This window comes from Camarhynchus parvulus, chromosome 4, assembly GCF_901933205.1.
Source record: "Camarhynchus parvulus chromosome 4, STF_HiC, whole genome shotgun sequence".
Classification (NCBI taxonomy): domain Eukaryota; kingdom Metazoa; phylum Chordata; class Aves; order Passeriformes; family Thraupidae; genus Camarhynchus; species Camarhynchus parvulus.
Window position 1 is genome coordinate 36,082,705 of NC_044574.1, and position 72,089 is coordinate 36,154,793.

A 72,089-nucleotide genomic window follows, 5' to 3' on the forward strand; every position below is an offset into this window, starting at 1 on the left:
GTTTTATATTCTTGAGAGAAATTGCAGAGTATGATTTATCACCCTGACTCAAGTGAAATGATACTGAATGGAGTGCTGTCAGTGATGAACAACAATTCCAGCTGATTGAAATTTTCTAAAGAAAGCAAAAGATGGTATCATTTCACTATTTAACAGTTTAGAAAAGCAGGCTGGAGTGCTGCAACCTGCCAGAACTTCTGTAACTCGTGGCCTTCTACTCTCTACTTTAAGTAAGGGAATTATACAGTGTAGATTATGGGATCTGAGGCTAGGCACTGTAATTTTCATCAGCTGTGAGAAAGGATTTAAATATATGTACAATATTATGCAGACACAATTTTTCTAAATGATATAGCATTACTCTGCAGAAGCACTCAAAGCTAGAAGTTTTCAAATCCTTGCACCTTGAAATCTAGATTTCTAACACACTGGGTCTGAACCTCCCTGGCACAAGAAAAAGCTAACCAAAGGGTAATTTTCAATATTTCAACTGAGAAATACATCAGTTTCAAAGTCTGTGACTGGTGTACATAATGTCTTAGGCTTTAAAATATTCGCATACTTATTCCAGTGAAATAACTTCTATGGGGACTTGAGGTCCTTGCTTTTCATACCAGATCAGTAGCAAATAAAGAAGCATACCTTCTTCACATTCCTATAATGTCTCACAAAAGTTTTAAAACTTGACTACTTCTTAACTAAAGGAGAATAAGTAATTTCACAAGAACAAATATTTAAACTTATTCCCCCTCCCCCCTTCTTTTTTTTTTTTTTTGACATTTTAACATTAATATTTGAGGGGGTTAAATTCTAGTCAGCATTGCATTAACTGTTGCTCTAACAAGTGTTAATGCAGTTCCTGCCTTTCCTCTAAAGAGCTATAAAAACACAGTACTTTCAAAATTTAGGTAAAGACATAAATCTTGGCTCCAGGTGTTCCTGAATCACTACATAATCTGAAATGAAACTAGTCTTGACCAACTCTGAGCAAAGTTTGAATGCAGTATAGATTTGTACCAAGTTGACCGACCTGAAGAATGAGTATGTAAAACCAAGCAAAACTTACTGACATATTTACTTTCTGGAAGGCATGTTAAATGAACTTTAATACCAGATTTGAAAATCCAGCTGTAAAATGGGTATGCAAACATGATTAATGAGTGCTGAACACCATCCAGATCACATACTTACTTGTAAGAACTACAGCAAGCAAAAAAAATTTCCACCCTTAAGTAACACCCTTAATTCAATTTAAATTAGAATTGCAGTTACTCTTCCATTTTAAGCCAGTAGTTATTCTATAGTTGCCATGTATCAGAAAAAAACGGCTTTGTGAGAGAATAAAACAGTTTAGTATAACAAACATAAGCAACAACCTTTTTAAATATCATTCCTGAGTCCAGAGTGCACGACTTCTTCACTGCCAAACCTAACACAAATCCTTCTGAGTCTGTACCCACTAATTATGTTTCTACTTTCAAGGAATTTCTGAATGTCTCCCCTACCCCCCAACCACCACTACCACTCACTAGAAAATCCTCCCTCATTATCTTGACTGATTGCTTCAATTAGTGAGCAACTCAGTCACTTCCATTATGTTCTATGTTTCAATTCCAGGAAAGTAAACCTTCACTGATATACTTCAGGTTTACTTAATTAGAAGGAAAATTAACTTAAATGCTCTACAGACACGGTGCTGGGTTGGACTGCCTGAATAGTGCTGATAAGCTGTTTGCCAAGACCTTCCTTCTCCCAAGAAGCTCAACATGACCCAGACACGTGCACTTGCCACCCAAAAACCAAGCACATCCTGGGCTGGGTCAAAAGAACTGTGACCAGCAAGCTGGGGGAGGGGATGGTGCCCCTCTGCTCTGCTATGGTGACACCCCACCTAGAATGCTGCATCCAGCCCTGGGATCCCAAAACAAGTTGGAGCAAGTACAGTGGAGATGACAAGGCTGCTCAGTGGACTGGAGCACCTCTCCTATGGAGACAGGCTGAGAGAGTTAGGGTTGGTCAGCCTGGAGAAGAGGAGGCTCTGAGGAGACCTTTAAGCAGCTTTCCAGTACCTCCAGGGGGCCTGCAGGAGAAATGGAGAGGGACATTTTGCAAGGGCATGCAGTGACAGGACAAGGTGGAATGGCTTCAAATTCAAAAAAGGGCAGGTTTAGATTAGATATTAGGAAGAAATTCTTCACTCTGAGGGTGGTGAGACACTGGCACAAGTTTCCCAGAGAAACTGTGGATGCCCCATCCCTGGAAGGTCAGGCTGGATGGGGCTTAGAGCATCCTGGTCTGGTGGAAGGTGCCCCTGTCCATGGCAGGTGGGCTGGATCTAGATGATCTTTAAGGGCCCTCAGGATTTCTATCTACATGGTTGAGAAATTAAGGATTCTTATTGTATACACTCACTTTTCAAAAAAATATCCTGCCTTATGATACCACAAGAGAGATCCGCTCCTTAAGCAATTGGCAATTTAAAATATTCTCAAGAATTTCTAGATAGTGCTTGAAACAAAGTAGGAATCCCTACAAAAAGGCTACAAGAGAAAACACAAGTTTTTCACAATATAAGAAACCCATAAAATTCAAATTTGAATAACAAAATTAATAACAGTGTAAAACATCTTCAGGTTCGGCAATAGTTTTAACAATTAGGCATTTACTTTAAAGCTTTTTAACAGTAGCACCATTTAATAAAAGGGGGGAAAAATGAGACAAGGATCATGTTTTCTGTGGGACTCCAACTTTTTTATTTCCCAAGACAACTCTAAGATTCAGGTTACTATCAGTAGAATATTAGTAATTATAAGGTGACATCCATCATGCTCTATAAACAACTGTTAATGGCCTATCTTATGCTTTTTCCAACTAAATGAACCATCCCATCTCAAGTCAAGAGCAGCAGTTAAGTTCCCTGTTGAGGTGACAATGATTATCCGCTGTTTTGTTAAAAACAGCCCTTCACCTTACCCCCTTTGCCCTATTTGGAAATGCAATGTGAAGTCCTATTTCTTAGCTCTCATCTTTCAGACAAACCTGAGCTTTGAAAAACTTGAAGCATCTGAGTACCTAAAGAGGTGGGGAATCTAAAGGAAATAAACCCATCCTATGTAAAAGATTGAATTAACAAACATGCACATTAAAGCAGAGGAAGAAGCCAAAGGGAATATAATGGATAAATCGTGGAATATTGACCATTTTAGAAAAGAAAGGAAGTGGGTTCTGCTGGCTTGTTATAGTACATAAGTATGGGAAGGAGATCAGAAGGCTTCTACTTATCTCAGAATTATTAAATGCTTAATTGCTTTACAAGTGAAAAATAGCACTTTAAATTTGAACAATTTTAAAGAAAGGCACAATACATTCAGATGCAGAAAATTTTTATAATATGAAGACAAACAGCAAGACCTAATGAAGAAGAGTTAATCAGACTGCAAAAATGAGGCTGGACAGATTATTTCTATTGTCACATGTGTGGCCTACCAATATATCAAAGAAGTGCTGAAGCTTTGTCTAAGCAAAAGCTGTTTGGACCAGGTGTCCCTCATTATGGGTTTCTAGCTTAGCTGAGGGTTAGACCTCAAGTCTCTGCTGACAGATGTTTGAGTAATACTTTATTTGGTTGCTTTGCAAGAAAGGGCTTAAATGATTGCCTTTGCTGACAGGAATCTTAACATTAACTTGAATTTGAAGTGATACCTGTTTCTCACAGGTCATCTGATGCAATTTTAGCTATGTAAGGAGCTTTGAATCTTCCTCCATTTCATCAGAGGTTCCTGCATAGCCCTAAGGTCTCAGGCAGACAAGTTGTTAAAGAAAGGGCCAGAAAGGGCCCCAGAAACCCAAAGAAAGAGGAAAAAAATTCATGAAGTCTTTTATATGAAACAGACACCATGGTTAAGTGAGCTGAGTGGTTAAGGTGTCTATCTTCTTAATGGGGGCCTAATTGTAAAATCATTACCTCCAAGTTAAAGTTGTTATTAAGTACCAAGTAATGTTACACTACTGGCAGTATGAAATTCAATTCTCTTTGAAGGATGCTGCACTCAAACTTAAAGGTGTGCTGCAATTATGTGATAGCTATGCCCATTTCCTAGCATCCATTCATTTTTTCTGTGACAAATGCCTAATTTTCTTCATGTCATATAAACATTAGGTATACTATACCCTCAAAGGACTGAAAAGGAGAAGTAGAATCCTTCTTCAACATCTTCATTTGAATGGGATTTTTAGGTGAGAACTTCTTTTTAATATTATGTTTTCAATATTCTCCATTACAGGTCACATTTCATATAGACCTAACATGCCAAAAAGAATCCAATGTTCCTTTACCTTCCCTAAGGAAGGTAAAAAAGAAAGGGAAAATATAAAACTGTTTTGTCAGGATAAATCAGGAGGAACAAGCAAAGAAAGAGAAATATAAGGATACAGAAGTCTAATTTCAAAGAGGTTCTGATGATTGTAGACATTCCTGAATTAGGGGAATTTTTCTTTCAGACAATTCTCTGAAATTTCTAGAATGACATTTTTTTAAGGGTCAACACAAAGTTGAAGAAAACTTAAAAGAGGCTGTTAGGACAAAGATTTAATGTGTACTGCTCCTACTGTTATAAAGTAGAAATATCATATCCAACTCTACTCATAAATGTTCTGGAAGGGGTGGCTATCTTGTGTTAGAATCATTTTGGCTGATAATATTCAGACTGCTAAGATCAAAATGCTAAAAAGACATTTACTGAAAATACTGAGTGAAAAAAGCAATTTGCTGAAATAGTTCAGTGTTGACAAACACTAAACAAGATACATGACAAATCTAACTTTGCAATGAGTTCTACATTGATTCTCCATATGCAAAAATGAGATACTGGATGTACAGTATCTCACTTCACAGAGGCAAAATAGCCCCTTTGGAAAATATCAGAGACATCAGATTTTGCTTTGAAGAATCCAGGTTTCAAACAGAAAACAGAAGACAAGAATGTGTTCGTATGATTATACAGAATCTCAAGCTAGCATCTACCTATCCAAATTACACTGGAAATACTCAGGTTCCTTTCCTATTGACCTGTTCCTGTTCTGCAAACATTGTTTTCATACTTGATGTTTGCTGTTTATGTATTTTGTCTCTACTGTTTCCCTCCAGCCATGCTAATTATGCAAATGTAGTCAAAATCTTACTAGTATGCTTATCTACAGCTTCCATGGAATATTTCCCAGATTTACCTTTTCTAGACCATGACCTCTCTCACAGTACACATTCTGCAAGAGCCTGCACAATGTCCCCTGTGGACATTTTTGAAAAATTATCCTAATAATTTAGTTATACAGAATCTCTACCAATAGAATGGAATGAGGTAACAAGAACAGCACTTTTGCCATGGTACTTGACTGAACCTGTTAATTTATTCTCTACCTTGTTCCTAGATTCACTGGAAAACAAAATCCATCACAACAATAGCTATCTCTTTCTGAAATTCAAGGCATAAAAGAAAGTATTAGCCAGTAAAATACTCACAGATTGACCTGACACAGTAATAAACACCATTAACAATTTCTTCTTTACTGAAGGAGAGAAAAATTGCTTAAGGGTAATGCTCAAAAAAAGTTAACACAAGGGCTTGGAGTAACAGGTATCTTAAAAGCCATGTTACAATAATACAGCCAAAACAGTATTTCTGACATTTCTTCCTGCTTTGGGATTTTTTTTTTTTTTCACATAATCACAAAATGACTTCTGCTCTTCTGATTATACTATATGATTATATCATACATAGAGTATGGGCAGTGTTGATCTTTTTCTTTTTCAACAAAAAATAAATATATTAAGACAAAACTAGAAAGGAGAATCAGCTTTAGTACTGGTAGCAGAAGCAATGAGCTTGCTCTTCTCTTTTTCCCCAGATATGTAACCCAGACATTAAACTGAAGAACCACTTTCTGAAACAGAAAAGCATAGCTTCAATATGTAAAGAAGGAAAACATTAGTAGGCCAGATACAAGGAAGGGAAGTGAAAGGGGAGTAAAACTCCCTTTCAGCTACAAAACCAGTTCTAAATGAACATACAATAAGGACTAAATGACATACATACCAATAATAATAGCAAGAAAGCTGGAATCATGTGCAGTAATGCGTTCCTCATTGACATCAAGAAAATCTTGCCAAGTAAGGGAGTAGATAGACATTTAGAGATGCAAGAAATGTAACCCAGCAATTTCCATAGAGATTCTATGACCATATTTTTGGATATATTTTCTTAGACATTGGAAAATATTAAATTAGAGGGATTAGAGGGAACACAGACTCAATATTATGAATAAGGGCCCATATGAAGAAAAAGAATTATTGTTTATGAATATTAAATTTAATTTCTCCTATAAAAACCATATAATTTTGAAATATTCTCTCTATTGCAGGCAGCTTTATAATTTTAAAGATTAAAAGCTTAAGATTTTCATATAAAGCTTTATAATTTAACATCTTTATCTGAAGTTCATATTTCTAAGTGATTGAGAAATTTTATGTGGGGAAAAAAAGGCTGATTGTTAGATTATTGGGAAGTTTGGTGTTTAATCTTTCTCAAACACAAGGACTTTGTGGAGCACCATTGCTCCATTATTCAAAGTTGTTCTTATCTTCTCCATGACTCACAGAACTGCAGCTAATCCGTTTCCTGATAAGACAACATTGGCTACTGTTATCTCGAAAAAGCAGCAAATGTCAATCTTTCATGAAAAAAATGTATCTTAAAGACTAAATTGTTTACATTATAGTAGACAAGTCTGTCTACATTGTCCAGTAAAATACACCAGAATAGAATATACATATCCTACTTTATATGTTTTATTTATGATCTCTTTGGTAAGACTCAACTTTTAATTTTGTGACTAGCACTGGAGCAACAAAAAAGAATGACCCTTTACCAAACTGTCTGACTTAATGTTCAGATTTAAAAACATTTGACTCTTGGGAATGGTCCTTCGAAGGGCCAGGATGATGATCTTTGTGGGCCCCTTCCAACCCAGGATACCCTGTGATGATCTTTGCTTGAACTACAGGCTTACTTTACATGAAAACAGGATATTATTTCTTAAATCACTCCAAATATTACTTCAATTTTTAACAGGAAAGAATTGACCCCATTTAAAAATAGAAACCTTGAGTTCAGGTTATCCTTACTTGATTTTACCATTTCTGTTAAAAACTGTTTTTAATTAAGTTTCAAATATTTTATTGCTATTTATAAACATATTTGTCCCTTCAGTTCCCATAGGTAGACAGAAAATCACACATACAACAGTCATGGTGGGATGCATAAGATAATTCAACTGCACAACATGAGCACCATTTACCTTCAGATGTCACATTCAGTTGGTGATGTATGTGCTGCTGTCCAAGATGTTAAGACCGGAGTCACCAAACCAGCCCGGTTATCAGCAGGAGCGCAGTTACTGCAACAGAGATTGGCGTGCTCTGACTCACAGACTTCCTGGGTCCTGCAGCCTCTGCTGACCCCAACATCAGCCCCAGCAACAAGTCAGGACCTGAGCTCCTCAAGTTACTGATAACTTAGGAATGCTCACACTGGCTACAGTTAGCAATTTTATTTACATGATGGACTTAGAGTGATTACCTGAGTTACCATATGCTCCTGAGTACAGCTGTGGTTTAAGGTTCACATTAAACCTCACTCAGGTAGACAGAAAAAAACCATACCAGTCATTCTTTGCTCCCCTCCCTCGTCAGATATTAAATGCATAAGCATAATAGAAATAAATACTGTTAGCATGCCTCATGGGATTCAAATGGTGATAAAAATGCAAGACACTGTAAATGAGGAGCTAAATGAGTAATCAAGACAGCTTAAAGTAGGCAGACATTTTAAAGTTAGCTATCTGTTAAAGTGTGCTGCTGAGTCAGCACAGGTCTGGAAGGTCTATTACCTAAAGCTCAAAAACCCTCTCTGACACCCGTGCAGTTTTAGAGAACCTGTCAAATTAAGTTTTCACCTCTTATTTACAGGTCTGTGATTTGTACAAAATTCAAGATACTGTCACATTCCGGCTCCTTTTCTTGATTAAATGTTTATGAAATAATTTGCTGAAGCAATGTTACTGTCTATCCTGGTTCCAGCCAGGACAGAGTTAATTTTTGCAGTAGCAGGGAGAAGGTGTGATTAGGACACAGAGGTTATTCCATATCACCTCACCTCATTGCTGAGGGCAGGGAAAGGGACACTCTTGTCTGGGGAGAAGGGGCTCCTTCTAGGTTCAGTGAGCATTTTGCATGGAATCACTCTCTTTTGAACCCTTTGGCTATTAATCCTGTTGTTATTACTGTTTTTCTTACCTCATCGTTGTTTCTAGTAAATTGTTCTTGTCTCAGTCCATGATCTTTGCCTTTTTTGCCTCCAATTCTCAACTCCATCCCATTATATTCAAGACAATTTATGGTCAGTGCATCAACACAGTCCAAGTCAGTTTTAAACAGAAGTATTTACATTTTGAGCGTGACATGCAATCACAAAACACTTACTGTGGTGCTGTTCGCGGGGGTCCCAGGATGAGGGAAGAGATGAGAATCTTGACTCCATGTTTCAGAAGGATGATTTATTATTTTATTATATATATTATATTAAAAGAAAATTATATATTAAAATTATACTAAAAGAATAGAAGAAAGGATTTCATCAGAAGGCTAGAATGCAATATAAAAGAATGGAATTACAATAAAATCTTGTCTGACCAGAGAGTCCGAGGCAGCTGGACTGCGATTGGCCATTAATTAAAAACAACCGTGTGAGACCAATCAAAAATCCACCTGTTGCATTCCACAGCAGCAGATAATTATTGTTTACATTTTGTTTCTGAGGCCTCTCAGCTTCTCAGGAGAAAAGATCCTAGCAAAAGGATTTTTCATAAAATATGCCCATGACAACTTAGAGCAATATATTGTTTGCTGGTATATCTTAAAAAGAATACAAAAATGTTCCAAGAGCAATACAAGAAAAAAACTTACAAAAAAAATGTGAGTCACTGATCTTAAATTGTTTTGTCTCGGTTTAAAATGGAACTTGATAAAGCATTCAGGCTAGTAATCTTCTACCATATCAGCACCTATTTTTCTGTAGTTCACACAAAAGCACAACTACTTTAACTGAAATTATCACAGCTGTCAACCGCTTTTATAACTACAAGAAGCTGGACCCTAAGTTACCACTAATACATAAGCTCAAGTAAGTTCATGAACTTATCCTTAGTTCCTTCAATAGGTTCCAATGGGATGGTTTCAATTACAAGAAAAAAACAGACTACTTTTTTTCCATTGGCTTTTTTCCTAAGTAATTCTTACAGCAGGCATAAACAATGAACCAAACCACATCATACTGAAGAGAAAAACAAGGGGAATCTCTTAATTTTGCACTTGGAGTAAGCAGGCAAAGAAATCACTATCAGAGGTCTTATGCAACAATACAGGGACACACTGTGCAATGCCAGACCATCAGTCAGTGTGACAGGAAAGGTGTAGTGCATTCTACTTGATCATCTATGGAGCAAATGAACACACACTGCTAGAAATAAATGAGGAGTCTTCCTGCATATTGAAACTTGCTTATATTGATAGCAACGAAATGCTTCAAAATCCATGAACTATATTGCCTAGTTTATCAGTACAGTTAAACTAAGGTTGTAAGGAAAATATGTTTCTTATTTTTATAATACAGTGATTGCCTACGGGAAATATTTTAAATGTGTTACATATTCATACATATTTATTCCACATTACAAAAGAATATTCCCCAAGGATTGGGTTTGTATTTGCCTGTATATTTTATGGTCATTTTACACAGCAAAAAATGGGTTGGGTTTTTAAGGTATTTTTGAACATACGAAAAATATGCCTCTAAATCCAAGAGAACTGGCCAACGAAAAAAAAGGAACAAAAAACAAAAGCACATGTAATAAACAGAGCTATTTCAGCTCCTGAAAACTGAGCCATTTCCAATCTAGATTCAGATTTCCTTTAATCCTATTTTCCATGTTTTTCTCAGACAAACACTTGCCCTTTCATTCAATCAATTCAAAAACACACTAAACAAGCTTTCATGAATATGTACATTGGGACTTTGCACAGGAACTTCTTCACTTCTAGCACCCTGTAGACTCAGAGAAAGGTATCTTTCAGCAGTAAAACACCAACTTGATCCATTTTCTCTCCTCTTGCACAGTTACTTGTTGACAGCATAGCAGGCTGCTCCAACTGAAAGTTCAGGCACAAACATTTGGATGCAATGTCATAAGCTGATCACAGAGCTGATGTGAATGAGGAAAAAAAAAAAACAAAGACCACCCAAAAAAAATACAACCAATGCTCCTCACTATTTATTTTCAGAAGGGTATATTTAAGTCACATCAGTTACAAAACACAGTTGATAACACAGACAGATGGGAATGATCAGCACTGGGAGGAAATCCCTTAAGCTGCCAAAAACTTCAGCTTTGTGAAACTATTCTCAGCATTCATGGAAAGTATTCAAGGCTCTCTAACTCTTAATCCCAGTTCATATTTCAACATGCACTCAGTGCAGTGCAGCAACACCAGGTAAGGGAACAGACATGAGTGTGAAAGTTTATGAAGACCTAGCAGTATGTTTTAGAAATAGAATTTCACCTTTGATTAAAATACCCTGAGGCATAATATTCTTTGACATTGCTTATGCTAAAAATGTATCATTATAAACCTAACTTTGGAAAAATTATATTTCTGTTGATTTTGAGTCTATCATCAAGTGATTTTGCTTTACAGCATAAGTTTTCTTTAAAATAACTGCATAGGGAAAGGGGAGAGGAAAACCAACACCCAATGCTGCATTAGAACATCAGTGCTCCCCACTACTGCTAATTGTGAGCCTCTAACTGGAGCAGTTTGCTCCTAGAGAGTAAAAAGCTTCACCACTTACAAATCAAGCATCTGCTCTAGACTGTCTAAAGAGAATGAGTTCTGCAATGACTGATACAGTATTTTTCTCTCAGATAAGATCACATTGCCTAAACAGAGATACTAACTTTACTACTCCTCATTAAATAAGCCATAGGATGCTCAGGAGAAGGAATATCACAGTTTTGGAACAACTTCTTTTCCCCATTTGGGTCACTCAAGTTAAAAGTGTTTTAATCACTGTCCTTGTATTGACTGCTCATCTGGCACAGGTGACAAGAGTGCATCATCCCCAGTATCCCACAAAGACCACAACACAGATCTCTATCACACAGAAATCTGCGTACAGATCACAGAAGCAAAATACCATCATTAAACCATTTTTGCAGATATAATACTTTTCCCGAGGAAGCATAATTTGCTGTCTGAGGACTATAAATTATTTTCACCACACAAAGTTTAAAAAATCCTAAAAAAAATAAAGAGAAACTACATGCAGCATAAAGTGTTTGAAAAGATAACTGTAAATATTTAGCAAATACATTATTTTAAAGTAGAATATATTACAACTGCAACTGTTTGCAAGGATGCCTAACTTGTCAAAACAAGCAGTTGACAGAAAAAGGCTGTTTCAAGCCCTGTTCACTAGTGATTAGTAAAGAATTTTAAGCATCTGTACTGCAAAGTAACTAAATAATTTCCACAGTTAGTAGCTTGTAATATACTTTGATCATCTTACTTTCCCGTTTCTCCAGAAAAATTAACCTTAGCAGGACAATAATGCACTGCTCAAACTTCAGCTTGTCCATATCCTTGGTTTAAGCTTTTCAGTACTATATATGTTGCTGGAAGAAGTAAATAATTTAACAACTTGGGATTTTCAATTTTATAGCACTAAATAGAGACTACATTGAATTGCACACACAGAGAAAGAGCTTTTTCTAACACTTGCTGCATTCCCCAGATGCATTCAATAAGTCTCTGTAACTTGAATCAAGTATACTAAGACTTCTCATTTTTGCCATGACATCAGTAAACAACTGTCAGTCCTCTCTGTCCTGCCACAAACTTTAACAAATATCAGAGAGAATAAACATCCTACTTAACATAAAAGCATCTCTGACTTCAAGGCAAAGAGGAAAAATAAGAGAGAGATAATTCAAAATATATGATCATAGCAACTTAGAAAGAAATACTAATTTTTACTTCTTTGATGACTGAATAAAGATTTCCACAAGATGGTGCTGTAGTCCAATTTTAAAACGTTAATGGTTCTACCATTTAGAAGGAAACCTCATTTCATTTCATTGTTAGAATAATGGACAGTGATTTGCAAGGCCTATTTTCAATTAAGGAGCAAAACACATTCCTACAATCCAGTCTTTATAGGTTCTTTTATTTTTAAACAACTGAAAAATCACAGAAGTCAGAGAATCTAAAAAACCCAGAACTAGTTTATATAACATCACAGATCACCATAAGCTCTTCTGTTTCTTCTTTCTGTGTAAAATAAAATCCATTTATATTCCATACGGTTATAGAATTTTTTTTTTTTTGTTAAAACATAGAAATCACTTTTTATAGCATGTTAAATAGCTGCTTTTGCCTTCATCTGCAAACTCTGCCCCCCAAAAAATTCTCACTGGTCTGTAATATTAAACTCCAAAAATCTTTTAAAGTGAAGTATTAAAACACAAAGGAACCTTGATATGATAGGCTACCAATTTACAAAAAGCAATAAACAATTAAATAAATCTAATCAAGCCTCACACATCTTTGGTTTGATCATATGTTTATGGAAGGCTTACATCTACTTATGTCTCTAAACAGAAATCTTAATATGGCTTCAAATAATGAAAATGTTGTGTGTCTTTGTATACTGACTGGTCTCCATCTGTGCTGCTGGTCTTAAAATGTGTTGGGTAAGAGCACTAAAACACTCAACACATCTCTTGCAGTCAAAGTCTGGGGACTTACTTGCACATTTTTGTGTTTAGGATCAAACTGACCCCCACTTTGTCAGTGTTAATGGAAGCCATAAAGTGTTGGTGCTCTCCAGCTCCGCATGAAAATTTATATTTAAAAATAAAATTAAAAAAAAACAGCAAAAAAGGCACATATTTGAAACTGTGTATGTAAGTTTTTTATTAAGACTTATTCAACAGTACAGATGGTAAGATGGTATGCAAGAATGCCTCCTGGGTGTAATATGCAAGTTCCAGCTGGAATGTTTCCAACAGGATGTAAACCACAGTCCTCAAGCCCACACTTTAAAAAACATATTACTTAGCACACTGCTAACAAATGTCAACACAAGAATACACTGCTGTAATGATTTCAATTTACAAAAGTGCAAGGAGGGGGAAGAAGCTATTTGAACAGTCTTTAAAACCAAAAATTGTGGTCGTGGGGAGGGAAATCAATACACAGATGCATGAGTAAAATATTTATTCAAAGCAATAAAAGCACTGGTGATCATTACAAATTCGATATATTAAAAATTTAACGCTGTACAAACATACAGATTATTTCTGGTATCCGTAAGTCTGCAGAGACCAGGTCTGAAGAGCTGTGCTTGCAGGTATTCCCAGAGGTGGGCTTGGTGTTTTGAACAATTTGAAGGTTTCTTCAATTCTGAAAATAAATTTTGTTTACATACACTTAATAAAATAGGGTACAAAATAACTCACTTGCTTTTAACGCCCTAATTATCCAAAATACTAATAAGCAGCATGACCCCATACGTTTTCTCTCATCCCACCCTTTACCCCTGCGGTTCGTTTCTATTTTAAATGCCTACCATATATCAATAAACCTCAAGTACACAAAAAAGAAGTAACCCACACAATAAAATTAAAATTACAGAAAAGGCTAGAGCTTTTTATAGGCCACACACTTACAGAAGAGAAATCTCTTGCTAGAGAAACATGGTAAAGCAACACATTTCTCTTCGAGTACAATAAAAATATAACAAAAAATTTTATTCTAGAATAATTACCAAATACATCTTAATACAGTTATTATAATGCTTAGGCTGAAATTAGTTTTACATTTCCTTAAATAATAAAAAACAGTTAAGATAATACATACTTTTCAGGAAGAAAAATTGCAAGTACTGGGGAATTTCAATCAGGAAATAAATAATATTCCTATTTCTTATCAACCAAATTCTAAACACTCTTTATTCTCTAGTTAATACTATTAAGAGTGCTTTCTATTGCTTTTAGAAACCAAAACAGTGACTCATCCCACAAATTCAAAACTGTAAGTGGATTTATTATCCAGTAGAGCCATAAGGAAATGCCACACCTGATGTACAGACCTTTGAGGTTTGGAACACATATGTACATTCTCTGTGTGCCTTAGTCCAGTACAACTCCCTCCTGGGAAATAAATTCCTGCTGCCCTTTCCTATTACTTACATTTTACTTATCTTTTCCATTCTTTGTCTTATTGTCTCCTACAATTTAAAAGCAACATAGTTAGTGAACTCTTCAAAGCTTACATTCTTCAGATGGACTTTCAATTTAAATTCAGAGAAAATGTGACTTTAAGCAGTGTTTACATATGAAAAGTATTTTTATGAGACAGAAAAACAAGGAAACTATGCAAAACTACCTCTATGTCTATCAGTATATACAAATAAAACCAATGCTTACTTGTTCTCTTGACCTCAAAGGAAATCAACTGAGCATTCACCAGCTTTACATACCTTTGAAATGTCTGTCAGATCATGAGAATTAATGGCCATGTCTTTGGGAGATTGGTCTGTGGATAACAGTGAACTGCATCCAGACGACTGAAGATGACTCCCTGGCATCTCCTCGTTCCTCTCTGTATCTATAGAGAAATGCTCAGTTTTATGTCACCTTTGCCTTCTTGCTCTCTTTTGCAAGGTCAGCTATCAAATAACGTGATTTACAGTAGGCAATAACAGAAGAGAATGCATTGTTTAGAGAGGGGAAGGAAAAAGCTACTATGAGAGTCCAAAATAGGTTTATCATTTTTTTTAAACAAGTGCAATATGACACTATGTATAATATATATAATATACAAAAAGCAAATTCTAAAGATTACTAAGAAGATTATTTTCTCCTGATTAGAGTACAATCAAAGCTTATGAACATCTGATTTCATTGCCAAACCTTTAATAGTAATTTCATATAGTTTACATTATTTTTATTGTAAAGTGCCTGCTCAAACATGTCTTTAATTTGTGCAAAGTAACCTGTCTTATAAGTAGCAGAATTTTTGTCTTTTTTTTTCTTTTTTTTTTTTCATTTGGAAGCTGTGATATTCCTTGTAATTTTAGATTACTATTGTCAGGGAAGAGAATTTAGTATCTCGAAAAAGCATGTTCCCATACCCATTTTTAGTAAAGTCACCATCTATACATCATATCTTTGGAACAAACGTAGCTACACTATTTTGTATCTAAAATTCATAATAAACTGTTTTTAAATACCTAAAATTAAAAATTTTTTATTTGGTATAGCTGTGATTTCTGAAGAGTACTACCACCAAAAAGAGCTGGAAAGGATCCCAAGTACTATACTCTCAGATAAAAGAGTTAAGACTGTCCTCAGAACTTTTATGCCTAAAATTTCCTGAATTTTAGAAAAGCAGAACAAATTCAGAATCTGGGGAGTCTGAAAATTCTCTTTCAAAAATACATCTGCCTGTTTACTTACTACAAAGTCCTCAAGTGTCAGTAACACACCACTAAACTTATCACAGGAAGTAAATATGTTCCAAGCTTTCTGAGTCCTGTAAAATGAAGGTCCTGTTTCTGAGACTCCGTGATAAAAACAAGCTTTGACATAACCAAGAACTGCCTTCCTAATTTCCATGGAAACTGGATTACTGAGACTCCTTTTAATTACAATTCAAAAGCCCAACACTGGACAAAAAAGCCTAATATGTGAGAATGGAAAATAGAATATCCTCACCACTGCTGGTAGGAATAACAGCTGCCACAAGGGAAACAGGCCAAATCAAGGAAGAGAACAGAGGGACCTAATAGAGCTAAAGGCTAAAGAGCTACCATTGAGGAAGACAGAAGAATTACTCATGGCCTGAGCAGCGCTTTTAACTTCTTTCCCACTCAAGTCTGCTGCTTCTTGTAGGTTATCAAAATTAAACGGAAGTTGGAAACGGAAGAAAAAGATTTTTACTTTCTCTTCAAAACAAGAAAGTTTATCAAAAATGCCTTTTGGACAGCTGCTAACTGCTTCAGAGATGAAATATAGAAAACATTTAGTAGTGAGTTGAAAACCAACTGAATTGTTATTTGTCTGAGCCCCATTAAAGAAGAAAACAGCAACGTAAAAGATATTAGTGGCAGCAAAAATAACTCCATTTGTGCTTGAGAACAGCGCATTTTTAGAACATGATGATAACTGCTTTAAAGTCCAAATGACAGTATTGTTATTCACAGCTTTAGTAACAGAACCTTAATTTGCATCTTTGATGTTTTTAGTAGCTATTTTAAACTATTACTTACTATGCTATAGCAACTAAATCATCTAAAGAATAAATTAGAAACATGAAATGATGAGGAAGTCAACTTCTTATCTGCAGGACGGTTTTAAATTCAGAGGTCACTAAATTGCAGCTACCTACTTAACTATTTTAGTCAAGGTCAGCAAGAAATGTTTAGCATATTTACATTAATTAAAAGGAAAATCATTAATACTCACCAAGGGAAACTGGAATGCTACTAGAAGTTCTTTTTTCATTTATATTGCCGAAGTCTTTAAGAAAGTCTCTCTGAAATACAATTTTACTGCATTTTAGTCATACACCCTGTTTAAATCATCTTCTGACTGAACAAAACTATATTTAAGTATCAGGTATGTATGTATTTGCTTGCTACACCATGTTGGCACTGCACAAATATCTTCACAGGACTAAAAAATTCAACATTTCTATAAATGCACTTCATTAAAAAACTAGCCTATTTAACAGGTACTTTTAAAACATCAATATTGCTGTTCATGATGAGGTCAAAACCAGGTCAAAATATAGTGCATAAAACTTACTTATGAGTAGAATGGACAATCAGAATGTCTGTACTAATAATTTCATCTCAACATTGGTTGCCCTTAAAGTAAGTGTGCCTTCTTCTACTGCTAGTTGAGATTCAAAAATAGAGTCCTCAGTCCTAAAAAAATAGCCTATAGACTAACTGAAATTCATTGCACCTAAATGCTTAGAACCCAGAAGGCTATTTTAAGCTGGTTTCCCAGGCTCCTAAATGAGAGAGGGCTCTTTTAAGAAACATTCTCAGTTTAACTTGATGTTACTTTAAAAAGGTTGTTCATAAGCAAGGAAACAATAGTATTTTTGAGTTCAACTTTCTAATTTCAAAGTAAAAAAATGAAACACTCAAACATCTAGAATTTTTTTTACCAATGAGCAATCATTATGATTTGATACCTCAGCCTTTAAAATATGTCACTTTATATACTGGAGTCACTGCATCAGCTAACAGGGGAATACTACACCCAAATAAATTACTGAAGGAGAAATAGTAGGTATTGTATAGGATAATGCTGGAAAAAACTGTAATAATGTCCATCTCTTAAAAAACACAAAAATAGAATCTGCAGAGACTACGTCTGTTCAATTCCTTTCATTGAAATGGATTTGGTAGCTTTCAGACTTTCCCAGAACTTAAATGCACAGCTGCTGCTACTTTGGCAACAGCAAAAGACAGATCTTGGAGTGTTCCTGCTATGTCGGCTAGATGCCAAAAATTCCCTGTAAAGTGCAAGAGTAAGAGAGGAGTAATTCTGAATTGTTTCTGTATGTGTGAAGCACAACTTGGATGCAATTTCATTAAACAAAAAAGCAGCAATTCTGTGGCCCAAAGGATTATTTCTTACCAGTTTTCAAATGTCTATTGCAAAACAGTTGCTTTGAAGACTATGTATACATATATATAGTCTTATATATTTGTATATAGAATGCCATACAGAAACTATAACTGAACTTGTTTCTGTAGGTGAATTCTTTCAGTAACATGCAGTACAGAAATACAATTATCACTGGAAACGTCTCAGTGATATTTTTGAGAGTATTTTCCAAATACTATTCCAATCATATGAACAACTGCAATAAACATGTTAGTGAAGCAGTAATAAACCAAATTTACAAAAACAAAAGGACAAGTCTAGTCGGAAACATGAGCTTTCCCATGTGCTACAGCAATTTCTTGAAAAGAATACATTTGAAACAGGAGAAAAACTGTCTGTGGTTGTTCACCTGAAGGCCTCTTGAGACTGCTACCAGAAAAAAAAAACATTATCATTGGTGATATTAGTTGGACACACATCTACTGATCCATAAGAATCTGATTTCAGATGCTAAAATCACACGAGCTATTACTGACTTAATTTTTTTTTTAAGTGATCGAGCATATCTATCCTTACTAATTGAGCTACAGCTTTGAGAAATAACCTAGTGATCAGTTTGAACACCTGTGTATTTCAAGACTTTGCATAACCACCACACTTGCAAGGCACACAGTAAAACGTGTCTTGTACACAAGTAGTAGCAACATTTTCAAATTAGTGTGGTCAGCAAAATGCACAGAGCTCCTGGTTGTGAATAAATTCAACAGTTTTACAGCTGCAAGGAAAAATGCAACACCAATCAACTATTTTCCACAAGGATTCTCAACTTCTGGAAAGCCTCTGACAGTGTCTGAAGGATACACAAGATACATGAGAGAAAATTTTTGGATCACATGATTAATTTCAAAGCGATGCTATGGTTCACTGCAACTCAAAATATTTACATGTGTACATATATCAAAGTGCATAATGTGCACACAAGGACCTTTCAACAGCATGAAAAATAACCCAGTCTTAACGCAACAAGAGGCTTTATCTGCTATGCCAAATGTAGCCACATTACAACTGCAGTGCTTTCACACATTCAAAAATGCAATGAACATCACGGACAAAAAATAGGAAGTGGGGGATGAGAGTGGGAATAGGAGAAAAAGCCCCACTGATTAGACTAGAAATTTCAAGGACACATAAATTACACATAGGACTAAAATAAGAAATAACTTTTTGATTAACCGTGTATTTTCCACTGTGCATGCCACCCATTTTTGTCACTATCTGTTGTAGAGAATGAAGACTCCATGTTTAAAAACTTTCTTCTATAACTTTAGTAGTACATAAAATGACACTGAACCATTACTAATGAGAACAGCTTTGGTCCATAAAGTCTCAGAGAATAGAATTTAACAGTTAAGAAAAAAAACCCATCAACTTCACAAACAGCACTTGCATTCAGATTGTACTTTTAAAACCAGTGACAAAAACACATCAGGAGGCAGGGAGGGCAGAAACAGACCAACAAGATTATGTTTGGGCAATTTTTGTTATAGAATTAAGAGAGAAGTTAACACACCTTTCTGGACTGTAACAACAGTTCTGTTTCAAGAAGCAAAACACGATTCAGTAAGTTATTCCAGTCCTTCTCATCTATGATCACTTTTCCTTGTAGTTTCTCTTCTAAAACTTGTAGCTTATCTTCCATCCAATCTAGCTTATGAAGCTTTTCCTGGAAATCTGCAAGCTGACTCTTTAAAAACTCAATTTGTGAATTTTCTTCTATGACCTGAAAATACCAATAAGAACATATCCTCTAAGTTCAAAACAGAAACAATTCATCGCTTGATCAAACGAATTAAGGGCAATCTTCAAGTTCAGTAACTACATCCTGCTACATTAGAAAATTATTTTTCTTCCAGAATTACCAAAATATGCCTACTCAGGGAACACAGCTTCTAAAAGAAGCTGTTGACAGAACTATGTCTTGAAAGAGACAGTACAATTTAAGTGACTTTTCCTTTTTCCAACTTTTTCAATACATTTATTAAATATCCACTGCATCCTGAACTATATCTATAACGTAAAAACCTTTATCCCTTTAGACAAATCCTGTAATAAAAAGACATCTTAAAATAGAAGTCCTTACTTGTTCACATTTAACTTCCACAATATCATAATCTGGACACAATTCTTCCTCTGTCCCTCCCTGTGCTGGAAGGGGTAGCGGACAAAGATCACCACTAACTTCATTTCCTGAGTGTCGTTCAACTAGAGGCTTCTTTTGAGCATGCTAAAAAACAAACAAACAAACAAACAAACTGCTGGTGTTATTCATAACAAGAATGTTTCAATTCATTAGCTAAGTAGTAACACATAAGACCTATTATTTCAATATTTATTTAAATCTAACTATCTTATCCCAACTGGTTACAAAATACAGAAAGCAAGAGCAGGCAGTTTAATTTTTAAAAAAATCATACAGACTTGAAGGAACTGTAAAACAAATATGCATGCACTTTACCATATATACTGTGTACCTTGTTTCCTTTCCATAAACAGTAATGAAGACATTAATGTCGTCCTTTAATTTAAAGGTTGTTAGATTTCTAAGTGTGGACTGGAAAATATGTTATTACCTACAGTGAAATTCATATGGTACAGACAGTTTCAACATCAAAACCATGACTAAAATATTAAGAACAAAAAAGGTTTAACTAGGAAGATTAGAATTCTTCCTTTTTCTTGACAACTGTCAGCAAAATAGCCCTATGAGAGATACATTAGTTTCCTTTGAAGGCTTCCCTTAGAGAAAACAAAGAGAAATTTTGCAATTCCTTCTAGGTGGATTAAATCTTATGATACTATCACAAAATGAAATACTTAATGATTAAGAATTACTAGTTCTGTGCAGCATCTTAACATGTACAGATTCCTCAGTGTTTTAGTTAAGCTGAAACTCTCCTCTACTATGGAATTCTTAAAACACACGTATCTATCCCACTCAGCGCCACCATTAAACGACTAGCAGAGACAGAGAAGCCATTCCAAATACTTTCTTCACAAAGTTTTCCTTGATAAAAGCAGTATTTTCCTTACAAGTAGAAACCACCAGCTATTAACACGCAATCATAGTACTAAAAGTTTTCTACAATTTTATTTTGCACCCTTTTAGCAGATCATATCAGGAAAGCTGCCTCCTTCACAGGTCAAGAGTGACATAATATATAGACATTTTTACTTAATGCATAATCATTTTACTTTTGTAAAACCAAAGCCAAAAGGAATGCTACATTATGAAAACTTCCGGAACAGATTCAGATAAAACACCAAACACTAATTTGAAAGCTGTGTTGAAAACACGTGCTAGGCCAAGCACACTCCACTCTTCAAACACCATACAGTCTGTTTGTCTCATTGGGTCTTTTTCCATACAGCGTCTTTGTCCCATTCCATCCTTTTCCCTTACACTTGATATAATTCAAATATAGCACAAACAACAGCACTAGGTCATTACCAGCAAGACTTTGAGATCAACTACTCAGTAAAAGAGAGGCAACATCCTCTGTATTTCAGCTATTATTTCAGCCAACTGCACTCTGGGGAAAAACAAACAAACAAACACCAGCCCACACCAAAACTGGTTTGATTAAGTATTAAAACCAAAACAAAAGCAAAAAATTCAGCAAGAGCCTGACTTACTACAAACAAGATTAACCTTTAGACATAAAACATAAAAATTATTTTCATACCTGCTTGGAATTCAGAGCACTGCGACTCGGATCAGCAAGACCTTTACCACAATTTGACCATACTTCAGATTTAGGAGGTCTGATTTTTTTTCTCGTTTGGGATTTAACCTCCAAAGTGAACAGAAGAAAACACAGGAAAATTTTCAGGATTCCACACCCCACTTTCTAACACCATCACTGACTGAAAGGAATATTTCCTGGTGCACACACACAGACACATTTAAACCTCTGTAGTACAATAATGTCTAAAAAAAAAATTAAATAAGACCCAAATTTATAGAGAACACAGATCCAGAAGTAAATGCCATAATTTTACACTCATTAATACCTATGCTAGGTTGCATCAATAGATGGTTATAAATAGAAAAGATAACTTGCACCAGAGTTGAAAGTAAAACAAACACAAAAAATCTAGTTATGTCTTCAAAACTGACAAATTAAGTATGCAGAAGTCCTGAAGACTTGTTTAAAACTCAAAGGAAACAAAATCTTGTGAAATATGAAGACTGGAAATTCCTTTCATTAAAGCAGAGACTGATACACCCCACACACTGATAAAAAATAATGCCATTACTAGTATCATTGATGAAAATAATCAGATTTGACAAATAAAAGTGTCATTTTTGAATTGTTACAGAAATTATATGAAATAATATGAGTGGATTTTGTTTTGCCTTTAAATTTATCTGAGAAGTTTATTAATGCACATGTTCACTGTATCAAGAAGCGTAAAAAAAATATATCACTTACTGTAAAAACAGCAATTAGATTTATCTTCATTCTAATTTTTTTATACTACAAAGTATTGGCAGCTTCATGTCTTTAATGCAAGCATTGAAGCATCTTACAATGGAACTTCATGCTACCTTTCCATTATTTGGTCCATGAGCAATGCTGCATCTTCAAATAGGAGCTGAAGACCAGTTTATCTGCAGCATCAAACATGTCAAAAGAAACTTATAAAAAAGGCAACCATTTGATCAGTACCTTACTAGAGTTACTCAGCTCCTTATGTTTCTTCACCACACAGTTGATAACATCACAAACAATCTGCATTTTTCTTTCCGCAAAGCCAACTTGAAGAAACTGCTCTTTTGTTAAAATTGGTTTATACTGAAATTGATCTCGAAGAAACTGCAACAAAGTAAGAGTTTACTTCACTTTCAAAATCACCTTACAATTTGCAGTAGAAATGGCACGCCCATATTCTTATTTCACTACAATCTTGTCTTTCATTCTGCACTTCAGCAGTTAAGCCTTTTCTCATTTGATTATTTTCATATAAATCAATAAATATATAGCTGTCTTTTTTAACTAGGCCTTAAACATATCTCCTCTTTGATTCACATCCCTCTTGTAAACTTCAACCCACAGTCTTAAGATTCAAGAAATAACTGACTATTCAAATTAATACTAAAAAACTAAGAGCTTTTAAAGTAAATTTACAATAAAAAGTTATATTAATCTCAGCAAATACATCAGAGGGCTACTTAAGGGAAAGAAGCCTTTCCTCTCAGATGGAAAACTAGTCTGAATAAGCCACTATTTCTTAATTCATCAATCCACTTTTCATTAAAAAACACTTTGGTATATTTTAAGGATAGTTCAGTTATTTTCAATCAGTAAAGAATTTTATTCTGCTTTATAAAAGGTTAATATTCAACTTTATGTATTAAAATGGCATAGTGTTTCAAAACAGCTGTACCTCTAAACTGTGCTTACAATTTTTTGAGTTCCTTCTGATTTTTTTGGTGGTTAAGATTTTTGCCAAGGTCACTTCTATGAATCTTTTTGTCCAATAAAAATTTCTATGTTCTTCAAAACTAACAATATTACTGTTTCTGCAAATGTCTCCAAACTGAGATTTGGCTATCACCACCCATCCTTATTTTCATTAAAATCTAAAAACTTGCACACAGTAATTTACAACTCATCTTAAATCCTAACAGAACAAAAATTCATGTAGATTTCCACAAACTTTCACTTTCTAGTAAAGCTCACAGTATATGTTTAATTTCTATGAAGCTTCTTTAGCAAAGAACATGAAGGGATACCTTATAAACAGCTTCGATAAAACGCAAGTCGCTCTTGGCTGTCAGTTCCACATCACACTTTACCAAAAGCTCTGCTATGCAAGTTGAAAAAGATGTAAAACAATAGCTGATGATAGGCAAAAATGCAGCTGGATCACCCTTCACTAACCTATAAAGAGACAAAAGTATTTTACACAGCAGAAGGTAACAAAAGCTTTCCATTACATGAATTCCAACATTTAACTTGAAAGGAATAAATACACAGCAGGTTCTATCTAAATATCTTTCACTGTAAGGTTTCATTGTCCGGGCATCTCTCATTCAGCCATCTTTGCTGTTATCTGTAAAACGCTCAAAAAAATGTTTTTGTGATCTACATATAATTTAAACATTGTAAAGTCTAAAGCCCACCAGCGTTTCCAGCTCAACATTCAGACCATTTTTTTGTTTCTAATCTTTATAGGATGAAATTTCCTGAAGGAAGTTTTGCAAGCGCTTCTGAAGAAATCCAAAAGGTGAGATTAACCAAAACAAAGACAAGAACAGCAGAAGAGGAGCAAGATAGTAATACAGCCCAGGATTGTTCTAAGGATTGCTCAGAAGAGCAAAACTGTGTACTATTATATTCCAGTTCACAGAGACCACACCCCAAGTTCCCAGTTATGTTCTGCTTATCACTGGGTGCAATGCTAATCCGTATGCATATCTTGTTTACACATCTTGCTGCCATCATGTATTAGCATAAGCTTACACACTGTCACTTACACTGTATAATCCACATCTCGTGGATAATTTAACAAGCGAAGTCCTTGTTCTATTTTTCTTAAACTTCCATTTAGGTCTCCTGTTGCCATTATTCCAAATACTATTCTTCTTTCAGATTATGAAATAAACATAGAAAAGTGCATCTGTTAAAAAAAATCATGTACACAAAAATTACAAAATGCAATCAATAATCACCTAAATTCAACTTTCTGCTAGAACCTAGGACATAATTACCTGCCACTATCTTCACTAAATTTCTTTTCTAGCTACAAAACAAGTATTTTGAAACCTACCAATGCAAGCACTGAAGAGGTTCGGTCACATAGCCATTAAATGAAGGGATGGTCTCAAGAAACAGTTACATTTACAGTGGGCTGGGTTTGTTGTGGGTGTTTTTCTTCTTGTGCTTCTATGGTGTTTAATCAGCAATCTTCAAGATTAAGCTCTTCCCACGCGTTCTGCCCTTGTTAAAAGGATTTTCTTCCTACTTAATCATCAGGTTCCTTTAATTTAATCATTAGGTTTTGGGTTATTAGTTGCACTAAACAGAAGTACATAACACTTACTTTTCAGAGCTTGGAAGAATTTGACCAATTATTTGGAAATTTAGGCAGCTATTCTTCCTGCATTATGTTACAATGTAATCCATTCTATGGTTTTGCAAATTTAAATAGCTATTAAGACAAATCTCAAAGAATCTGACATAAAACTGAAGCTCTAATCTGAAATGAAAATATTCACAGAAGACACTCTCACAGCATTTTGCCTAATCATATAGACTGTTTCCCAGAAGTATCAACAATCCCTTCTTTTTTACATCAGACCTCTGGATTTAAAAACTGGTAACTATTGTCACTACAATATAGCTTAAGAGATCACAAAAGTAACAGTCAAGTTGGTAGCAAATCTTGGGAAGGTGAACCCAGTAAAATGAGATACGTAGCTTTTATCTGTAGAAATCCATAGAATTTAGAGCACTGGCTATCACGAATAAAATCGAGTATAATAAAGTTTCAAGGTACAATAATATAGAGCTTTGAGGAAGTGCCTCAAAGAACAGCTCTCAAAACTGTGTATGATATTCAAAGGATCAATGTCAAAAACTAAACAAAAATACCAAAACAAACAAACAACAACTAAAAAAACGACCCCATGCAAGTTACCAATTATGTTAACACTGTAAACGCTGTCTCTGAAATGCCCAACAACTAGACTTTTGATTTCTTCCAACTGAATCTAGACTCTCCTATTGCACAGGGAGGGGACCTGGAGGCAATCGCGCCATTAAGCAGAGCTGCAAAAACATCACCGACAAATACGGGACTTCGCCGCCGTGCCAGCTGCGACACCCTTCCTGCAGAGGCCACTTGCACACCAGAGAACGCACAAGGGACTGCGCGTCCCCGGCTGGCTGCCCTGGGTACCGGCGGAAAAACAGCGTGTCCCAGCCAGGACACGGCAAGCCAGGCTGCGGTCCCGGAACCAGCGCGCTGCGGCAAACTCCCCAGAGAGGGACCGGGGCCGGCTACCCACCCGCCTTTCCTCGCCCCTACAAGAGCGGAGACCGGGCCCTCCCAGAGCTCGCCGTCTCCAAGGAGAGGGAGAGCGCGGGGCTAGGAGCGGGCCCGCGCGGCGGGGACAGACCGCGCCCCGAGAGCGATGTTGACGCTCACCCGCGCGGCGGGAGCCCCGCGGCCGTTCCCTGGCAGCGCGGCGGGCGCAGACCGAATCTGCCGCCGCCGAACCCGACGGGCACTTCCGCTCGCCGCGCGTCCCTCCCCGCGGACGTCACTTCCAGCAACAACAGCAGACGTCAGAGCTGCCCGGGCAGGAGTCGGGGCGGCGGCGGCGGCGGCGGCGGGCTCGGCCTCCCTGCCGAGGCTCCTTCCCTGGGCCTGTCCGCCCGTCCCCGCCGCCAGGCCCGCGCAGCCCCTCCCGCCCGGCGCGGCCCCTCGCACGCAGGCGGGCCGGGCTCGTCGCGGCGGCGGTTGCAGCGGAGCGCTGGCACAGGTAGGGCCCGCGGGGGCCCCTCCCGCGGCGCGGACGGGCGGGCGGCGCGGCCAATCGGCGGCCGGGGCTCCGGGAGCGGCCCAATGGGGCCGGGGGCGGCACCCGCCGGCTGCGATCGCCGGTGCCCAGGGAGCGGGGCGGCCGTGCCCGGGCCGGGCCCCGGTGCCGCTCTGCGCGGGGACGGGCGGCTCGGGTGGCGGCTCGGCTGCGGAGCTTCTCGGGACGCGGTGCGGCCTTGAGTGGCTTCGGGCCTCGGCTCCCTGGGGCGGCTCTGGGCCTGCGGGACGGGCTGTGCCTCCACCCGCCAGCCTGGTGGCCCGCAGTCGGGATTGAAGGGTTCCGGGGCGGGGGACGACCGGCGGGCCTCGGTTACAATGCAGCTGCTGCGAACGAAGCTTCAGTTTCGATAGGCTTGCATCGAAGGAAGGAACGTTTTCCTGTTGGCATAATCGTGGCTGCAAATCAGCAGCTGTAGGGCTCAGTTACTATAAGGTGGAGAGTGTTTAGAGTGCATGTTAGTACTGGATTCTACTTTATTAAATAAGAACTAATGCAGCATTAATTTAGATTACTTTTAGCATCCTATCGTGCTTGTCAACACTGCAAAAGAATTTATTATGCAGTAAGTAGCAAAGTAACATGAGGAAGAAACAATTAGAATTTAAATCAGACTTTGATAGATAGCAGACAGAGCTAGAGAAGATCAGCAATTTATAAACAAGCTCGATGTTATTTTTGCTGTGGTAGCTACTCCAGCCAAGCTATCAAGAGTTTTCAATTAAGATTACATTATTAGACGTTTGAAAACATGCATTTGAGTGCTATACTGAATCTGAAGATTGAAAATATAGGTTCAAAATAACTTTAAAATATAGTCTTTGACGTCATTACTTAAAAGGCTTTATAACAATGGGTTTGCTCATCATTTATTATGAAAGCATTCATCCTGGATTATTACAAAGCTGAAAGTAATTACGTGATTGGGAAAATTATATGTGTTCTAACAAATGGCATATAAGGTGCTGAATAGCTACACAAATAGCAGAGCTTGTGATTTTCAGCAGCTGGTTCTAGACTGGTTTAAATTCTGTCTCATTTTGTTTCTTCTGTGAAATTTCTTCAATTCATCCTTAAAATAGCAAATATGTTTTTAATTTTTACATTACAAAAACACTTTTTATACTATTTCTGCAGTAATATTTTCTGTATAAGTATGTGAGTATCTTATAATCAAGGTTTTATGTTATGCTACTAGGTAAGAAAGCTTATTCTGTTGTTTCTGAGCGCTCAGAATCCTTACTGCATTATCACTGAAGTCATTAAGCTTTCTTTCATTGTCAGTCACTGTGTTATCCAATCATTGACTCTAAAGAGTCCTTCATTGACTCTAAATAAGGTCTTTTTGTGAAATTTTGAAGGAAGTCTGAAGATTCCAAATGTTCTGAAGCCTAAGGTTTCTTAACTTGCATGTGATATAGATAATATTTGGTACTCTTTGGAGAAACTTATTGTTAATTTCGTAGCTCTTCAGTCATGGAAGCTTTTGAAAAAAAAAATCTAGGTTTTCTTAATGGGTTTTGTTTTCAGTATTTTATCGGTTGCCCTATGAAGACTGATTACCTGGTCAACATAACTTTGCTATAACTCACTTTCTACCTATTCAGATTAGTCATAAAATTTTACTTATGTCCTGAGTTTGTCTTACAAATGTTTACAAATAGCTGTCAATGTCTAATTTGGATTTTATGTCCAGCAGGCTTGCAGATGGGTCAGGGACTCTGGAGAATTGCTAGAAACCAGCAATTGCAGCAGCAAGGATACAGTGGACAAGGCTATCTTACCAGAGAGCATGGTAGGAGGATACCTGCTAACAATGTTTCGAATACGAGCCATCGCAAACAAGCTCAAGGAGGCATTGACATCTACCATCTGCTGAAGACAAGGAAATCTAAAGAACAAGAAGGATTCATTAACTTGGAAATGTTGCCACCAGAGCTCAGTTTTACCATTTTGTCATACCTGAATGCAACTGATCTCTGTCTAGCATCATGTGTCTGGCAGGATCTTGCTAATGATGAGCTCCTCTGGCAAGGGTAAGCACGAAAAAAGAAGTATCACCTGGGCATAGTAAAAAGTATTAGATTTTAAATGTGCCTTAGTAAGTGCTTTTTGTCTTTCTATCCTAGCAAAGATTTCCTAAGTTAAATGAGATTTATATAGAGGAAACATATATCATTTAAAAATGTGTTATTCTGGATTTCTAATTAGTATGGGGTATTTCTGGAGATTACTACATACACAAGCATGCTTGGCACAAGAGTACACGTGTATTATTAAACACCTGGTGTTTGAGATAGCATGGGGTAAAAACAGGGACTTGTCTTCGCTTTTGTATTATCTCAAAGCACATCTGAGGTGTTTGTATCATTACTTCTCTGAACTTTGAACAGTTGTCTAGCTTAAGCAAGTAAACCTATTCAGCCAAACTTCCAAAGGAAGAGAAGTGAGAACTCATCTGCTACACTTGAAGCAAATTAGGTGTATCTTTTTTGGAAGATGACTATGGAGGGAGGAAAGAAAAGGTTGTTTTTTTCTCAAGTGAAATTTCTTCAGCCTAACTCTTGAAACACGTTTATGTATAACATATGCAGAATTTGTATGTCTGGGAAATAAATAAAGGAACATTTTTAAGATAAAATAGTGTAATATCAAAATGTAATTAACATATTCTTTGGTATTTTATGTTTTACAGCACTAGGAAACATTCATGAAATCATACTTATCTTTAGAGTAGATGATCAGCAGAACTTGTAACTTCTTTTACAACATTTTCTTCTCCCCTAGCAGACAGTGTTACTTCTGTAGCAGTTGGGTTACTGTTCAGGTTGTTTATTTACCTTTCATTATGCTCTATATCTCTTCCTCCCCTCATCTGTTTCCTTGCCCTGCTGCATTTGAATTAAGCAGTTTCCCTTCCTATCATGCTTTTGAACCTAGCAAAAGGATAATGCAGCATAACTTCTTAGTCACAATTGTTCTGCTGTTGAGGACTGTTCTATTGACAGGAGCAGGAATTCTAGTGAAGGATACCAGTAAGCTTTTAAGTTTATCAATATGTATAGTACTGTGCTCAGTTCTTGGTATCAAACCCAACCTAAATAGAAATAAATTCCCTAGATCAAAGCTTTTAGTAGAGCTTCTTAATTACATGCAGAATATATTCTTAACATTTGGGGTGGAAGTACATATTTTCCTTGAAGTTCATTCTGGGAAACAGTCCAACAATTTTTTGTGCAGTCTTTCAAAATAATACTCACATTCATACTGCATTTCTTTTGGTAATGAAAATGCATCCTGATTTAGCAATAGATAAAAATCTCAATTTGCATAATCTCTGTAAAAATCTTCACTATTTTACACATATAAGGGTGTGTTTAAGCTTTGGCAAGTACTGTAGTTGCAGTTCCAAACTCAGTCCAGATAAGATCCAGGTTCCAGAAATGAAAACAGAATCTTTGCCATGTCTCCAGTGACTACCTTCTGGGTCCTAAACATTGTTCCTAATTAGTTACAGAGCAGGTGTGTTGAAGCAGAACTACCAGTTCAATAAGGAATCTAGAGTGTGTAGAAAGGGAATTGCAGATGGTATCATCAAAGGAACTGAGATGAGGGACAGAAACTGATGAGACTGATATGGAGTAAAAACGAAAGATGCTGAAAAGTTATAGTCCCATAGGATGGGACTGGATCTAGTCATTAGGACTGGCTAGTTAGGACAACAGGAGGAGGAGTTGGGTGAAGAAGGACAGATGGGGAAAGGGCTGAATTAATGGCATAATTGTGTGCAGATACAGTGTCCAATTCACTGCACAACTGGGGCACAGGAAAAGAAACAGAATGTTTTAATCTGTCATAGTACCCCAGGAGAACAACTTGTCACTGTTCTCCAGTGTTCAGGTTGTAGGAGTGCCAGAGGTCTCTGCTGTGTGGTTGTTATCATGATGCCACCTACTGGGATATGTTTTGATGTTGCACTCAAATACACCAAAACCTCTATGAGAAGAAAACATTAATCATATAATTGAAGATTTTAGAAAAACATGGCAAAAAGACTTAATAACTGTTACAGCAACTTACTTCTAACTTTTCCTATAGCTCAAGTATTAGCTTTGCAGTGTTGATTACATTTTGCTTCTGTAAAATCCATGAAATTTGAAAAGGAGTTTTTATAATAGATTAATTCTATTTTCATAGGTTGTGCAAATCCACTTGGGGTCACTGTTCTATATACAATAAGAATCCGCCTCTAGGATTTTCTTTTAGAAAATTGTATATGCAGCTAGATGAGGGCAGTCTCACCTTTAATGCCAACCCTGATGAGGTAAGTGAACTGTTGCTGACAGTAACAAACAGTTACAATAATTGTGATTGTTTTTTTATAATTATAGCCATATAAAAACAAAGTTTTAATCAGTGTTTGTTTTACTGTATGGGTGGTTAATACTGAGCTACAGCAGTATTTTGGTCTTATTTTTGAGTATTGTACCTGTGTACATCATTTACATGACTTGCCTGTTAAGTGCTCTGTACACTTCTGTGGATGCCAGAAATTCGTAACCATGTATTAACTTAGGAACAAGGCAGATATCCTAACTGAAGAGACAGTGGTGAATTGTAAGAGCATAACAATGAGCTTACATAAATAAAAAAGTTAAAATGCAGAGTTTGAGTTTGGTTCACTTTAGACAAAGCAGGATGAGATCTAAAGCAGGATGAGGTATAAAGTTTGATTACTTCTATCACAATCACATTTTCTTGTAGGGGATTTTCACCTATTTCCACTATCAAGGAGCAAATCTTGACGTATGAGAAAGATCTACTGCTGAACTATCCTGAAGATCAGTTTGATTTAGTTTCTGTAGGTGTTTGTTGTGCATAATCTTTTCTTATAGAACAATATAAATTTATCTTCAAAAAAAAATCTCTTGTCAGACTGAAAGGTTTCCATTTATAATTTCAGATAACTAACTGGAAAAGTCAGTTTCTGCTTTCAGTCTGTTGCCTTTCAAAGAAGAAAACAGCTTGAGAGTAGACAGCTTTTGCCTGGGAGGTAGACAGTTAATGCCCAAGTGGCAGAGAGAGTCTTTTGTGTATAAAACAAGATTCCTGCTTGATGTTTCCTAGGCAAAGAGTGTACACAGTACTGAACAAAAATGCTGTTAACTTCCTGCATATAGTTACACACATACATGGAAGTGGTAATTGAATAAATCCCAAGTAGAAAAAGGATTGAGATATGAAAAGAAACACTTCTAGGAGCAAATTTCACTCAGCTGATATGATACAGACAGTGTGAACTTGTGACCATGGGGTAAAATAAATAAAGCAGTTTTGTGAATCGTTGCAATAATGCAATTTCATTAAAGTTCTTGCTTTATCTCATATTCTGCTTGATTAAGAGACCATTACTTTTATCAGCCACAAATAGAGTATTTTGTAATTTTTCTAGTAGAACTCTGCCTTGAACTCTGATACACAGCATCAAGACATCATCACCTGGCCACTTCAGTGATTAGTATTGTTTTTCTGCAGAATTTTCACAAATTTAGTAATAAATGTGAAAGCTTTCAAACTAGATGCAATATTTAGGTAACTTACATGTTTTCAGTAATACATCAAGTATATTGCTAGTAGCATTGTCTGTCCAGATTTTTCTTTGTATTTCAATTTTGTTAACACAATTTTTTCACTTAACTCTGTTTATAATGTGCCATTATATTTCAACCTTATTTAAAGTAATCTTGGTATTTTTAAAGCATTTGGAGCCTTCAGAAAATGCACTTAATAGAAGATTCATTATTTTTAAAGGCAATTAAGATCTGCAAATTAGAGCTAACTTACGGCATCCCTAAATTAGGTATTAACTTTATTTTGCTACTCTTGCTTCTTCATTGTGGTTATATTTTACAATAGAAGTACAAATACTCTGCTTCAATGAGAGATGAGAACCTCAGGGTATCTCCTAAGGGCTCTGTTCCTCTCTCCCTGTGGAGCACCGTAGCTTCGTAGGAATCATTCAGGGCCTGAGTTTCAGGAGAATTCACAAATACTGTTGCTTTTACTGTTTACAACTGTGATATTGGCAGAATTATTATTATTATAAGGACACTGTGACTGGAACATATGCTATGACATTCCACTATTACAAATTGTGTCTCCGAATTTCCTGCCAAACTCTGCTTTACATTTGATAACAGACCTGATCAAATTACTATAAAAATAGGAATACTTACAGCCACAGGAGCAAGATTCTCCAAAGGACACCGCCCATGTCATGAAAATGGGTAACCAGGCTCCACAGCAACAGCTCCAGAGCTAGCGGTGGCTCACGGGGTAGGGAAGAGCATCTGCACACTTTGTGGTAGGATTCTCCGGTTAGCCATTGTTGTGTGCATGGTGTTGTGGTATCTGCTGTAATTTAACGTGTTGATTGTGTGCATGAGCTTGCATAATTCATAGCAGGTGCTCACATTCTGCTAAAAGGATGTGCCTAAACACATGACATGTAATCTGAAAAAAAAACCTCCAGTGCATGTTTGGGTTGGGTTTTTTGTTTTGGTTTGGTTTTGTTGTTTTGGTTTGGGTTTTGGGGTTTTTTTGTTGGTTGGTTGATTTGTTGGGCTTTTTTCATATGGCACCACCATTGTAGACAAGATTTTGGAACCTGGTTTTTGTTGTTTCTTTGGAGAGAGGGGATAGTTCAGTTAGTATTAGCACTTGAATATAAATATGTTGTTTAATCTGCCTATCTGATTTCTGCTATATTTTATTTTAAAGAGTTTATGGTGTATGTGAAATGTTTCTCATGCAGTGCTCATTTCATCTCGTGTGCTTATGACTCAGAATTTGTAAGCAACCAGAAGTTATTTCCCATTGTTTTGTATCCAGTTTCTAACTCCCTACAAAATACTTTGTCAAGTTTATTACATGGATCAATGCTATGTAGCTAAAATTGAAACTGAAGGTACAAACAAGAATCTTTTGGTCAGGAAAGAAGATCTATGTTTTTTTGTTTCATCCTTAATGGTTCTAACTGATCTATTAAATAGCATTTATTTTTATGTACCTTGTAGAATCTGTACTGTACCAAAACTGTCTGTCTTTAGTGAGGTCAGGATTTCCTTTGCATAGCATAATAATAAAGTACAGTAAGACAGTGCTTATACTAAACCTGTCTTTCCACTATTCTGGTTGTCTCGTTCTGCAAGCTGCCCTTAGTTTTTGACAGGGAGGACAGGTTTTTCTGACCTTTTCCTGATTATAAATTGTTAGCCACTTGTGTAAAGCTATCTTACCTGACTTTTAATTATAGGTAGTCTGTAGATGATGGATTGTTTACTGTGCTGTATTTCTAAGGAAAGTTTTTAAAACTTACCCTATTTCATAGTGATCTGCTAAGCAAGCCGGTTTTGAGATGCCTTGATTTATCGGTCAGAAGAATATTATAAGTACATGTGTGTTGTAGAGGAAAGAAATTTGTGTGATTTATCAAAAAAGTCGGAAAGGAACATTGAGGTGAAACCTTTTGATATTTCTACATTAAAATTAGAATGGTTTAATCTTGTAAATTATTAGTTATGGATTCTCTGTAACATGAAAAATATGTCCGCATTCTATTTGCAATTTCTGCTATCCTGCTTGAATCACTGAGACTGTATTTTAAAGGCATACAGTGAAAGAGCCACTGTTTGAAATGTATGTTACATATTGTGTCCACATTTGTCACCAAGTGACTTGATTCAGAACTTAGTAAAACAATAATGAAAATTTGTATTATACCACCTACATTGTTCCAGAAGATGCACCATTAGATATATTAAGATAGTGTACTTCTCTAGAAAAATGGGAACAATACCACATATGTCTAATTATTATTTACTAATAATGTTAGTGTTACCTAGAATCACCAACAGAAGTTGAGACCCTACTATACTAGATACTGATTCCAAAATTTCTGCGCCATTAACTTAGGCTATGTCTGGTTTGTTTTGTATGCATATCTAAACAGAGGTGCCAAAGGCAACTACAAAAGTTTTAATGTTGACTGCTGTACTGAAGTGCTCTGAAAGGACTCTTAGCAAAGAATATAGTCAATGCAGAAATGGAATCAACACTGAAAAGGAAAAGTTTTCCATTTTAGAGATCCTGTATGGATATAAACAAATCCAAAGACTATTGGAAACAGGTGGAAAACAAGCAAGGAGTGTCAGTGCTGTAATAGAATAGGCTGACAAAACAAGCATTGTGTGTGAGAAAAAAAAAAAAAACAACCATAAAAAATAACATACTGAAATACAACAGTTGTTACTGTTTGTTGTTACTGTTAGTCTATATTTAAAGTTGTTGTTTGCATGTATAATTTAAATCAACACTTCCATACATTAATATTTTATCCAGAGCTGTCTGAAATTCAGAGATAACATGCTTGCCACAGAGGCAAGGTTTAAGGTATCCTTCCTAATTCTCTAATGCTAAGAATATTACAGTCCTCTGAATTAGAATTTAAAAAATACTGTATGTGCTCATTCTGTAATGTTTCCCAAGTGTTAAAAAGGCCTCTTCAGAGCTGATAGATCATGGCACAGAGTAGCCTACCTGACTGCAGTCAAATGTTTCCTAGGAGAATCACCAGCTGACTGATAAGTAATCTTAGCATAGGTTTTAATAGTGTGTAGGGCTACCTGCTTCAGCCAGTATATATGCCACAAGTGACCATTTTAGCTACCAAAAGTGATTTATTTGAAGCAAGGGTTCTGAGAGGTTTTCAAGGTAGTATTTACGGTGTTATGAAAAACAGATTCAATGACATGCTGTAAATCTTGTAAATAAATTTCATTTGCTGTGAGACAAAATTTAAGAACTTAAAAGAGGAATCAGGCTTCTACTGTTGCAAAGTATTTTTGATAGCTTAGGATTAAATAAAAAGCAACTAAAAATCATGGCATGTGGTGAACTATATTTTATTTATACCCTGTTTACTTGTGAAGGAGCTGAGGAAAATGAATTCACAGAGAAAGATATTGTCAAGCATTATGTGTGGTAGGGGAGAAAGGAATTAGAGAGAGACAATAATAATGCAAAGTCTTTGTAGCCTGTCAGATGGAGATCTTACATTGAGTTGAGAGCTAATGCATGAGGAAGTAAATGTTGCAGTTTCTATCACAGAGAAACAAACCCACTATCTTAAAGAGGGTGTTATTGTCATCCTGCCTCTGCTATGTCATGCTACGTATTTTCTGGATGTGTTGCAGAAGTGTTTGCTAATTGCAGCAGGAATGCTATTCAAGACTTGCCCACCATGCTTCAATTTGTATTATCTTAAGCTACTACTTCTTATTGAAGCAAACACATAAATCTCATTAACTCGGGATAAATGTAAAGGAGATATTCTGCTGCTCATCTTACATAAATTGCCTAAATGCTTGTTATCTCCCATTTTTAATTTCTTATTTAGCTGTGACTCAAGAAAGTACTTAACATGTTGTCCATCCATATTATGGACAAACTTAAATATGATCTAATTTGGACTGAAATGCAAGATGATAGAGCAATACATGTTACATTGTCATCCTAAATATAGATTTTTCTTAAAATTGGGACATAACACTGCTAGAGTTTTTGGTTTATCTGTCTAAAAACCTATATGTTTTTATTTATTTCTATAAGCCATTATTTAAACAAAATAAATGTATCTTAATTAACTGCTCTTTTCTATGAATATATAAGCAAAAACTAAAAATAGCTAGTTATTACTACACATGTTTTTTGGCTTTTAATTTGTGTTCTTAAACATATATTCTAACTATTTTGCTGCTTTATGCAACTAAGACTTTGCTTTACTAAGACCCTTCACAAAATGTTCCAAACCTGCACTCAGCCCTTTATTTCTTTTTCACACGAAATTCAAGAGCACTGGGAAGTTTAGTTTATACACTGAGTGACAGGTTGCCCCTACATCTTTGTAGATGTAATGTAAACTTAAAGGGCAGACTTAAAAAATATTGTGAAGTTTGATATCAGAAAATTTATGAAAAAATATTTCAGACGTATTTTGAAGGTGATTTAGGTTGTGGCCTTGGTACGTTATTCTATGCAGAAATGCACTGTCCTGCTCATTTTACATTTCATCCTTATGCTGTAGTCAAGATCTATTGTACTTAAGTATTGCAACACTTCTTGGTAACAAATGCTGAGTACTGCTCCCAGTCCCTGCCAAATTGAATTGGAAGAACTTGGTTAGTTATTCTCACATTTAGATTTTTGCTGTTGAAAAGTGTGAACATTTTTTAAATCCATTAGTTGGGTTTTGACTTCTAAGATTGTAAGGAAAATAGTTTTATGCTTTGCGATATTTCAATGACCAGAGAGAATCCAGAATATCACTGAAATACTTTAAATTTGCCGTGTTTATTCTATAACAAATGTGTGTTTGGTCAAAGTGTAAAATTCTGGAAATCATGACTATAAATTATATGCAATTCTGTATTTTTAAACTATTTTTATGTTAGGCATAGTGTTCTTATTTATGTGTATGCATATTTATATATGTTGATACTTACCTATGCTTTGAAATCAGCGTGCTTGTGTTTATTTGCATTATTACACATTTAAACAAATGCATTTAATGCATCTATTTGAATGTGATGCATTGTATACATGTGAGAACATTACTGTTTTAATGAAAGATCTTGAAGACTAAACACATTATGGCTAAGATTTTCTTATTTGCAAAAGTTATGAAATTAACAGTTATGGTCCCTGCAACATTTTAAATACTATTACAGTAGTATGAAAAGCAAAATACTGATATACACTGTAAAGAAATTATTAAAGAACCATCATGCTCATTAAGGGGTTCATAATTTAAAATTTTCTACTATGACTGTATGTAAAATCTCAACCATAACACTAAATTGTCTCTTGGCATTTGATTTATAATTTTAGAGTGTATTCTGCATGTTGAAATGTGATTTAGAGGAGGACGAACCATTCTGAAAAACAAACCAGTTAATTCATAGGATTACAGTCCTACATTGTGAAGTACAATACTTGTTCCTAAATACATTATGAAGATTAAACATATTTATATGTACCTGTATTTTATCTCAGGGTGTCAACTACTTTATGTCCAAAGGCATACTAGATGATTCACCGAAAGAAATAGCTAAGTTTATCTTTTGCACAAGAACACTGAATTGGAAGAAGCTGAGAATCTACCTTGATGAAAGGTAATTAAAATTTCTCTTAAGGCATTTTCTATTAATTTTCAATGTTCAGCCCCACTTAACAATATTTTGAATATAGAGATGCCACTTCAGCGATGTAAAAAGACAAAACAATGCAGCTAGGTAATGGTTCTTCTAAATGTGAACAGTTACTCTGTTCAAGTATTTATGTGACTGTAGCACTTAATAAGAATCCTCAAAAATATCACCTGTAAATGATAAATCTCACATCCTCATAAAATCTTATATAGATATTTTGCTGCTTTTTTGACTTGATGGGTTTTTTCCCTTTCTTGTGGCTCTTATTTAGTAAAAGTAATTATCACTTTACTAAGGGATGATGGCTTTTTAACTAATATTGAATCATCTAACCATTACTTGGTTGTCTGATATTTCTTGATTGGAAGTTGCACACACCTCCTGACAGGGAAGGGAGCAGCCTCTTGGAGACATCAGGAGCTGCAGAAGGGAACTGTCTGTCTCCACAGTGCTTTCTCTGCCGTCAGGTTGGGGGAGGGCAGTGTCATGGAGGAGAATAGTTACTGCACCTGAATAGGAAGAACAGAGGGCCTACAGCGCTTCAACAGGAATCCTCTCCTGCTTCTCATCTTCTTCAGCCTGTGCTACTAAAGGAATAAAAAGAGTCTGCAATGTTATCACCACTGGCAGTCCTGTGCAGTAAAACTTGAGATTTATAAATCTTTTAGGCAATAATAAAAATACAAACCATTTAATGGATGAGATTGCAAGTTCATGTTAGTGACTTCTACTGCCATTTATCTTCCCTTCATAAACAGAGTATGATCAGACACTAAAAATAAAAACTACTTTTTTAAATGTTGAAACTCACAAGCAGGGTAAAAATCAGGTGAAACATAGGAAAATGTTCCTAGGTTCACTTCAAATTTGCTTCCAAATTTTTTTCTACTGTCTTTTGCACATCTGACAATATAGGTGTGGTCTGAATCTTTTATATGTGTTTGTGTTCAGTGCAAAGCACTTGAGAACATCACATTCTGGTGGACTTCATGAGCAAATTTTGCCTAGCTGAAGCCTGGTTTTAACAAGACAGTCCTGTAACAGCTTCTACTTAGACATCAAAATGTGTGGCATGCATCAGTCTATTCCCTTTACTGTCTTTTTTAATGGTTTTGTCACAGATTACAGGAATCAAAGCCTCTGTGTAGACCTTGATTGAATATATATACAAACTTTGAGTTCTGATTCATGTATGTTTTTATAGTATTTGGCTACAAATAGGCAAAGAACATGTGTTTATATTATCTTTGTGCTGTTAGTGATAATTTTGCCTTTTAGCAAAAACAAAAGCTCATGCTATTCTAAAGCTTTAATTTTTATTTTTAACATCTACACATTTTCATATTTAAACAGTTAAAAGAAACTTTTCTAATTATATGGGTTTTTGTTCTTCCAGGAGAGATGTTTTGGATGACCTTGTGACGCTGCACAACTTCAGAAATCAGTTCTTGCCAAATGCACTGAGAGAGTTCTTCAGACACATTCATGCTCCTGAGGAGCGTGGGGAGTACCTTGAAACTCTCATAACAAAGTTCTCTCACAGGTTCTGTGCTTGTAATCCTGATTTGATGAGAGAGCTTGGCCTTAGCCCTGGTAAGCAAAAATGAGCATTGGATCAGTCTTTATACTTCTGGATGATGTTACTGTTTCTGATAGCTTTAAAGTCAGCATCTAAACATGTATATCTGAAAGTACAAAATTGAAAAATTTTGTTGAAAATTTTGTTCATTAAAAAAAAAAACCAAAAAAGCATACAGATTCTTTTTTTAGCTGATTAGTTTGGTTTATTTCCATGGTATCTTCCATTTTTGTATGTTCTTTGAGCTTTTTTCTTTTCTGAAGTTCCTCTTGCGGAGTTTTACACACTTAACATTTTACCTTGTGGTTAGTCTCACAGAAATGAAAGGGAATATTGGACCACTTACAATTTAACAAGTATTTCTAATTGATTGGAGGAGGCAATTTTCAGCAGTGGAACTGCTTACATATTTAAAAGATAAGCTTTTGCAGGATGTTGTCTTTAGTTTATACAAACTTCAGGAATCTGTTTAAATGAAAATGTATAAAGCCCTTAGTGGCTTTTGGATTATGTAGAAATATTAAGAGATTTGTAAATTCTCATTTGGCAGTATACTGACATTATTACTTTGAAAGTTGCCATATTAGATTTTATTTCTATGGATACCCTTCTAAGTAGTTGTATGTGTATGTATATATGTATAAAGTTATGAGCCTAGATGACAAAGACCATAAGATTCTTAGACGGGGAAAAATACTTTTAATGATCCCAGTTTCTTTTTTAAACTTTTTTTATTTATTCTCTCTTGTCTAGATGCAGTTTATGTACTGTGTTACTCTTTGATTCTCCTTTCGATTGATCTAACAAGCCCTCACGTGAAGAACAAAATGTCAAAGAGGGAATTCATCCGAAATACGCGACGAGCTGCACAGAATATTAGTGAAGATTTTGTAGGGCACCTTTATGACAACATCTACCTTATTGGCCACGTGGCTGCCTAAAAGCACAATTTGCTAGCACTTAAAATTTGTAATTTTCAAAAACTACATCAATTCAAGATATTAATTATTTTGTAGAGATGGGGGTTATTTTAGTGCTGGTCATTCTAACCTCTGTATGCAATCAAAGTTTGTGTGTGTAAGTGTGTGTATGTGTAAACTACCTTTTCTATCTATTAACTGTGGGAACAGAAGGATTTTTTTTTCATAATTTTTTTTAGTTTTGCACAAAACAATGCCATTAGTCTGACACAGCCATTTATGAATGTTAAACTGACATTACAGTCTAAGCTGAAAAAGTGGTGAATTTGTGCATTAGATCTGCTTGAAACTTTAATAAGTTCATTCTTTTTAGAATACCATGTAATGTGTATATATTTAACTAAAGAGATTTATAATCATAATTATTTTATTGTAAAGTATTTTAACTAAAATTTCTCCTTTTATCTCTTAAATTAGTGTTTGACTTTTCGTTTGCGTTTTTTTTACAATGCTAACTACCTCAGGTACTTAAGTTAGAAGAACAGTGATCTGAATACTACAATAAAGTTTATTCTAGGACATGATAGAACGCTTGTAAAATACCTAAGCTGATGTTTTATACTATATTTATTAAATTGAATTAGCATGTTGCCAATCTGCTATTCACTCAATTTTAAAGATTACAGGCTCTATTTTAGATGAACCCTGATGCCAATAAAGGGTTATCCAGGGGAAATCATACAGTGTACAGGCAGGTTTACATCATTTACATACACAACCTATTTTGCAGATACTGGTTTTTGGGAAGCAGGACAACTACAATCACCTGTTCAGCACAGTAAGCAAGAAAAAATCTGAACAGGGAAAGTGGTAGGAGTGAGTAACATGTTGCTGCTTTCAACTGGTTCCCTCAGTCTAGAAGTGTCAATGATGGAAATGCCTTGGCAAATGTATACCAGATGACTCGTTGCTAAAGCTGTTAAAAACTGACAGTGCAAGATTAGAGCAGTGACTGTGCAGGATTGGAGAACTGTTTCAGAGTCAGATACTGAATTACTTTCTAAGTCGGTCATGTAGCTAGATTTTAAACAGCTCTAAATTTGTGGAAATACTTGAAAAATTACTTGGTCAGGTTGTGTCTTGGCATGTTCTGAAGTGTGGAGAATATTAGCAGTGGAACTGCTGTGCATGTGCAGGAATTGACTAAGGATTGGTCTAGGTTTTGTTCAGACAGCTCTAGGAGCAGTTGATATAACATGTAGTTGAAGAGGTGTTCCTGATTATGTTTGTTTACATAATATTCAGCTATCAGTAGCATCTGGATACATCATGGTAACAAGTATATTTCTTCTTTTTCCCTACCGTAGTATGAGGTGATGTGGGAAGGTAATTCTTAATCTGTAAAACAGAACTAATCTGAGTTTTTACATAGAAAGCCTATTGCAGAGCCAAGAGTTTAATTCAGGAATGACCCCTCACAGCCATGCCCTGTGCCTATGCTGCTGCTTTCTGTTTAGCACCTAGGGAGTGTTTCCTTTGTTTTAGATGTGAGAAGGACAGTCCATACAAAGGCTACATAAATGATGGGAGGAAAAAGATGTAGCTATTACTATTTCAAATGTTTATAACTCTGCTCCACAAACCAAAATGCATGCAAAAAAAAGTACTTTTCTATTGCAGTACCTTTTATCAAGTGTAAATACCATTGCATTTATGTAGCATACACAGCCAAAGCCAGGAGCCAGCAGTATTGTGGCCATGTTCCAGACAGGTTTACAGTATCACCTGCCTTGCTCAGGATAACTGCTCCACACCCAGTATTATTTCATGTATTGCAGGAAGTCCAAGGATGCGTTCTGCAGTGATCAATTAATCTCAAACACAAATTAAGAGTGTATGGTACAGTGGGGAGCTTTGTTTACGGCACAGGTGTCTGCTGCTGTACTACAGAAAAAAAAAATTGAGAGCTTTTAATGTAATTTGTAAGACCAGTTATAAAGGACAAATATCTCTGGGGTCTTTAAAGTGATTTGAAGTGGAGACAGTAGAATATAGTGAATTTTGAAATTAGAACTTTTCTTGTTAGAAAATAGTTTCTTCTCAAACCACAGATGCAGAGCAAGGTTTAATTCTCTTCTGTTATATGCTTAGGTTGACATTAGTGATACTGGTTTTGGTTTTGCACTAGTAAGAAAGTATGAATTGTTAGTTTGTATTTCTCCTAATTTCCCGTTACCCTGATACAGTACAAAACCTTCAGGCAGACAGAAGATGTTTTTTCTGGAATAGATGAGTACATCTATTAGCAAGGTCTAGAAAAGTTCTAGGCCTGTGTAGCAGCCAAGAAGATAAATTAGAAACAGAATGATACAATTCAAGTTGCCATAAGACAAGGCTAGGGCAAAAGAAAACAAAACCCTAATGACATGCAGATAACAGCATCTGATCTTCACAACAGGATTTTGAGCTGTCTTAGAGGATTAGCACCCAATTCGTTCTCTACATTATGTTACTAACTCAGAGTAGAACAGAAAACAGCAAATACAACATGCCAAGTGTGAATTTCCTCAGAGGCAATCACAAAGTAACTAATTAATACAGACATTTCTTCTGTCCTTTTTCCAGTTTGAGTCTAAAGTGGCTGAGAAGTAATTTTTTGCATTTTAGCAATCTAGACTTTACATGAAGTTAAACAATTTTCTCTCTTAAAAGGAAAAAAAAAAGTCTTAATCAGGTGTAATAGTACCCTTAAAAAGTGACAAAAATTGTCTTGGTTGTCCTCCAAAAACTCTTTAAAAAACAAACTTTTATGCAGTTTTTTCTTCAATGCACTTGGTGTCTCCGTGCACATTTTAAAATAATGATACTTCATTGATCCTTGTGTCACTAAATGATGCAATGTGGAAATAGCTCCTTGATCAAGCACTTCAGAAGACTTAGGCAGAGGATCTCAGGCTGAATTACAAGAGCATGATCATGCTTATACCTGTGAAGTGTTTTCCAAGCTATTGTGATTCCACCACTGCATGTCCTTTGAATTTTGGCCATGTGGTGTTGCCTTAACTCTTAACTGTATGCACTGTACACAGCACTGAAGGAAGAAGTGAGCCTGCAGCCCATCCCTCTGCAAATACTCACTGTTCTGTCCTAAAAGACACTAGAATTTTTCTGAATGGCCATTTCTGAAAGTTTGGTAACTTCAGTATACACAGATGTGACAGAAGGAAATTCTGTTCGTGTTGGAAAAATGAGTGTACCTGTGTCCATGTAAAGTGTCACACAAATCCAGCTCATGTTTGCTTTTATTATAAAGTCTGAGGCTCTGCTTGCATTTATTCAAGGAATATGGCACATATTAGATATTCACATAGCTTAGCTATAGACAGCATCTGATATTATCTGTTTTCTCAGACTCTATTTCTGTCTAGAATACTTTCCATTCAAACTCTAAACAACACATTTATACAGCTTTGACTTTCTAAAATAAATCAAAGCTGCTGCAACATACATTAACCCAAACAAATACAAGTTTGAGACATGTTTGTCAATTTTGAAGCAAGTGAGAAATTTGCATTCAGGAAAAAAATTCAATTTGTTCTCTTTAACCTTTCCCTTTCACCCCCCACACTGGAAAAAGAAAAAATGTAAACAGTTTCAAAATACAGCTTTAAGAAAATAAACTGGCTAGCTGGGCAAATAAATGTTATTATTTCTTCTTCAGTATTCTGCAGTTTATTAATGTTCTTTACATAAACAAGTTTATCAACAAGGAATTGCTCTTTTTCAAAGTGATAATATTTTTGTTCTCTGTGTAAGGATGTCTGTGCAGTATGATACTGTTTATAGCTCTGTTTTTAGAAAACAGGTATTATTTTAAGCACTTAAACAAAATTGAGGTATACCTCCTTGATCATGTTAAAATGTCAAAATTATAATAAGTATTTGGGGAAGTCAGATTTACTTGCCCTCTATTGAATTAGGATTTTTTTTTCCTTTTAAAATATTTCATGGGTGTATTAAAACTAATAAACATTGAGGCTGATGACTTATTCTCTGCCGTTGCAAAATCTCCCACTCTAAGCTCAAAAGCACTATTAAAGTGGGCAAAGAGCAGATTCCTGTGTCTCACATTAGCATGTTATGGTTTTATTTTACCTTGAAAGAGAAATACAAGCTTTTATAATCTGCATTTAATAGTGATTTTAGTAAGATAAAATTTTATGTGATAATCTAATATTATTTATGAGATGTTTAAAGTTCAGACTTGCCATGTGTAATTAAATCATAATCAAATAGCTAGCAGTATTTACAGAAGTGTGTCTGTAAAAAACCTGAAAGAGATCACATTGCTTCTTTATCACCTCAGTGTTTTTACTAATATTAATGTTAGTAAATGTGCAGTTTTCCTTTCTTATTCATATAAATATGCTTAGAGAAAATATTTAAATGGAATACTTCCATTTCCTATGTGAATTTTACTTGCAAAAACAAACTTTCTGTACTTAAAATATTAGACAAGCAAAAAAACTTCATTGAAAGAAAAAAGAGGCTCTTAATTTTCAGTTGTGTGTTCACTCATGGACCATAATAGAGAAAACAAGCAAAAAGCACTTTTCTGATTCTCAGCAATCAAAAAAATGCAGTTTTTAAGCTTAAGAATGGTGTATGTGTACCTAACAGAAATCAAGCATGTTTTTGTGAAAACAGTATGGTCAGGATACCAGTTATTTTCAGAGAGAGTATTCATTTGTAAAAGTTAGCTTTCTTCTTGGCAGTGTTGGAGTGGAATGTTGGATTTAATTTAAAATGATTAATGAGATTTTGTCAGACTCCCTGCCTTTACCACCACTGCAGTTTGTCAGCACAACAACCTGGGAAGCCCGGACGCCACTCTGTCGCCCAAAACTGCTTTCCAGGAAAAAATAAACCCCAGTAACTAGTGCCAGGTACGTGTCGATGGTATTGTCTTTCAGCTGTTGAAAGTTTAACTCTAAGCTGGGGCATTTACACGTTCTGAGGAAGTGAACCTCATTTGTTATTTCAATAGTCTGTTTCTGACAGTGGATACCAGTGTGAACTTAAATTTTTAGAGCAAGCATAGCCCTTTTTTTTAACCTTGTGGAAAATCCTATAATCCATGCAGAAGAGAAAGACTTTAAAAGGGAAAAATATGTATCAAATCTTATTTAGCTAAGTTTTTCTGGAGAAAGACCATCTATTCAATCTGAATACTGTATTCTGTTAGGAGGAACTCATCCTCTGAGCATTATGCATGCCAGTAGCCTGCTAAGTGGCAAGGAATGTTCTGTTGGACTTGAGACAGATGCATCAGTGTGTATGCCAAGAGCCAAAACCTGACAGGTTTGCAATGCTTCTCATATATGACCATAACATAAGCAAATGAGTAATTATTTTGAAATGTGAGGTTGACATTGAAAATTATTTACAATTTGTCTTCTTTGCTTTCCTTGTGGAAGTTTGTTCTGTTGGTCTACAGTTCGAACATTGTGTTTTCTTGCACATTAAATACTCAGATTATTTCAATTTCAAAAGCAGCCTTCCCCTTGTGAAAAACATGCCTGCCTGTCTTGTGCAAGTCGTCCTGCAGTCACATAGTGCTGTATCAAAAAACTGACCTTGAATTCACTGCTGTAGATCACTTTATACACCAGTTCCCTCCATTAACTCAGCAGGCAAAAAATCCTGCAGGCATCACAGAGATACAGATGGTGAAAAAGTTTGTATTGCTCTGCTGCACCAGCAGCTCCTTTGAGAGGTGTGATAGCACATGTATTCTTTGCATTACTTTTATCTTAGCTGTTTTTCATATGTTAAAAAATATTTTCACAACTGCAGTTTCCCTGTCTTCATATCCAGAATTCAGGCTAATTGTCATAATTTCATGTAACACAACTGAACTGAAATACATTTTTATAACTGGAGAACTTCTTGAGTTTGCTTGCCTTTTGCAGCATTAATCACCTGCTGATTAATGACAAAACAAATGAGGAAATCACAGAAGTTCTTTTAAAAAGTGCATCTCTCAGCGTGCTTCTTAATAACAATCAAGATGCTGTATTTTTTCACATTAAATGTAACTTCTTGTTTCTATATTCCACTTAGGAATTTATATCAATAAAAGTATTTATTACTGTTCCACACTGTCTGAAGTCTGACAGTACCATTTCTGATTTGTACTAGCAAAAGCTGACTTTCTTGGGATTTTTTCCCATGGAATTGTAGGAAAAAAATACTCAACATTCATCTATTACTGCAAAAATACAATAAGAAATGCTTGAATTTTTTTCCATGTAAATAAGATTTAGATATGTAATAAAATACAGAAGTCACATGATAAGTAATCAGCTTTTGTTAAATTCTTTTTCAACTTTTTAAAAGTAAGATATGATCTCCCTTTCTTGGTATTAAGTCTTCGCAATGTGTGCTGTGCTGCATTACGTATACTGAAAATCACAGCACTTAAAGGGCTAATTTGAAGATCTAAATGAAATATAGACATTATTCTGGCTTCCTATGTAAGGCAGATTTTATTTAAAATCATAAAGTCTCTGAAATGTATTGAAAATTAAATTAGTGATATTTAATAAGTTAAATTGTCACTCATAAATCAAGATGTATAGCCTGAGTCTAAAGACTCAAATTAGTAAAACAAAAAAAAGCAAAGGAAATTTTCTGTGATAAGACTTCATTAAAGCTAAAATTTGTTGGTTTTAATGTAGGTCAAGACAAAAGTTTTGAAGTGAGATGGGTGGTCTCTGTAAGAGGATACCGGGTCCCAGACATATTCATACCTCATCCTCCCTCTTTCCTGCAGTAACATAACAGCTTTTCTGCCCTGCCCAACACATCTGTGCCCCTCCACAGCTGTCCACAGGGAAACAGAGCAGTCTTTCTTTGCAATCTATACCTCTTCCCCCCAAATTAGTAAACAACATGTAATCTTGTTATTTTTAAAATATAAAGTGTTCTCCGTAATATCTTCACAGTGGTTAAATAACAGAGACAAGAGAGATTAGCATTAAGAGGTACTGTCAGTGAGTATCAGTATTTTCTAAGTACAGGCAGTTCTATTATACAAAAGCAATAGAAAAGGAAGCCCATGTTGCAAAGTGGACAGTTTTATGTCAATAGCTTCAATCCATTCCAAAACCATCTGCTAATTAATTTCATGCTAATTAATGATCTTTAGTCTGTTTTAGAAGTTGTTCACCATGAGTTTGAACTAAGAAGAATTTTATACAGAATATGAGATAATACTTGGAGAAGCTTATCTGCATTTTCCTTGCCGCACACCTAACAAGTTACACCCTAGTAAAGTTGTTGCCCTGCCTCTGCCAAAAGCAAATTGGTTAACTCAAGGGAGGAGATTCAGGATATCATTGCCTTGGAAGAAGTAAAGGTTTAGAAGTATCTTAAATGACTCACCTCCTAACAGAGCCATGATCAACACACTGGGTAAGGTAACAAATGTCACTGTGTTACCAACTGAAACAAAGCAGTGTTCTCACATCTTCTTGGATAAAGTATTCTCAATAAAGAAGAGGAGCCAAAAGCAGGCTGAGACTTTGGAGGCTTCATGCTCATTACAAGTAGTGCTAATAATACCATTACCTTGTACAAGTAGTGCCATAAAGCTTTTTACCTCAGGGAAAAGAGAATTAGTCAAATTCAATGATGCAAAGGAGATCTGTAAAATAAATAGCAGAGTCCCACCTGTACAGGTGCAGCAGTATGTTGGTGTAAAGGAAAAGGTGTCTCAGTTTTAGTATGTAACTATATATATTAGATTATAACTATAATTTTCTCAAGCAGTGATTAAAGCACCCATTTGGCTTTACCCCCTTTGTAGCCAGGCCTCAGTACACAAGTGTATCACATAATGGAGCACAGGAGAATTTGTGTGCTAGTAGGCTGATGAGGTAACCTGTCTGCTGTTGCAGGCACTTCTGACAAACTTCTGCCTTTGGTGAATCAGTAGCATTGTAAAACCTTCTGGAAAGACATTTGTCCCTTGCCATATTACAAAGTTTAGAAGGAATACTCAAAGGCAGGAGGAAGCCAGGTTATGGTGTGGAAGGGGTGAGGTGTTGACACTTTCAATACATACAGTGTATTTCTATCCCCCTTTCTTCCCTTTTCACTTTCTTCATTTCCAGACAAGATTGTTTATATTAGTCTTAACAATCATTTAACCCGGAATACAAAAAAAGCCCCAGCAAAACAAACTGAATCTTTGAGGGTATAAAAAGTGTTTGAGCTTTCACAGTTTTTCCGCAACATTAAAATAACAATAAAATTATTAAGTATTTACAGAATCTTCAGATACTACTTTAATTTTTATATTTTATATGGTATTTTGACTGGAGATTGTCAGTTAATACACAGTTATCACTCATAATGTCAGTCTTACACAACACAAATCAAGGCACTATTCAGAGAAAAGCCTCCATAATATATTGCTATGAAAAACAATACATTGTATCCACAAGAATAAAGCTGTAATTGATGAAGCATTCTCTTATATGGTGATAAGCATAAATTATTATATAAAAATGAAACTGCCTTTAAACAAGGACATGATCCATCCATTTTAAACACAAGTCCTTAAAAGGGGAAGGTCTTAGATGTAAACCCAATCCCTATTCTTCTGACCATACACATCTTTAAACACACTAAGTTTCTGAGAAGGCAGTGACACAATTTTGCAACTATTTATATCTCCAAAGTCCAGTCAGCTTGGAAGGTCATCACCAAAAACCACTCTCCTGACCTGAGTAGGTTTTGGCTTCGGCTCCTTATAGGATTTGTTTTGACAGATAACAACCACAGAGTGAAATGACCAAATACCAGGTTTATTCTTGATGCAAAAACTTACACAACAAATGCAGTAATTTCAAAAAAAAAAAAAAATTGTCCCTGACAATAGTGCCATAGAGGCAATGCAGTCCACAATGTCTTTCCTAAGCAAAATCAATACTCTGGTCCTCAATTTTACAAGTTTGTTCGGCAGGTTTTACCAGCTGGGAAAAGCTCCTCTGGATGCTTTTTCCTAGAGCGCAGCTTCTGCTCTCTGAGCATCATTGCCCAGGCTTTCCTCAATGCTCACTATGCAGAAGAAGGAGCCACTATTTTGGATCATAGCAGCATGAGAACAGCTCTCAATTTCTGCAGTACCAACCAGTCCTCTATTTCAGTGGAACTCCTAATTTATACCAGCACAGATTATGTCCTTCTCTTGTAAGTCCAGAAACTTGATTATCTTTCTCCTACGTTGATGTGCAACTATTCTTTCTGCATTACTGGGATGTTCAAAACTGTTGCACCGTTCATTTTATGGGTTCCTTGTTCACACATGTCCTTTTGCAAGAAAAAGACTCAGTGTCAGAAAGAGAGAGCACAAACTCCGTGCTGTGCAGAGCTCTTATTATCAAAAGATCATTAAAAAAAAAAAAACAAACAGAACAAAACAGCAGAGTGCATTTGCAAGGACCTATCCCTAGATACAAAATATGTTTCAAATTAAGACTAGAAATGACTGCAACATAAAGAATACTTTGCTGGCTAGAAAATCTGGTAAACTCATGTCTTTTACAGATATATCTATTGCATTGTATTTTAAAGTGGTCAGGTTTCATGCTTTCAGCCACATATTCTTGAAATTGTCTCTCTGACTGTAAGCATAATATTTTATGTTTTTTATAAATCTTTGACTTGCTTAGACACTTTTTTCTTTCTGTTTTCCAGTATTTCTCTTGCTGATATTAAAACATACAATGTACCATAACTTTCTAACAATACCTTCTACTTTTCCACTGTGATTTCCTGACTTGTCAGAATCTTTCTAGGTGCGGTCTCCCTTAGGCATATAGAAAAAAAATTTGTAACTACTCCAAAATTGACAGGGTTTATACATATATATTTATGCCTTGTATATATCCTAGGCTCCTGGTCTGCTTTCTTGCCAGCATGATTGATTGACTGTGTCCTGAAAGTTGTTTATGAAACCCGGCAGGCCCCGTATTTGTACATTTCTGCAAACGCCCCAAGAAAAGCCAGCGCCCGGTGATCTCGCCGTTGGCTCTATTCCTGCAGCCTCAGACAGGAGAACTGTCACGGCGGTGCTTATAACTAACGCCGCCGGCGAGCTACCCTTCTTCTTCCTCCTCCTCCTCCTCCTCCTGCTGGCCTCGGGCTGCAGATGAGCCCCCTCAGGCGGAGGGTTTGCAGGACGGCGGCAAAGCGGAGCGGCCCCCGGGGATTGCCGGGGCGACCCGGGAGAATTAATCAGCTTGTCCTTGCTTAGGATCCCCGGAGGCGGGGGGATGGCGTGGGGGGGAATGAGATGGGTTTTGTTTTTTCTTCTGTTTCAGGAGGGTCGCCTGTTCCCCCAGAGTGACAAACGGGTCACTTCACAGCCGCGTCACCTGGAGCAAAAATAAAATGACGACAAGTTGCCCGCGGGTTAAGAAGGCTTCGTCCGATGTTTAATTTATGTTAGAATCCCGCCCCGCCTCGCCCGTCTCCACCTGCCAGGGCCAGGGCCGGGAGAATCCCTGCCCTCCCCCCCATCCGGGGCTCTTTTCCATGTGGATCCCATTATCATCATTTGCTCCTAGTATAAGGGGGATTAAGGCGATTAGAATGAAAATAATTAAATGGTTTTTCAATTCACCCCTTCATGCAAGGGGAAAGAGAGGGAGAGACAGAGAAGGGAATCTATCTGGAGAAACAGAGATAGGGGCTGTGATTCCCTTTTGAAAGGGATGACTTTTAAAGAAACGGAAGGAAAGGGGGAAGCCCTCGCAACTGTCAAGTGTTTTCCAAACACTAGATTAATGCTGGCCAGACCTTTGTTGCAGCGTGGCCCTACTGTTTTCAGATAGGTTTTCCAACCTGTAATTGTTAAATCCCAGCACTGAATAATGAAATCAAAATAAAAACAAAAAATTCTCAGACGCTTTGGGGTTTTGTTGTTATTTTGGAGGTAGGAAGGTGAAAAAAATCTTTTGGGGGTCGAGTAGTTTATTTCTTTGTTGACTTTGTTGTTTGTTTGGTTTTTTTCCCTGTTACAAGCGAAATTTCTCTATTTCATCATTTGGAATACAGCCCTATTCCTGATGAAGGGATTTAAACATTTAAAAATAACAGACGGCTTTTAATCTGATAAAGCGATAATCGTTTCGTCAGCTTCTCTTCTTTTTCAGTTAAAGTGCTCTAACAAAACTGCTTATATCCATATTCACACAGTCACACTTTGCGTTCATTTAGGTATCTTTATAAATCCATACCTCTGTATTTACTGTTTTCGTTTGCACGGATAAATTAAGATATTAAATCCGTGTCCGAGAAAAGGCAAAAATTCAAAGATAATTAGTTACAAGTGCCTTTGCTTTCTTCTCTTTCTCTCTTCCCCCCGCCCCCCAAGGTAACATTAATATTCCAGAGTATATTAAAATACAGTTGTCCACCTGGGGAAATTCGCGTGAGATATTTTCAAAGACAGAAGGAGATCTTCCCAAGGACAGTGGAAGTTGCTCTGATGGTCGCGCCATCCGATGTTGCCAGCGGTGCCTCGGTGCCTGCCAGCCCTGCCGCGGGGCTGGCCGGGGCAGGATCGGGACTGCCGGCAGCGCTGCCTCGCCACGAAACCCCCTCTGTCCTTGCCCGGAGAGGCAAAAAAGTCACTGCAACCAGTCTGTTAACTTCAAATGTGCAGAGACGGCGACATAACACATCCCTTCACAGCTCACAAGGAACTAAATTAAAATTTAACCCCCCTGAAAGGAGCGCTGCTGATGGGGGAGGAAGGCGAGCCGGAGATATGCAGAAAATGCGAAGTTTACAACCCTAATGCCTCTGGTACCTGAAGGCACAGCGCCGGAGTGGGTAATTCCTTTTACTAATTACTTGACAACAAGCAGATCAAAAAGCAAATCTTGTAGGAAGGACTTCAGGATCTGCAGGAGAGAATAACATTCCTGTGCTCCTTGCATACCCGAAAATCCTAACATAAATATTGTGGATGGTCTGCTCTCACCGGCTTTAAACGCGTCTGCCCACAGGCAACGCTGCGGTTTGGTTTTAAAAGTTCTTCTATATGTGGAAAATTGCCCTGCGGGGTGCTGTTATTTTTAAAATCGTAGATCTTTTAGAGTAAAATTTAAGTATAGACGTTTCTTTGAATCAACGAGGAGGAGAAATCCCGCTTGTTGTCGAAAGTTAATTTTCAGCTATTAGAGAAGTTTATAACTTCAAATATTTTTCTTTCCACTATAAACATTATTGGCCTGCTTTCATAGTTACTAAAAGACTTATCCGTGAGATCGAAGGCTGAAATCCGGCATTCATCTGGCTCTAACTCCTTTACTAAATGCTTGTTCCTACCACGCAGCGCCCTTTGCCCGCTGGGTCTCGCCGCCAGCCCGGCAGTGTAATTCCTACCCTCCGAAGCGCTCATTAATGCCAAACCTGCGGCTGCGAGGCGCTTCTCAGTTACCAATAAAACCTTTACTGCCACTCGCCTCGAAGCGTCTTTAGAGAACGCGCTTGTGGGCGCCCGGTGCCTGAGCGCCGCTCTGCCTAATGCCTCCCTTCCTGATCGCATTACCGGCCGCTCCCCCGGCACTATTTATGGGCAATAAAAGCTCCCCAGCCCCGGCCGGGCCGGGCTCTCCTCCGGTCAGGACGCAGGGCAGGTGACCGAACCCGCGGTTTTTCTTTTTCCCCTCTTCAATGCCGAACAGAAAATTCCTCGACTTTCCTCCCCTTAATTTCTTCCCGAAGTCACGCATGGAGCCTCGGAGCGGACGCGGAGTGCCCGCGGTGGCCGGCAGCAAAGGGAGCGCGGGGCCGGGCGGAGAAGGAGGACGGGAGGCGGAGGGGCTGCCGGCGGGAGCGGGCAGCGCCGGGCACTCCGCGTCCCCGAGCTGCTCCCCCGCCGGCGGGGCGCGACCCCGCCGTCACACCCCGCGGACACACAGCCGGCGGGGACACACAGCTGGCATGGACACACAGCCGGCGGGGACACACAGCCGGCGGGGACACACAGCCGGCGGGGACACACAGCTGGCATGGACACACAGCCGGCGGGGACACACAGCCGGCGGGGACACACAGCCGGCGGGGACACACAGCTGGCATGGACACACAGCTGGCGGGGACACACTGCTGGCATGGACACACAGCTGGCATGGACACACAGCCGGCGGGGACACACTGCTGGCATGGACACACAGCCGGCATGGACACACAGCCGGCGGGGACAGGGCGGCGGCGCTCCCCGGGATGCCAATGGCCGCCTCCCCACGCCAGGTCCGTGCCCTTCAGGAAACCACGAGAGGAGGGAAAAAGAGAGAGAATGAAAAAAAAAAAATATATATATATATATATTTTAATCACAAACACACACACACACACACAGAAAAACTCCCACGACAAAACAAACGAGTCCAAACAAAAAGTTCCAAACAACAACTACACAACCCCAACAGAGACCAAATCTCATTTACCTTTCGTGGCCGGGAAGGTTGCTATGGTCCTCCCTTCTGGCGGATGGGGTCTCCTCGGAGATCCCCGTCTCGTCCGCTCCGTGTGTCCCCTAGAAGGACACGAGGCGCGCGCCCCGCGGCGGCCCCGCACCCGCTGCCCGGGCTGGGCTCGGCCGGCAGCCGGGCCGGGCCCCCCGCCCCCGCCATATAAGGCGCTCCGGGAGAGCCCCGCAGGACCCGCCGGTGCCAAGCGCTGGCCCCGATACTTCGTGTCGCCCAACCCCGCCTCAGCTCCTTAAACACGGGCAAACCCTCCTTCTCCAGCCCTGCGGGGTTTGGTGTGTTTTCTGTTGTCGGGGTTTTTTTGTTGGTGGCTTTTCCCCCCGGGGTATGTACCGAGGCTGAGCTCCGCCAGCCGCTCCCAGCCCGCGGGGGCTCCTCGGGCACCCCCGCACTGCCCAGACCGGGGTCGGGCGCTCGGCCGGAGCGGCGGGGTGTCCGCTGGGTGTACGAGTCGGGCTGGATGGAGCCCTCCCTTACACGGACATTTGATTTAAAACTGCCTCCGGGGAAATGCAAAAAAAATAACTTCATAGGGAGGAGGGGAGGAAAAAAAAATCAAAAGAACACCCAATCCCAAAGCTGACAGGAGCTACAGACACCAAATACGTGTAGGGACGGGAGAAAGAGTAAAAGTAAATAAATCTCGGTTACCTAATTGAAAGGCAGAGGCGAGCCCTTTGTGTACACAGGGCTTCAGGGAGAGGAAAGCCAGAGCACGGGGAAAGCGGGGGGAGCTCAGGGGCTCCCCTTGGTCCTGCCCGCGGGAGATTTCCCTTCGCCCGGCCGTCTCCCCCATCCAAAGGGAGACAGACAGAAAGAGGAAAAAAGTGTTGGGAGAAGCCCAGGGACTGGGGCGCAGGGCTGAGCGGCGCCGAGAGCTGTCCCGCTGCGGGGAGGGGGTCAGACTTCGCCGTGCTCCTGGGCAGGAGCGGGAGCGGAACGCTCCTGCAGCACCAGGGGCAGACGGGCAAGGAAACAGGAAAAGTGCAAACAAACCTGATGAAAAGACACTGCACTTTTGGAGTTTTTCTTTTTAAATGAGGTGCCTTGGCTTCTCTGCACAGAAGCCAAAGGATCAAACAGGGTCCCCAAAACTAGTTATATTTATTTGTGGATAAAGCTGAGACTTTGTCAAGCCAACCTAATATGATAATTGACTGGAAAAAAAATCTCAAGCCTTTTTGGTGTCTCACCTACAACCACAAGTTTTCTCCCTGCGCTTATAATCAATGCCCAATAATTCCCCTAATGTAGAGAAAAATTAATACGATCAAACCCTTTCCTTAGAACTGTGAATTTATTCACAGTGCGCTTGTTTGAAGAATTTAGCTCTTTAACTTGAGAGAGTGCATAATACCAAAGGATGCTCCGGACACATGCTTTTGTGTAAACACATGCAAATCAATCTTACCCCTTCTGTTAATCCCTCATTCACCCACAGTAATACCAACTGTGATTAACACCTCCAATTTTCTATCTCTTAGTGATCGCCACATAAAAATCTACTGATGATCTGCAGTTTGCAGCTTTCAGTGTTACTACCACATGCAGAGCAACTCTCAAACATTTCTTTTCTCAAATGTGACCTTTCAGGTACTTCTTTCCCTGGTATCAAGGGGAGCCTTTCCCCACCAGTCCCAAACTTTTTTGCAAGAATTCAGCCTCTTCTGAAGTCAGCCTCTTCCTGGACGCTGCTTCCAGGATAATTTCCATAAAAAACATCAGGCTGGTAACTCCAAAGACAGTACAAGTCTGTTCTAATCATCTGTTTCAGTAAAGAAAAAAAAAAGCAGTCTGTTAAAGGATCCTGAAACTAAATGTACAAATATTCACCTCTCTAACAAATATCAGTACTTTTTCTGATGCCTCCCTTGTGCGTTGTGGATGCAGTTGGAAGTGTCTTTCACAACTGGTGTGGAATATTCTTGATGTGCAGGTGCCTATCTGGGCTGAAAAGGGTGTGTTTAGTGTCCTCAGTGCTATCTAGAGCCATGCATACACTGCAAATCAGATGGTGCCACATTGCAGAAAAGCAATGGCCTCTCTGCTTACTCTGGGCCATTACAACTGTGTCTGAAGAAGTCCTTCAGAAAAAGAACTATCACCTTCACCTACTGTCATAATTTCCTATCATCTTAATTTTCCAGCTACCAGAAATAGTATTTTGAAAATGCATTTTTCATGTAGAAATATGAAGCTGATAAGATAATAATTAAAGACGGTAATTTAATATTAAAATAGATGTCCCCCCTCTCATGAGATGTGGAACCAAAAATATTTAAGGCGACTGTTTAAAAAAAAATAAAATATTCTTCTTACTCAATTTCTCATGTTCCCACTTTTAAAATGAAAGCATGGATTTAATTTTTAGTTAATTTATAAGGCTTTGTTATGGAAATGTTATCAGACTATTTGATGCACAGACAGCTATAGCCTACAAGAGATCCCTTTGGTGACTTCCAGTCCTCCCCAGGGAGCACAGCAGCAGTTTTTCAGTAGTTAGCAACATTAATCAGTAGTCTACATCCCACAGTTTAAAGCAGTGAATAGGTAAGGTAAACACATATAAATCCTCGTGTCTTAGAGAGAAGTCTTGCATTAGTCTGTCATATGAAAGGGCAAGAAAAAGAAGGGGAAGAGGTGAAGAAGGCCTTTTGAGTCTCTATTGTCAATATGGAAAGTTTCCACACTAGTCCTAGCACTAGGTGAGAGAGTGGCTGAAGCACTGGCTGCTGTGGGTCAGAATTAGCTCTTTGTGCAACTGAAAAGGGCAAGGTCAACAGAACATTCGCAGCAGAAATTTTTATGCCTAAGAAGAAGTCAAGAGAGAAGCGGCTACTTGTAGGTAATTGTAGTGTCAGTCTGGCTATCCAAAATCCTTATGCTTTCCTCCTGTTTTTCTGGGAGGCCAATCAGATTTGCCTTAGGTCCCTGTCAATGGCCCCAGGTGGTCCCTTACTGCTCTGTGTGTGCAATGACAAATCTGGGCACGAGACACTGCAGGAGGTTTCCTGAAAGGTCAGGGGTAGGTTTTACTGCTGATTTCTCAAGGTAATCTGATCTGCTGCCTCACCTTCTAAGTTGGAACCATTGTGATTTCTCTTCTTGCATCTGCACTACTGAAATACACAGAGAAAGAGGGATTTGAGAATTATCATGAAAGCAATTTTAATGGCTGGACACTCATTGTTCTCATCTCCCTGAAGTCAGAAAACGTCTTGATTTGATACAGCACTTACTACCTAGATACTGGAGGGCTGATTCCTAAAATGGTTACATAGGAATTTGCAAAATAAAAAGGTACAGCCCTGCACTCCAAGTTTACACTGGCCAGAGGGTTGTGTTTTATCATCTAACTTCATCCCCACTCTTGGCACTTGCTTTCTGCTCTGAGGGGCGGGCACTGACATTTCTTCACCAAACTGAGACCCCAGCTCATTGCCTGATGTTATGGTGCTGACAGACCCAGGGGCAGCTACTTTGTGTTGCAGCATGCAAACTGGGAAAAGCAGAGCAAAAGTGAGGCTGTGTGTGCCAGACAAGGACTGAGGTGCTCTGTGAGTGTGGAGCTGTGTGAAAGCTGGCAGCACCAGCAGCAGCTGGACAAGCAATTGTGGCCCTACTTTTGGAAAGAAAAGGCAGAGTGCCAGATGGCAGCCAACCAGAAGAACTGAGATCTAAACAAAAATCTTAAACAAAACAACAAAACAAAACCAAACCATATATAGGCAAGAAGCCTCTTGGAGTAACACAGATTTCGTTAAGAGGTATTAAAAAAAAGAAGTTGCCTGTGGTGTCTCTTGCTTTTCCAAAGAGCACATTTTACCAGATACCTGCAAGAAAAATACCATAAAACATTACCTAGCTTATTCAGAAAGTCACTAAGAGGAAAAAAAAAAAGCTTTCTTCAAGGGGAGTTTGATGTGCTGTTTAGCCTGCTCTGTCATTTTTCTTGTCTCTCTTCATAATCTCTATGCAACCCAGAAACAGCCAGTAAAAAAGAGAGACCCTCTGCTTGTTTAATTACTTCCTGAAAATTTGACAACTACTACTTCGGTCTCATTGGATAATCTACTTTTAAATTACCTAGTCTTTCAAAGACAGCATAATTTGAGTACATTTACTTCCCTAGCTATACATCATGCCTATCAAAATTAAATGCTTCCAACATACCAATGCAGTGTTTTAACATTTCACTTCTGTAATACATTTAACAGTAAATTTACCTTTTTAACAGATTTTCATACCTTTAGCAGTAAAGCACAACTAGAAGGGAATTTTTTTTTTTCTGATGACAAAGTAAAATTATATAAAAAATTATAGCGGTTTACAAAATGCAAAACTTGGTGTCAAATTTTATAGTAATAAAAGGTTTTTCTTTATTCCTTCTTAAGACTAAACTATTTTATTAGTACAACTAATTTCTGAACAAAATATGAATTCAGGCGAAACTCACCAAGCTCGCATTTTTGCTCTACATATAATCAGAATTATAAATGTTATCTCAAAAGAATCCATGTGATTTCCCTCTGAAATTTTTTAAGACTGAAGTGTTCAACATTCTCCTTTAGCAGGCTATTCAACTGCCATTTTAACTGGTGAATATGCAGTTTTTTAGAAACTTCTGTTTTTCTGTGATCTGTATGATTATTTCTACTTCTTTATCAGAAAACCAAAAATGATCTTAACAACACGCATTGATGATCCCCAAAATACGCAATGAGCACGTATTTGGGGTGCAGGCTCTGCAGGCTCTGTGTGTTTTCTAAAGCTGAAAGCCTACCCCACACAGTCCTAGGATTCCTCCTGTAGAGAAACGGGAAGTGAAAAGCAGTCACAAAAACAGACCTCTCTCCCAGATATTAGCATCAATCCATTAGAGGATTGAGCATTCCTCTCTCGGGAAACACTGAATTTGAGGTTGTTTTTTTCTTTTCTTTTGTTTGTCTGTAGTGACATGTGTCAATAAGCCCTATTTTTAAACAAGAGCAGTTTTAATTGCAGGAGTGCATGCAGATCTCGTGGTGGATCCTCTTGGTATAGGCACCACATGTGTGGGTATGCATGCAAGCCAGAAGACTGCCTACAGCACATGTGCAGGTCAATCCAACATGAGCAAAACCAAAAGCAAAGGAGGTAAAGAAACAGCACGTAAAAAAAAGGAAAAAGAAAGAACCCCCCCTTGCTTCTAAATCATCACAAAGACTGCAATATCCTGTTATCTGTTGTAGTAAATTCATATACAAAAATAAAGAAACAAATGTTGCCCTTCTGTGAAGGGAGATAATAAAATTTTCCTTTTTGATTCTTCAAAAAGGAAAAAAAAATTCAAACAGAGAAGAGAAGAAATACATTGTTTTAAGCTATACTCGAGAAAAGCACAGACTGACTGACATAACATTTAAGCAGCCCAAGCCTCTTGATATTGTCTGTTGAAGTTGTCTTATGAAGTAAACACTATAGACATGAGATGAAAGGCAAGTAAAAGCCACTGTATATCTGGTTGCCACTAACCTGTTTCTAAACCATGCCACCGACCTAGTGAAGATAAGATTTCTGTGCTGATCCCAATTTATTTTTCCCTACTACAGAGCTAAAAGGGACTAAAAAACCAAATGAATATACTTTTTTGTAGAATCCATAACAAATGCATTTTATCTAAAAGAAAGATTACTGCTCACCAAGGATTAGTCTTGATTTAAAATATCTATCCTGATTGCCTCCTTAATTCTGTTATTATGGTTACATAATTGTAATTAGATAGATATAAGATAGGCAAAAATGTCCAGTTATAACATTAAATGATGATAACACAGCAACATCACTTCAGACACCAATATTTATTAGTTTAATGTCAAGGAATTAAAATCAGCTATCTACCTGTTTCTACAATTCTGGTTTCTGATTTCGTTGATCTACCAGCTCAAGTTCCCTCCTCTCTCATACTCTAAACATATTTACATGTTCAGGAAATATTGAAAAATTACAAATCTTATAAAAACTCATGAAACCTTCACTGAAATACCATATAAAATAAGAAATAGTATGCACAAATACTTCCTCTATTCCAGGATCACAGCAAAATGTGCAAAGTGATATGCAAGAAAATTTTTAGGCACGATTTACAGAACTCACAAGAATAATCTTTGGAAACAGGAATATTTGGAAAGAATGACAGTAATCAACCATGAATAGATTAAGAAACTTTAAAAGTTGAGGCTGCTGAACAAAATCATTAGACATACATGGCTGTGGTTGAACTCTCATGATCTTATTTAGCCCCCAATTGAAGTCTGGCCAACAGCTCCCAGTAACGTTAGTGGAAAGAGTCCTGCACATTTGAAAACTGCAACACTTATTGAACTGCCTAGCTAAGGTGTTTGGTTAGGCAGAGGGCACATTGAAGGCAGGGAGTAGCCCTCCAAATCCTAACATTTGCACACATGATTTCAGTGTAATTGGTCTGCTCCTGCGCATAGCTGATGCTATTTTTTCTGTGCATAGCATAGTAACAGTTTTTATTCTTATATGTTATTCAATGGCACATACAGATTGGCTCTGCTTCCAAACATTTTATTATTTTTGTTTTATTCTAACATCTTGATCAACCTAAGTTAATACATTAAAAACCACAAACAAAAGCATAATCGTTTATTTGAATGTCGTGGATTTTGATTGTAGTTAGTTGATTTTGCATAACTGCTGTCAAACTTAGAAAATAAACTTCAAATTTCTGTGAAGACAAAAATTATGCTTTTCATTTATTTAAAAAAGTATTTTACTTACTATCCCAAGTTTGCATATTATTTAAGGTCAGAACAGTCACAATAGAATTAAATCACTCTTTTGAATGAAGCCATACTCATCCAGTGATTTATAAAAACGGATTTGATCTTAAAAATCAATCATTATAAATGAAAGAATTCCAGGCACCATCCCACCTGGAATTAATATCTAATTAAGTCCTACAATCTCTAAAGAAAAAATAAAACTTCTTAGTGACCTATGCACTGTACTTGGCATTTTCAACTTTTCTTATATAGAAGCTCTTATATGGTAACTGTCACTCAATATCTATACTTTGCTTCAGTATCAACTTTCAAATTCATGTTACACTGGATATTCCTTTAAAATAATAACTAGCCATTCCTAAACTTCTGGTCCATCTTAAAAAGCTTGTACTAATATTTTTTTTCTGATTTTCTTGTAGAAATTTGATCCAGAAATTCTTATAAAAACCTGAAAAGATAAGTTGTTCTGATAAGTGGTTTAGATTATAAATAAATAAAAGTATAAGAAGTGGATATTTCCTTTCTTTTTTTTTGGTATGATCTTGATATTTTTCTTGAAGTGTGAGGATGCCATTTGCTATCCTCTCCTTAAACCACATTTCTCTAATGGGGCATTGCAGGGCTGCTGCCAACAGCCATGCTCCCAACATAAAAACAATTCTCCATTTGAAATCAGTCCTTGTTTTGTGCACACTACCCAGGGCAAGATCCAGGTGTGAAGCCTCGCTTTAGTGAAATACATTTCCCAATTATCATGACAGAGTCAGCATTTTGTAAAGAAAGTATATTTGTAAGAGATATAAAGTCCCTCTAGAGGTAGAGTGCCATGAAAGTAGAAACAACTCAGTTACTGTAGTCAGACAAGCATTTCTTTATTCTTAGAAAAATAAAATAAAATAACTTTATATGTAAATGTAATAAGCTTTGTCCAATATGGAGTGATTCTTTGACAATCTGCAATAAAAAGCCCATCAGGCGAGGTTCCTCTTCCCCTAAGGAATTTCTTTTTACTTATTTATTTTTGACTTTGAAAAAGGGTAGGAATTATTTTTTAAACAACTGGCTGCAGATTAAAATTAACACTGTGCATTTCAATTATTATCAATTCATCAGGGAGCCAAAAGAATTGGTATCTTTTTAATTAAAATATTTTTATCAGATAACCTAAGCCTCTAAGGCCATATATTTGATTTTAATTTAAAAAAATTCTGCTTGTGATCATTGTTCAGAATTAATATACCAAATAAAATATGGGAAGAAAGGAGGTAAAGGGAGGTTATATAGTGTTACCTGATAAAAGGAGACAGTAATATTTAAAATGAGGTAAGTGTTACACCGATTTATGATGTATTTTATCTTCTAGAGAAACCCTAGTTTATCGTAGTGTCGTTCAGTTCGAAACGTCAGCTGTATATCTTTCTGCTTTTGAATGTAACTCTAGGTTGAAAGGAAAAGGTCCGCAGTGATGTGATGTATAAGCAGATCAAAAGCTTGGCATTTTTTCTGGGATAATTCGCTTTGATATTGAAACAATTTTGTTGTCATAAATACATAAATATTATAATTATCTTATAAATATATTGAAATAATATTAATTAATAACACTTAACGTGCCTCTCATCTTCATGGTGCTGTACAAACACCTATTAATCAGAAAGGATGAAAATGTTCTTTTTGTTTTAGTTCCCACTCAAATTATCCTGTAAACATCCTCATCCCTAACCCAGTAAGCACCAGAATTTGTATTTTTTTCTTTGTTTCAAAACCAAAAGAAAATATCTTCATTCATACTCTGCTTTCCTTTGCATCCTTAACATATCTACATCAGGAGCCTTGCCAGTAAAAAAAAAAAAAAAACCTAGCTTGTAAGATAACAGGGCCAAGCAAATCAGCCTCTAAATCCCACACAATCTAATCACTGAAAAGCAAGGTAGCAGCCCAGCACTGGGCTAGGCTGGGTGTTACAGCTGGGGAGCGCAGTGGGGAAAGCAGAGGTGGCACTTGGCATCAGCTCCACGCTGTGCACAAGATGCAAATGCTTTGGCTTTTAAGGGCACTGGTGAATGTTGCATTAATAAATTCTTTAAACTTTAAATTCTTTAAATTCTTTAAATTTATATGCTAACCTGGATTCAAGAGCTGCTGTGAGTGAAGAGGAAATATGTCACCAACTGGCAAATGAGCAGGATTTGGCTTTTTTCAAGGTAGCAGTTCCTGCCTTCCTTTGGCTTCCAAATACCAAAGAAGCAATGGGTGTCACTTCTTGGTAAATGCTCACTAAACACACTATTGGTTCTCATCTCCTAGGATTATACCAATTGATCATTTACCATTCAAAATCACAAAAATCATTAATTTCTGGTCCTAGTACTTGAAGGCATTTATCCATCCCATTTCTCTGTGCATACCCATATATCCAATGGAGACTACATTTCAATTTTTTTCATAGATTTGGTAATATACACACACTTTGAAGAAATTAACTGAAGGAAAAAAGATGGTCTTCATTTGTACTGTCAGTGAGTTACTTTGCTTTTTGTAAGCTAAGCCAGTCCCCCTGAGGACCATTGTTTATTTCCATTTACAGAAATTTGTAGGAGTATGTATAATGTAGTCTAAGGATTATAGCAGCCTGACAAAATTGTCAGCACAATTTATTAAAAAGTGCCAGCCTGAAGTCTCGTGATCTTCCACTTTTCATCTTTAGAAAACAACTTTTGGTCTTGTTTAGAGTATATTTATTCATTATACTGTTAATTTTTTAGCTCTCATAGCTTGTTCCCAGAGTAAATGAGATAATAGCTATTTTAATCTATAAGCCATTAACATATTTGCCTCATGAGACTCCAGGGTCTGAGCTGTACATTTTAGTGTTAACATCTCAGATGTAACTACAAGAAAATAAATCATTGTTAAACCAGAAGGATTTGGTTTATTTTCACTCTTAAAAAAAACAAAATCAAAACCAGCCAAACAAAAAAGTCAAATACACAAAAAGAATCCACAGAAACACCACCAACAACAAAAAATTCCCACAACAAATTTTTCCAACTAAGGAAAAGAAGAAACTTGCATAAATCTGCCAGGGACTCAGCTCACAATTTAAGCTCATCCTGGTGGATAAGGAATTAATAAATAACTGTTGAGCACTCATATACATTCTGGGGATTTAAATTAACATAATTTTGACAGCAGGGTTTTATTTATGCACTTGCAATCCCTCAGCATCTCATTACATCAACTTGTTGGATCTATTGGGCCCATTCCAAACCAGTCAAATGCAAAAGGAGGGTCTCCCATCAGATTAGGGTGTTTTGGGTTTGGCCTGTTGAAGAAAACAGGTCTTTAAGACATTTTCAGACTTCCTCTTGGGCAGGCTCAGATACCTTGGGAGTTTGGAACAAATTTATAGATGCCACTTGAGGCTTTAATTTTTTTCTGTTAGCCTTCCACTGAATGGCTTTCAGGTTATCATCTGAATCATTTATGCGCACACCCAGGCAGATGCACATGCATGGATACACACAAAAACATGAAGAGTGTGAAGACTTATGTAGAGAATTAAGCATTTGCTTTTATGATTCCATGTCACGATCCTGAAAATGAAAAAATATCTACTCTCTTTCAAAGCTTCCCAGGACAAAAAAAGATTCTTGAAAGATCCAAATCAGAGCAGTGACCAAGTTCATTACTGATCTGACAATGAAACAGAAGGCATCCTTTGAGTCTCCCTTCAGTGGGTCCGTGTTAGAGAAGCATCTTTGTCTTTTGTTCACCAAGTTTCTATCAAGCCAAAAGAATACATAGAAATTGGCAATACTCAATGTTTCACTAGCAACAATTTACAGTTTATCAAAAATATTTTGAAACAATGAAACAAAAAATATGTGTTTGTACAGGAGCCAAATTACTGTATCTTTCCCTTTCTTTTCCTCTTTCAGAAAAAAAATTATGCTTTTCTGAAACACTGTGCTACCCTGGTGAAAAAAGAGAACAAATACCTTAACAGGATCCCATTTTTCCCATGTTCACTGTTTTAGCAAACTGACCCTGGAATTCTGGCAGCTGAGGTATATGGAAAAGAAGTTTGCAGACAAACTCCTCTTTTGCCAACAGGAGTTGGGTGGAAGACAAATTTGCAGGCCAAATTGGTCCTTCATAATTGACTGGGGTGTACAAATTAGAAGCGACTCCAACATGTACATCAAAAGACACCATGAATCACCAGGGACAAGGATAATTTACCCCTGCATAATTCTGAAAGGAGAGTTTTGAATGACTTTTACATTTTGCCTTAACACACTCTTTCCCTTGTGTTTTTTACTATTCATTTATTCACAGCATCCTCCAAACCAAAAAACCCCACAAGCCTCAGACATTCAGCACTACAGTAGCTGTCATCAGCCCCACCACTTTATCACCTGTGCTTTACAGAAGGTGAACCTGGAGCACAGAGTCTGCCATTTACCACAGTCAAACCAGCAAGTAAGAGACCTAAAAATAAAGCTTCCTCTCAAGCCTCCTGGAACCAGCTGCCAGGGCTCTAGGTGCAGATCTATAATTTTCCAGTCGCAGAGTGTGCCCTTAGAATCAGAGGGCAGCAAAAGAGCCTTTCTCATTTAAATCCATTGCAATTCCAAGAAAGAGAATCTTTGACTTGTTTGCTATGCTTCCCTTGACATACTGCCTCCAGGGCAATGTTCAAAATGACCTTACATAACAGTTTACATTCATAATCCATCACTGCAGAGGGAAATCAAAACAACAGACTCTTTCCCGCTTCATTATGAAGGGCTGCTCTTGTTCTATGTTGTGTCCTTGGGAAAGAACCAGTTGGGTTAGAACTATGAAAAACACAGAAGACCTCCACCCACCCCCCCAAAAAAACCCTTGTACAATGTGCATTTGCAAATTAACCACACCTTGGCAATGTGCATGTACAAAGTAGTTGCAAAAATCAAGAGGTTGAAAAATTAATAAAGCAACTTTTCTTCAAAACTTAAAGGGCCCTTAATGCTTATTGGGTGACAAATCTTACTGAAATACCTCAAGTATCACTTTTAGATGATTCTAAATATTAATGTGTGCACACATTATGCTGGTTTTGTATGTAAAAATTACATTTTTTAGCAAAGATTGAATTTTATACATATTTTTTCCCTTCCAAATTCTTTCTTTGCCTCTCAATATAATATTTCAGAATCTTGCAAAGCAATGTTACTTACCAGAACAGAAGAAATCTCACCATCTCTTAACTTGAGGCTGACAATGAAAGCCCCCTTCATTTTACTTGTCAGACCAATTAAAAAAAAAACATTCTTACCTCAAAAAGTGAGTGAATAAACAAACATGACACAGCAGGTTTAGAGATAAGAAGTCAATGATTTGATAAAAACCTTGAATTCTGTAGTATTTTTACTATCACCAGATCTAAAACTATTTTGCTAAACAGTTCCCCTTCTTTGGTAAGGGAAACAAGGATGGAAGCTGTACAATAACCTTCAGTGCTTCTTGATAAATAGCAAAATAGCTCAGTGGAAATGTTCAACTTCTCTATGATTAAAAAACAAACCTTTAATGTAGTTTTTGTTTACTGTGTCATAAGTGCAGCGTTGGAAGTTGTTGCCAAAGAATCATTGGAACAGGCATCACTAAGGCAGTGTCAGCCAGCCAGCTCTTTGAAAATGATTCAGTTCCCCTAGTCTTATGACTAAAATAATATGCAGTGGCTCCAGCCCGAAGCCTGGTTAATACATCTGTCCAGAACACATAATTACTTGGTCATAACATTCCCCCGGCCACCAGCCAGCAAACCAATCAGCATTTCTTCTTAACTCACTAGAATTTTTGCTGTGTCAAACTGTTTGATCTCTAGGTTGTAAAAATGCAAAAAATGGAAGGACACTGCACTGGAAGGTTTTAATTTAACATAGTTTCTCATGGAAATTAAATATGAAGAGAAACATGTTTTTGTTGACATTGCTAGAGTTGAGATTTTTTACTCTGCTTCGGGAATGATATTGGCATATTTATCTTGCAGCATTTTTCTTATCTCTTCACCAGCTAAGATTCTGAAATGTAATCTCCCTTTCATTAATTACTTTCACAAAAAACCTCATGTTTGTGAGAAAGTTAAAAGATACCAGCAAATTTAACAGGCCACTATGTGTGCAACTATCAAGCTATCAGCTATGCTTGGTTGTGTACACTGTGCATGGAAATTAAACTGAAAGAGGTGAAAAAGTCTATTTTACACAGATACTACTATCCACAATTCTCTAAACTATATTTGTAAGTGCATATGTTTAACCTCCTGAAGCTTGATTTTGTTATTTACAAAATAACTCTGATTATTTTGTAAACTCCTGAGGCACTTTGTACCTATAAAAGCTTTATATTTACTTCACCAGGACACAGGATCAGGAGAGCAGTAGTGTTATACTTTCTTCCTATATCATGTGCCAAAACCACACTCAGGAAAGCACTCCATGCACATTTCAGAGTAATTCAATCTTTTCTCTACACAGATATGGCATTTATAAAGTAACAAAATAAATTGCTACATTTCCTACTGTGAACAACTTAGGCATCGCACTCAAACATGCAACCTTAAAGAAACTGCATAATTTCCAAGCTCACACTATATTTATTGGCTTAAGTGCTGTAGTTTCGCACAGCATCCTTTTTTTTGTCAGTGTCTCTAGACAAAGAAACACCTTTATCTCGTGGCCAGTACTGAGAATTAAAGGCAGTACAAGAATACAAATAAAGAACTTAATAAACTTCTGTTATAGGCTTTCTCTCCCTAGGTCACAGAAGGAGGAAGGACTAGGAGAATCCCTCTTTCAGAAGGAACTAGGAAGTGGTTGGAGTTGATTTTCAGAGAAACTCAGTTGCTTTCCTGTCACAGGCTTTGCTGTTTATTTCCTATTAGTATCAAATCTCAGATTCAGCTCCTTGTCTGTGCAAAAGGGGAATTTAAAACACCCAAACAGCGTGTTCTGAATTCTTTACATAGTACAATACAGGGATAGTTAAATATTTCCAGGGTCTATACATATTTTTCTGAGAGTGTTTATAATAGTATAATGCATTTCAACATTAATAAAGATTGCATGCATTTAGATGAAGAGAATCTCTGACAGATCTGAAAAATGTTTAATTATAACCAAAGGATGCCAAGGAATGGTTGGGTTCTTACCATGTGTATCAGCTTCTACTTGAAATCACCCTTACTTTCCTGAGTCTAAACTTCTCAGCTATTACGGGTAAAAGCAAAGCAAACTCTTCTCAACATTTTGAGCAAAATGGGAAAACGTTTTATAACTTTCTTGCTCCAGAGGATACTTAGAAAATATAAAGACTGGTGTCTTAACTTTAGAAATGCCACAATAGTACTGCCTAAATTCATGTGATCTACCCACATAAGTTATCTCTTCATGCAAGTTCACTTTTACCCAGCTCTAATTCTATGATCCTCCATTAGATTTTCAAGAGGATTCCTGTGTTATTTGGTGAAATCATGATACTGTATTTTTTATGTTTTCTGCATTTATTGTATCTTTAACCATTACACAGAGGCACGTTATCCAGCCTTGCTTTAAATACAAAGCAATGAACTTCATGTATACACACCCACTTCCACCTTCCTCCCTCACACCCAGCTTAACAGAGTACATTGCAGATTTATTTTCATGCTACCTTACTATTAAGAACAAAGGAATGACTGAATTTTTTAATCCTCATAGAGAAACAAAAAATTCATCAGGAGAAATCATAAATTTGAAAGACAATCTTCACATACATAGTAGTGTGAAAAGTTTGACTTTGTACATAGGCTGTCAATGTCAGCAATGAACAGTTTCAGCAGTAGTCTTGATGGCTCAATACCCCTGGAAAACTGGCTACAGGTCTTTCATATTAGTTAAAATAGGAAATTATGAAAATAAAGTAAATATCTGAATGAGAATACTAGCATTTATATGCTTTGCTGTTTCCTTCATCTACAGAAGTGAAAACACCCAAAAATTCTGTGTGTCCCCTAAATATGTCTTGGCCACTTTTGCACACAAAATGTCTAGATACAATTTTTTTCCTGAAATGTTTGTTGCTCCTCACAGCATCATAAAATTTCCATAAACCCCACCTTGCCAAAACACCAACCAACCACAGGCACAGAGGTATCCATTACCTTCTCCACTAGCAGTGAGGAGAGGCAGCTGGAATACAAATTCCCCTCTGGAGATGCCTTTCTATCAGATGTGCAGTTCAAAGCTAATGTAACGGAGGTAAGGTGAAGGTAACATTGTCTAAGCTCAGGTTACTTCAAATGAAAGAGTTAATTTCCATCCTTCTGGGGGGGTGGGGTGCATGCAGACCACATCTCACAGGATGCTTTGCTGAAGCATCTCCCATCTCTCTCTTTCCTCTGCTGCCAGTCTTTGCAAAGGCAATATTTATCCATCTACTAAGAAATGAAAATGAAAGCTGGTGTGTGACAAAATGTACAGTATGATGCAAAGCATTTCATGTCATAGCAAAAAAAGCTTAAAGCCAGCATGCCAATGATGATATCATTCATAGACAACAGTTAATTTGGAAAGTGGAAGGGAGAAGCCAATATCTCTAGTGTGATGTGATTTTGTACTGAAAAGCCCTCACATAAATGCACACATGCACAGGAATGGAATTGAAAGCACTTAGTTTGGGGACTGAACACTAGAAAATGTACAGCTGGGAATCACTTTCAGTTGGTTGGTAGATGAGATAATTGTCTTTATTCTTTGTTATTGAACATTTAATAACATTTCCTGATTTTTGCAGTCTTAAGCAGCAAGCTCAATACTAAGAGCACTTTTTATCCTCCTGGAATATGCATCTTTTCCAAAACATTTATCATAGTTTTCTCTGCTTAAAAAGAAAAATCTTACATTACTATTGAATACACCTTTGACTGAATCCAGGCTACAATGTAATAAGTAACTATGTATTCTGGATGAACTCTAAAGGGCTTCTTACAGTTATGTATTCATCCCTTCATCAAGACAATCCACTGTACTTCAGGCAGTATACATATATTGCAGTCTGTGTATATAGATGCTGTATATATTACTGCTTCCTTAAAATAACAAGCAGAGTCATGAGAAAATATAAAGAATAAAGATGAAAGACATAACTGCTTAGTTTAGAAATTAAACATAAATTAAGGTGGAAGAAATTCTCATTATTTACTTAGGGCCTGATCCAAAGCTCTTTAAAGTCCGTGGAAGGAACATCAACTGCACGAGGATTTAAAATGTGACACTACAGTCGAATGCTTTGAAAAAAATGTCTGGGAAAGCAGCACCACAAAAAAAGCCTACTTAGAAGTGGGGAAGGAAAGGGCTTCCTGGATTATCTTACACCATTTTTACCTGTGGGACAGTCTTGATCTCAGCTTACAAGGACATGCATTGCTTTATTCCATCTGTGCAAGAATGAAGCATGCTAAAACTTCATGGCACTGCATCAAGTGTAAGAAAGGGCTAGAGCAGGAAATAAAATACCTTGGGTAATAGTCACATGAGCACTACAAGGGGAGGGGAGGACACCTCAAAGTCTGTGACCTCTAGTGAGGTAGAAGCACACCCTCAGCCCATTGTGCAGCTCAGGGCAGCAATCCATGCACCACAGATTTGAGAGCACCACTGGCATGCTGCGTGTGTCAGGAGGCCCATGTTGCTGGAACCGGTGGAGGTCAAAGAAATTAGCAACCAAAGCAAAGTCACTGCTTCCCAGGATTTCCAGCATCCCCTCCATTACTATCTAACACTTCCACTGATACTAAACAGTGAATCCAAAGAGCAGGGTGAGACTTTTGAGTTTGGTTTTTCCTCCCAATGAAATTTGGTTCTCTGGCTCTTTTGCTTTTCTGTCTTTCTGCTAGTATGTTTGTCCTTTGAGAATTTTAACTAAAGGGTGGGTTCTCTCCACTAACAAGTTCGTCCATTGTTCTGACTGAATATTAAGTTATCGTTAAACTTAGCACACCACACGACTGACGTTCAGATATTATTTTTTGAGCACAGACACCATGGAGCACCCACAGAGAACACCCCATAGACATTTTAATATGTTGGAAAGCATAGAGCATTCCATTTGAATTCCAGGACAGAGAAAATCTGCGTTGAATGTGTCTAACACACTTGAAAATAAGTCTCTAAGAATGCACAAAACTATAGGATGGGGATAGGTTTTCACATACTTTTTCCTATTCCACATCTACAAGAGTGTGAAAGTCAGTGCTGAATAGTCCTTAAAAAATTCCCTCAAAGCTTTCTTCTCATTCACTATATTATTTCCTTCATGAGTCTTGCAGTCCATAGCAATCAAGCTAATATAACCTACACTTCAGTGAGACCTTGTATACTATTAGCCTTGGTCCTATATTTCAATCTAGGTATGATAAAAATAGTAGTAGAGAGACCATTGATTGAAAAAGTCTGGTTCTGAATAATTGTCAGAGAATCACGGAATTAAATAATTAATAAAATCTACTTTATTTTATAAAATTATGATATTAAACTTTTCCTGCTCTGTTTTGGTTGTAAGTCATCCAAGGAAAGAATAAAGAAGGAATTTAGTGTTTGCTTGTAAAATCACTGGAAACAGAAACCTGAGCCAACTGAAGTTTAACAGTAAAGAAATTTACTCACCACCACATTGCTACTGTTTAATTGTTTATTACTTTGAAAATGTACTCCCAATAGTAACATTAAAATCTGGTTCTAGGCCAATCCAGGCACACAAGGTAGAGCTGGAAAAGATCCAGTTAGTTTACAGCATCACATTTTGCAGTGTCAAAGCAGCAAAAATTTCCTTTAGATTCAAGGACATCATAATACCTTGTTTAAATTAAATGCTGAAAATATAAACAGATAATTTTTTCTCTTTTTCCTTTTTGGTTAGACTCATGATAGTGGAAACAGCTTCCAGTATATGGATAAAACTAAACAGACATAGTGATATTATTCTGGGAAAACAAACTCTTACCTTCAAGATCCTGTGCCCACCCTGCTGAGTCAGTTGAGAAGTTCAGCTGATTAAACTTCAGCAACCAAATTTAAAGAAAAACTTCCAAAAAAATGTCATCAATGCAAAACAGGTGTGGGGAAACCAACATTCACATAAAGAGCAATTTTCACAGGAAATGTAGGCTGTTTGACTGCCAATTCTATTTATGGCATCTGCAGGTTTCTCCCTGTTCCATTCATACTAGAAGTACCAAGATTAGTGTTTGGTTGCCCAAATCAACTCCATGCCTTTTTGGAATGTTGTAAAGCAGTCTCCTAGGAGACAGCTGCGACATTTTCCTCAGCTCTTGATCTCATAATTCTAGTTACAAACAGAGACAATGTTCCTTGGCTCCAGTAACAATTTCTTCGCCAAATGCTGGTATTAGCGCCTCCACCATTTTCACTACGCTGCATCAGAACATGGTGGTTGTACACTGTGTGAAGAAAACAAGCCATTCTTTGAACACCCATTTTGCTCCCAAGTTAAAAAATGTGTTGAGGAG

At 37.2% G+C, this 72,089-nt stretch overlaps 3 protein-coding genes across 16 annotated transcripts; 1 reads left to right on the forward strand and 2 right to left on the reverse strand.

Annotated features, from left to right (window-relative positions):
- Nucleotides 1-13,059: 13,059 nt before the first annotated feature.
- CEP44 (centrosomal protein 44) lies at nt 13,060-26,117 on the reverse strand. 9 transcript variants are annotated; one of them, XM_030947506.1, is made up of 12 exons: nt 25,871-26,085; nt 24,631-24,840; nt 24,338-24,480; nt 23,594-23,741; nt 22,527-22,673; nt 21,540-21,647; nt 19,937-20,080; nt 19,367-19,576; nt 16,639-16,708; nt 14,652-14,779; nt 14,362-14,399; nt 13,060-13,573 (listed from the first exon to the last, which is right to left on the reverse strand). In XM_030947506.1, the coding sequence occupies exons 3-12, from the start codon at nt 24,424-24,426 to the stop codon at nt 13,465-13,467; spliced, it is 1,191 nt and encodes a 396-aa protein (XP_030803366.1). In that variant the 5' UTR covers nt 24,427-24,480; nt 24,631-24,840; nt 25,871-26,085; the 3' UTR covers nt 13,060-13,464. The 9 variants fall into 9 exon arrangements, with proteins under 9 accessions (XP_030803366.1, XP_030803373.1, XP_030803372.1 ...); XM_030947513.1 differs by lacking the exon at nt 24,631-24,840 and having other exon boundaries at nt 19,937-20,065; nt 26,011-26,117; XM_030947512.1 differs by lacking the exon at nt 24,631-24,840 and having other exon boundaries at nt 19,937-20,068; nt 26,011-26,117.
- Nucleotides 26,118-26,551: 434 nt separating this feature from the next.
- FBXO8 (F-box protein 8) lies at nt 26,552-40,643 on the forward strand. 4 transcript variants are annotated; one of them, XM_030947644.1, is made up of 6 exons: nt 26,552-26,969; nt 28,101-28,440; nt 30,602-30,728; nt 37,517-37,635; nt 39,068-39,264; nt 40,004-40,643. In XM_030947644.1, the coding sequence occupies exons 2-6, from the start codon at nt 28,112-28,114 to the stop codon at nt 40,189-40,191; spliced, it is 960 nt and encodes a 319-aa protein (XP_030803504.1). In that variant the 5' UTR covers nt 26,552-26,969; nt 28,101-28,111; the 3' UTR covers nt 40,192-40,643. The 4 variants fall into 4 exon arrangements, with proteins under 4 accessions (XP_030803504.1, XP_030803505.1, XP_030803506.1 ...); XM_030947645.1 differs by having other exon boundaries at nt 28,104-28,440; XM_030947646.1 differs by having other exon boundaries at nt 26,552-26,839; nt 28,104-28,440.
- Nucleotides 40,644-48,389: 7,746 nt separating this feature from the next.
- LOC115903725 (collagen alpha-2(I) chain-like) lies at nt 48,390-54,295 on the reverse strand. 3 transcript variants are annotated; one of them, XR_004060722.1, is made up of 2 exons: nt 53,700-54,295; nt 48,390-50,615 (listed from the first exon to the last, which is right to left on the reverse strand). XR_004060722.1 is itself a non-coding variant. In XM_030948380.1 (2 exons), exon 1 carries the CDS (start codon nt 54,270-54,272, stop codon nt 53,721-53,723), a length of 552 nt encoding a protein of 183 aa, XP_030804240.1. In that variant the 5' UTR covers nt 54,273-54,295; the 3' UTR covers nt 53,297-53,511; nt 53,700-53,720. The 3 variants fall into 3 exon arrangements, 1 of the variants encoding a protein (XP_030804240.1); XR_004060723.1 differs by lacking the exon at nt 53,700-54,295 and adding an exon at nt 51,660-52,146; XM_030948380.1 differs by lacking the exon at nt 48,390-50,615 and adding an exon at nt 53,297-53,511.
- Nucleotides 54,296-72,089: the final 17,794 nt, after the last annotated feature.

Excerpts from the sequence above, each read along its gene's own strand:
- FBXO8 (XM_030947643.1), top strand. The coding sequence starts at position 28,055 with ATGTTTACAAATAGCTGTCAATGTCTAATTTGGATTTTATGTCCAGCA. Across the intron at positions 28,441-30,601 it reads GATGAGCTCCTCTGGCAAGG|GTTGTGCAAATCCACTTGGG; the intron begins GTAAGCACGAAA and ends CTATTTTCATAG. Across the intron at positions 37,636-39,067 it reads AGAATCTACCTTGATGAAAG|GAGAGATGTTTTGGATGACC; the intron begins GTAATTAAAATT and ends TTGTTCTTCCAG.
- LOC115903725 (XM_030948380.1), bottom strand. The coding sequence starts at position 54,272 with ATGAAGTTATTTTTTTTGCATTTCCCCGGAGGCAGTTTTAAATCAAAT.
- CEP44 (XM_030947505.1), bottom strand. The coding sequence starts at position 24,426 with ATGGCAACAGGAGACCTAAATGGAAGTTTAAGAAAAATAGAACAAGGA. Across the intron at positions 20,081-21,539 it reads GTGCTCTGAATTCCAAGCAG|CATGCTCAAAAGAAGCCTCT; the intron begins GTATGAAAATAA and ends TTTGTTTTTTAG. Across the intron at positions 14,780-16,638 it reads TAGCATTCCAGTTTCCCTTG|ATACAGAGAGGAACGAGGAG; the intron begins GTGAGTATTAAT and ends ATTTCTCTATAG.